At 37.7% G+C, this 72089-nt stretch overlaps 1 non-coding gene across 1 annotated transcript; it reads right to left on the bottom strand.

The window, feature by feature from the left end:
* Positions 1 to 48320: 48320 nt before the first annotated feature.
* On the bottom strand, positions 48321 to 48427 carry LOC144454591 (U6 spliceosomal RNA). The gene has a single exon (XR_013483112.1). It is a non-coding gene; the product is annotated as a U6 spliceosomal RNA (small nuclear RNA).
* Between the last annotated feature and the right edge of the window lie 23662 nt (positions 48428 to 72089).

Below are 72089 nucleotides of genomic sequence, written 5' to 3'. Positions count from 1 at the left end.
CGGCTCCTTACCTCCTCCAGGATTGAATATGAAAACTTTTGGCATTCTAAGCCCTTTCGCAACCTAGTTGTCCTACATTTCCATTTTTCTTGCATCTTATACTCTGTCCCCCTTCTCTCTCTCCCTCCCCCTCTTTGATCCAGGATCACTGTTCTTGCTGTTCCAAGAACAAGACACTCCATCTCTCTGTTACAGGCATTTTTTTTTGATGAAGCAATCAGGGTTAAGTGACTTGCCCAGGGTCACACAGCTAGTAAATGTTGGGTGTCTGAGGTCGAATTTGTACTTGGGTCCTCCTGACTCTAAGGTTGGAGCTCAATCTACTGCTCCACCTAACTGCCCTCTGTTCCAGGCATTTTTAATGACTGTCCTCCCTATCTGGAATGCTCTCCCAGCATTCTGGCTTCCCCTCAAGCCCTAGCTAACATCCCACTTCTATAGGAAGTCTTTCTCTCTTAATTCTAGTACTTTTCCTCTATTGTTTATTTCCTATTTATCCTTTACATAGCTTGCTGGCTTCTCTCCCATTAGATTATGAACTCCTATAGGGCAAAAGACTGGTTTTTGTCCTTCTTTGTATCCCCAGTGCTTTGACCAACAATAGATAAAACACTGGACTTGGAGTCAAGAAGTTGTTCAGTTATTTCAGTCATGTCTAACTGTTCATGACAACATTTGGGGTGTTCTTGACAAAGTTACTGGAGTGGTGTGCCATTTCCTTCTCCAGCTCATTTTACAAATGAGGAACTGAGGCAAACAGGGTTAAGTGATTTGTCCAGAGTTACACAGCTAGTAAGTGTCTGAGGCCAGATTATAACTCAGGAAGATAAATCTTCCTGACTTCAGGCCCAGCACACTATCCACTGCATTCCCTGGCTACCCATAGGGGTCAAGAAGACCTGAGTTCAAATGTGGCCTCAGATGCTTAATAGCTGTGTGACTCTGGACAAGTCATTTAACTTCTATCTGCCTCAGTTTCCTCAAATATAAAGTGGGGATAAGGGTTATAGAATTGTTGGGAAAATAAAATATTTATAAAGTGCTTTGCAAACCTTAAAGTGCTAATGTAAATGTTATTGTTATTGTTAATATTGTTATTTTACAGATGAGAGAACAGACCTAGAGAGCTTAAATAACTAGCCCTAGATCATACAGATGGTAAATCACAGAGCCCCTTCCACAGTGTCTGACTCCATATTGAGTACACTTTCTGCTGCATGTGCTGCCTCCCAACTAAACCAACATTTCCTCTGCAATGGGGCTTTGGCACATATTCAGACCCCCCCCCCCCTAAGATGGAGGAGGCAGACACACTGGAACTGCCTGGAATTTTCTTTTGGGAGAAGACATCGTGCGTTGACCTATGACATGGATGATAACAGCTTCTTCAAATTGGCTCTGTAGGCGGAACTGGCTGTGTTTTTTAAATTTATCTGAGGCAAGTACCTTGTTTTTGTTTTTTCCTTTTTCTTTTTTTTTTCCCAGTGGAAGAGCTCTTTCATTCACAGCAGGGGTATTCTGTAGTTAGCTGGCTAGGGAAGGGCCGCTTTCTCTTCTCCATAGGCCTGTCCCCAAGAAGTGAGTGTGGAGTTGTGGTCTATTTCATCTGTCCTTAAAAGCTCCAGGTGCAAGCAGAAGAGCCTCATGGACCCAGGAGCTTGAGCCATGGGACTGTGGAGCCCTGGATGCCAGGCTGGGAGTTGCAGCCGGCCCAGCAAGGAAACTCTGAGAGGACAAAGGACATTAACTCAGGCTTTGGACTTGGAACTTGATGGGATTATGGGCTATGTAAGAACTGACTTAAATTGGAAACCTAGTCCTTCCCCCTCCAGAGTCCAAGCTGGTGGTGGTGGGAGTGGGGAATGGGAGGGGGTGCTTATACCTTTTAGGTGTTGAAGGAAAATGTAGTTTTGCTCTGACTATACCTTCTCTTTTTAAAAAGTTTATACATGTATTTTAGTTTTATTTGCTGTACATCATTATGACCTTATTGTAATTGAAATCTGTTACAGGATTATTTAGTCTTAACTCCACAAAGACAATAATACTGCTGTGGAAGACCAAAGGAGAGAAAGGTAATATATATATATATATATATATATATATATATATATATGTATTTTGGCTAGACAATGGAGTTAAGTGACTTGCCCAAGGTCACACAACTAATAAGTGTCAAGTGTCTGAGGCTGGATTTGAACTTGGGTCCTCCTGACTCCAGGGCTGATGCTCTATCCACTGTGCCACCTAGCTGCCCCCAAAAGGTATATTTATTCACAGCTCCTTATGTTGTAAACATTCAATCTATATACTGTTACTAACTTCTAACGAGCATTAAGACAATTAAGGAAATGATATACTGTATTTCCATTCATATTCAGCAATAGCATATTATGACAAAGCATTTGCTCCTTTTAATAACCCTAGCAATACTTTAAAGCAAATTAGACTGTTAAGTGGCTAAATGGAACCAAGTTGCTTAGGGACCCCTAAAATTGGTGGGATACAGTCAGTGGAGGCTTGAGCCTGTGGTGGAGAAGAGAGAATTCCCAACCCCCTAAGGGGACCAGGGATCCCTCAGGGAGTAGTGAAATGTAACACACCTGGTCCTCAGGCAGTGGGGGCATAGTAATCACTGTCACAGCTCCATCTAAAACTGGTCTTATTCTCTGGTCATTTCTCTAATGGAGGGTATACACACATATGTTTGTATATATGTATGTGTTTATGTGTCTGTATACACACATATATATATATATATATATCCTTATAAATTCTGGGTGCTGACATTTATTTGAGTTATTTACTGAAAATATATTTCACATTCCATTTTTTCTAAGATACTGTATTTATTATACCAAATCCTTTTGTCCATGTATATGCAAAACAAACTTCCTCTTTAAACATTCCTTCAGTCACCAGAATGTCTATTATAATACTTCCCCATGAGAGACCTCTTGCACTTTCAAATATTAAAGTGTATGTTATATTTTTTTACATTTTAAACTAATGCTCCCCCCCCCTTTTTTTGGAGAGGCAATGAGGTTAAGTGACTTGCCCAGGGTCACACAGCTAGTAAGTATCAAGTGTCAGAGGCTGGATCTGAACTCAGGTCCTCCTGACTCCAGAGCCAGTGCTCTATCCACTGCGCCACCTAGCTGCCCCTGAATGCTTTCCTTTTTAAAGAGGAATCTTGGATCTCTTACTGGGGATTAGGGAAGTAGCTTAGTCTTATCAGCAAGCTATCTCTTTTCTGGGGTCACTTTTGAAAATCTTGTGTTTGACCTTATCTTCCAACTCCAAGGGTGCATCCCACCAGTGTTCAGCCTTTCGCTATGAGGGGATACAGTGAATGCAGACTATATACACACAAAGTAGCAAATTCATTAGGTTACTGTTCTGATTGAAAAGTGGTGTATCGGCCTTGACTGAAATTAGATATTGTCAGTGGTGACATTCTTCATGGTTTTTATTGTTTCTAACTCCTTTCTCTAAAGTTAAATGTTAAATTTTGATGATTTCTATTTAAAATGAGTATATGAAATTTACAACCATAGCCCTCTACTGGAAATACTAGGTACGATGATTCTATATTATATTCACTTTTATATTGTTAGAGTATTCGCTAAGACTATCATTTTTTATTTTTATATTACCAATCTAATCTATTACTAAGTCTTATTTAGCCAAATGATTTCATTCTAACTTTATTTTAGAATTCTGTAACTTGGGAATGTTTTGATAAATGAATTCAAGGTTCATTTAATAATAGAATTGAAATCCACCATTAAATTATATTTGCTAAAAGTTGCTTGAAACTGTTTTGGTCATGTTAAAATGTAATGTTACGTTTTATAACATTATCAGCTATAGCTTTTAGGAATTGGAATAGCAGTTACTATTTACAAGTTAAATACATTTAAATGTAGTTCTAGGTGTTTTGTTGATTATATTAGAATTCTCTCATGCAAAATATTATTTGAAATAAAAAGGATACTGACTTGGGGTTGGGGATCTTTTTTGTTATACACATATTTCTTTGTAATGCTATTTTTAAGTAGAGTTTCTCTCTAACTTTCAGCTGTTTTCACCTTAAACTGGTCTTTGTGAAATGACTTCCTTTTGCAATCTTGTTAGTGATATTAATTTCTACTAGAGTTTAAAACAAAAGATAACTTTGTTCAGTGACTCTAACTATAAATATCAAGCAAGGAATAAACCATGGAGACAAAGATGTCTGCCACTATGGAGGATGTCCAATGCAGAATCAAAATGAAAGAGGAGTTCCCTAAAGATGATGAGGTTTTTCCAAAGTTCCTATTCCTAGATATTGTGCTGATTGCATCAAGACACAGAACATACAAAGTTCCTAAAATAAGATTTGTAATTGTTAATTAATAATAAATTCTAACTATACACTAAGTGGATAAAAAATGCCTGTTATCAGGACTATTATATGTAGTTGGATGGTACAGAACAGTACGGTCAGTTTATATATCTTGAACAGACCCTGTGAGCTGAATTTAGAATTGGAAAGGGGGAAGATACCAGGCTGGTTTTCATTGGAGAAATTATGTAGTGTTTTCAGTGAATCCAACTTTCTCCCTGAAATAAAGTTCTGCCTTTTTAAAAACCACTGGTCTTTAGGTGATATTGTATGACTGAGGGTCATTTAATACCTCAGAAGAATTAAAATTAAGGGACATCCAAAGGGCATATGGTATATTCAGGTAGGTTACAGTGTATTATTAATAAAGAATTAATGAAGATATTATTAGAGGGATGCATGGCTAGAAAGGAAGATTCTAGAGATATGCTTGCTTGTGCTAGACAGCTGAAGGATACAATTATTCAAAGCAAAACTAATCAATATAATAGCATAGAAAGAACAACAGAACATTTCTTGGGCTGGTTACACATCTGCTTGGTGCTTTGGCTTCCTCAGCTATAAAATGAAGAGTTAGACCTGTTCTTTCCAACAGTAAATCTAACACTCTTTTCCTTAGCTATCAGCAAGACAACTGGTCCTGCTTCTGTCTTCAGAGTTCTTATATAACATTTTTTTCATGTATCTCAATTCTTAAAGTCCATCTTTCTTAAGTATTATTTTTACCTTTGCACCTAGTCTTCCATCCCACATTTCTCATCAATTTCTCTTGATAACAGTTGAGGAAGCCTGTTGAGTGATAGACATACGGTCTTGGTCTGATATCTGTACAAGATAAAGTAGACTGGTGTGAACCACTCCAGCCATCTCTGTCCATCAGGGTCACTGTTTACACTGAGGAACAAGGAAAACCACTGAATTGGAGGCCCCTCTGTAAAACTTAGGGCAAGCACTGTGGAACATTCATTGCTATTCATCAAATATTCTTGTTGGTATGTAAGCTAGACCTCTTAAACTTCATTTAGATACCCTTATTTGAGGCCTTGGGTTTATCAAGCTATGTGCTCATTGCCAATGCTTGGACTTTACTCAGGGCAAGGATGCTTTACATATCCCAGATTATTCTCTTGATCCCATTTTCTTTCTTTCTTTCTTTTTTTGTTTTTGTTTTTTGACTAGACAGTGGGGTTAAGTGACTTGCCCAGAGTCACGCAGCTAGTAAGTGTTATGTGTCTGAGCCAGATTTGAACTCAGCTTCTCCTGACTCCAGGGCCAGTGCTCTATCCACTGTGCCACCTAGTGGCCCCAGTTCTGATAGTTTTGGCTATTTTTTAGATCTAGAGAAAGTGTAGAGAAACCTGAAAGCCATGGATAAATATGAACTAGGACCATTGTTCCTTTCCACTTTACCCTTAGAAGGTAGAACTCCAAAATACGCTGGTAAAAGCTATAGTTAGCATTGTGAAATACTAGGCACTGGGCTCCATGCTATATAACCTTTAGGCTTGAGCCAATTATATTTTTAAGACTATAGGGCTATTTTTTTTTTAGCCCAGTAGTCAATTCTGATTGATGATAAGAAAAGGAAGGAAGTGTACAATGGGGAGATTCTTAAAATTAGTTTATTGTATGTTCAGTTTAGGCATGCATTATGCAATTTTCCCCTAGGAGTTTTGCTTTTAAAATCACATTTAACTTAGGTCAGTTTTAAAATTTAGCTTTCATTGTCATGCTCAGAAATGCAATAAGTAATAGGTAAAGTCAAGCAGATGAATAATTTGCCATGAATAATCTGCAGAATGAATAATCTATATTAAAAAGACTGACAACTTGCTCCCTTTCTACACTGATGGCTTTGAAATGGAATTTGTGCAGGATGAAGTGGTAATGCTTTGGAAGTGATCAGATTTTGTAAACATTTAGGAACTTGTCTAAATTTCCTTTATGAATAAGGGTAATGCCAAGTACAAGCTCGGTTGTTTTTTTTCATCATCACTGTAATAAAAGTATATTTGATATGTTTTTTCAAAACACTTTTATATACTTCCTCATTTGATTTTCACAATAACCCCAAGAAGTAGGTAGAGTAGGTATTATCTCCTTGAGGAATCTGACTCACAGAGAAATTAAATGACTTATCTCAGGTTTTACATACCAAGTTAGTAGAAAGAGGCCCAGAATATTTGTTGTTGAACTTCTCAACTGTGTCTTAGCTAAATTTGTATCTCTTCTGGTGCCCATCTCATGATGAAATCAAGTGAAAGAGAATCCATGATTTCTAGAGTGTTAGTAAGCACGTGGTAGGTACTTAATAATTTTTGCTAATTGATTGGTTCTAGTGCAGGTCTTTTTACATATTTAAATATTTCAAAGATTTGGTATTTTTTTTCTTGCTTTTTCAATCACTCATATTGTAGTCCTCTATGCTTTCATGGATAGTCTTTCAGAAGTGTTGTGACTGAGAAATTCATTACTTTGTAAATGACCTAGTGATGAGTATCTTCAAACTTAACTAGATTGTCTTCTGATCTTCATAGTCCATTGCTGCAGCCACATTTGAAGCCTTTCTGGATTTGTAGGATCTTCCAGGGTCTCTGATTCTATCACAAAGTTTCTCTAGGGTTTCTCTTTCTCCCTCTTTCTGGATTCACATAGTCTCCTAACCTGTATTCACACAAGCAGGCTGGGATTCCTTAGAGAGAAAGCTTCTATAACTATTCTAAAGTTAGGAGACTAACTGTGTATGTTGGGTGGGGTGGTAATGGGGGCTATACTCTTAACATTGTAGCTCATGAACTCCCACCAGTGTGCTATTAGTAATTACTCTTATTAATCAATGTTTAAATAAGTATTAAAATTACTATGTATATAATTTATTAACAAATAAAAAATAATTTTATGTTTGTGTGTGTATAGGCACACACACTCAATATTTTGTCCATTATCAATGTTACCATCAAAGTTATCTCAGTCCCTTAAAATAGCATTAATTGATACCTCTTCATTTGTCTGGGAACAGTACTACTCTATTTAGTATCTCTCAGGATATTAGTCTTTTTTCATAAATCCTTTCAGTAAGATAAAAGTTTAAAACTGCTTCCTCAAAAAAGGTCTTTTCATTTCTTTCTGTGCCTTCTTCAGTTTCTCTCAAGTTAGGATTTTTTATATGAGAGAAAAAAGTAAAAAAACAAAAACAAAACCCATAAAATACATATTCTTTCTATAATTTCCAAGTGCAGAAGTTCTTAACCTAAAGAATATGAACTTATTTCCTTAATATTTTGATAACTATTTTGATACAATTGGTTTTCTTTATAATCTTATGCATTTTATTTTATACACTTAAAAACATTATTCTGAGTAGGTGACCGTAGTTTTCTCCAGACTCCCAAAGGGATCCACAACATAAAAAAGGTTAAGAACCCCTGCCATTGGGAAGGGCATGCACAGTACAAATTCTTTATAGATCTTCATGCATCACAAATAAACAAACCTTCTCTCTGATTCTGGAGAAGTGCTTTACATCAAGCTTTTTTCTTAACTGTAACTCCCAATTGCCAACAGCAACTATTTCCCCAACCTTCTATTTGCCCTTAGAGCTACCATAACAGTATCTGTGGTCTCTGTGATACAGATATCTGAAGCAAGGATAACACTTCTCTGGCAAAGCCTTTCAGAATCCAGGATCACCTCCAAATCACAAATGACACATGAAATGAGGACTTTAGAAGTGAGTCTTTCCCCCCCAACAAATAAGACAATATATCTTAAGTACTTTAGGAAGCATAAAGTGGATTATTACTACTAGGATTAGTTGGATGTTACAATATAGGTGCCTTCCCAACATCACATGTGCCTTATTTTGTAGAATATTTCTGAGACCATAGTGCTAATGAGGCCAAATTTCATGTGGGATTAATTATCTTTACTCTCTTCCACAGCCATATAATATGAGAAAATCAAAGTTCAACTCAGATAAATTGAGTTTATTCTCATTACAAAAATCCCAATTATCTTTCAAGTGTTTGCTTTGGGTCACGAGGGATTCAAACGAGAGGATATGGATGGAGTGATGCAAATCCATCATTGCCACTGGAAATACAACTCAAAGACTAAGCTTTATTGACAGTGGATCAGTAACATTATTTTTGTTTGAGAAAGATAGCACAACTATATTATAATAGATATGTCCCTGGAAAATTATATGTAAATCAAATTTTTGTTCATGAAATAATATTTTTAGTGACTTACATTATAATTTTAAAGATATTGTCTCTTCTTTTCTGATTCAATTCAATCCAACTTAGCGACTACATGAAATAACATGAAATATTAGAAACAAAATCCAAAGATTAAAAAAATAGAAGAAAATGTAAGGTGTCTCATATCTAAAACAACTGACCCAGAAAACAAATCAAGAACAGATAACATAAGAATCACTGGACTACATGAAAGCCATAACCAGAAAAAGAACCTGGATATAATATTTCAAGAAATCATGAAAGAAAACTCTTAGAACCCGAGGGCAAAATATTAAAAAAAAATCCAGTGATCACTTCCTGAAAGAAACCCCAAAATGAAGACTCCTAGTAATATCATAGCCAAACTATAAATCTTTCAGCTCAAAGAAGAAACTGTTGTAAACTGCCAGAAAGAAAGAATTCATGCACAGAGGATCATGCACAGTCAGGATCACACAAGATTTAGTAGCTCCCATCCTAAAGAAGTAGAGAACATGGAATATGATATTCCTAAAGGCAAAAGATAAAGACCAAGAGTATACAAGAATAACTTGCCTAGAAAGATTCTGTATAACCCTACAATGGGAAAAATTAACCTTCAATGAAATAGAGGATTTCCAACCATTCCTGATGAAAAGACTAGAGCTGAATAAAAACTTTGAGATATAAATGCAGAAGTCAAGAGAAACATAAAAAGGCAAGTGAGCAAGTGAACAACTGGATGGGACTTTATAAAGATGAACTGTTTACATTCTGATGGAGGTGGGAATGACACAAATGGATGTCCATTGTCATCCCGTCTATTTGACATAGGATGTGGAAATAGTAGCTAGAGTAACAAGACAAGAAAAAAGAAATGAAAGGAATAAGCATAGGCAAATAAAAAACAGTGTTGTCACTTTTTGCCTATGATGAAGTATACTTAGAGAGCCCTAGAGATTCAACTAAAATTAGCTGAAATAATTAATAACATCAGTAAAGTTGAAGGATATAAAATAAACCTACAAATTGTCAGTGTTTCTGTATGGTACCAACAAAATGTAGCAGGAAGAGATAGAGAAATTTCATTTCAAATAATTATAGAATGTATAAGATAGTTGGCATCTACCTACTAAGAGATACAAAAGAACTATATGAATACAACTATAAAACAATGTTTATAGAAGTACAGACCTAAATAATTGGGGAAATATTAATTGCTCATGGGCAGACTGAGCCAATCTGATATAAATGCTATTACCCAAATAATTTACTTACTTAGTACCATAACAATGCAATATCCAGAGAAAGAATTGATGGAGTCTGAATACAAATCGAAGCATACTGTTTTTCTTTTCTTTTTTTTGGGATGTATGTGTAGTTTTTTCCTTTCACAAGCTGTAATTGTTTTGCAAGCTGTTTCTTCTTTCAGACCACCACTAATATGGAAATAGATTTTACATGATTGCACATATATAACCTATATCAAATTGCTTACTGTTTTAGGGAGGGGAAGAGGGAGAAAATTTGGAACTCAAAATTTTATAAAAAATGAACATTAAAATTATTTTTACATGTAATTGGAAAAAATACTACGTAAAAAAAATTCCTGTTGCTTATTTTGATTCTTTGTTATTTACTTAGCATTCTGTTTTAAGTAAGTGTCCATTTACTATGATGTCATGTAATTAATTTTATCTAGTTTGGAGATTCAGAAGGAAATAGGGGCTTATGAGTATTGATTTGGGTTAGATGATATACTCAAAAAGTTTCTAAGAACCTGGAGGTTACTCGAGAACACTGTATTTGTGAAGGGAAAAATAATGGCTAATATTAATATAATTCCTTAAAGCTTATCAAATGTTTCATATACATTATCTTATTTTATTCTTTTTTCTCCTTTTTTTCTCTTATTTGATGCTTATGGCAACCCAATGAGATTCTGTAAGTTATATTTTACCCTCATTTTACAGATAAAGAAAAGTGAGGCCCAGGGAGGACTCTTAATTTGCCCATGATCACACAAGTAGTAAATATCAGAAATGCAATTAGGACCTAGTTCTTCCCTGACTTGAGGTATGGCACTTTTTTCTGAAGGGAAGATATGGAGGAGAGACTTGCCTACAGAGGGGTTGCTTTTCAGTTTGTTCCTTTACATTGATTGTTTGGACATTATAGCAGAAAATGTCCAGTTTCATGAGTCTCAAACCTTGTAACAAGAAATTAGAAAGATGTGACTGATCCTAAGCATAATACTTCTGTAAAAATGGACTTTGAAAGTTTCTAGTTGAAAATACGTAGCTGGTACATACTGAAGGATAACTGAGAATATGTTTCATGCTATTATACAACTTACACTCAACTTATCAGAATTGGTCTAAATTATAGAATTACTTTGGAAAAAGTTTTAAATTTATTCCTATACTAGAGTTTGAAACTTTTCACTCTGGCACTTTTAGGAAGGCATTTAGGGAGCCTCTGGATTATGTATTTTGATTAGTTTCAAAACCAATCTAAATTTTCATTAATGCAGATCAAGTCATGAAAGTCATCAATATCACCATGTAGCTTTAGTACAGATAGTGTTCTTGGAAAGAAATTTAACCCCAGTGTTGAAAATCACTGCATATCCTGATTTTCTGGCAGTGCTACATTCATTCCCATCTGTTAGGCTGGCAGAATGCCCGCGGAGAATGTGCTCGGCCAATTTCAGCAGGGCATAGGTGCTAACCAAACATGGCTTTAGAAGGGCAGCTTTCATCACACAGCAGCCTCATCTCTTCTGCCTGGTGATCCTGCTGTTTGCAAACAGTTCCAGCTTTGGGCCACATGCTTTGCTATATGGGAGCACATCTGCAGATGTTTGCAGACATGATTAAAAAATAAATAAAACAAATGTTTGGTTGTATTTCAATTTCATTCTGCCTCAGTGACTATAATTTAGCTTTGGAGAAGAGCATTCTCCCTTTAGGAAAACAGACTCTTCTAATGGCCCATAGGAATGGAACCCTAGGATTCAACATTTTATAAATGTCTTTATAATTGCAGGGATTTGACTGGGTGCAATTAGTCCTTTGAAATTGTCATTACCATGATTTGCTTGTCTTAGTAGGATTTCCCTTGTAAATATTTTCTTGGTGTTCTTTAATGTAAAAAAATTTTCATCTTTATCATTTTCTCTGCTTTGACATTTTAAATTATGGTGGAGTCCTATATAAAGCTGGGTTTCAAGGAAAGTGTTAGCATCTCTGTTCTAGCATTTCCATGTCATGAAGAAATTATTTTGGACTATGTGTGATTTTACTGGTATAGAGTACAGTTAGAGAGGAATTTTTTTATTTTTTGTTTTTGCTAATGTGTATCAACAACTGTTTTGCAACTTACAGTCTTAGGTGGTTGTCTGGGGGTATATCCAGGGTCACATAACTAGTATGTGTTAGGGGTGGGACTTGAAAACAGGTCTTCCTGATTCCAAGGTCAGCTATACTGCTTTTCATGAATAGATGTTTATGTAATGATAGCCATGGGGCTGGAGGCTGAGGTGTGCCCTACCACTAAGGGGCCCCAGCACATTGGGTTCAGTCCTGAGGGACTTGGCCCCAAAGAAGGGAGTCAGGCTCTTCTCAAACTCTGATATATTATGCCCACATGCCAGGGGAAAACTCTAGGACTGCTCTTTAAAAAGTCTTAGATTTGGCTCACATCTAGGGTTTTCCCAAAAGGAATTTTTAGAGTTTCTTCTAAAATAGCACTTGCTGTATGTATAAAGCAGATCATGTTTAGGAAAAACTATTTCTTCCACCATGAAAGAAATAAGAAAAAATGCAAAAGATTCATAAGCATACCTTGCCAAAGACTTCAAACAGTAACCCATCTCTCCTGTCATATTCTCCCAGGAGGCTGATATTTAAATAATTAATTAATAATATTAATGTTTAAGCATTAAACATTAAAACACAAAACACTTTGTGGTACTTCTGAACAGCCATTTGACCTTTATCTTGATTTTGCACTATTTGAACAACTCCATCAAGGTCCATATCTCCTAACAAGTTAGAGCTTGGCTTGGGCTCATCATCTTTATGGGGGTCATTTTCTCGAAGAAGTATAGTGATACCTTCAGGAAGAATCCTTGCTGTGAGTCATTTGGATTTCTCAGGGGTCCCTAGAGTACATAAGATAATTACAAAGGCTTGAAATGCCTGTTTTGGGATTTCTGTTTGGTCACCTGCGTTCAGGGAAAGAAAGACAAAGAAGAGGCAGCCATAGCTCTCAGAATCCAGTCTCAGGATCACTTAGAGAGGCATGTGCTCATGCTATCGTGTATAAGCTCCACAACTGCTGGGGTGAGGAGGATTCTCTACTTTTCCCTTACAATAAGTCCAAGAGTCTCAATTCGTGTTCAAAAGGGAGGCTAGAGTGATAATGAAAATTGTCTTTCCTTTTAAAGTCAACTGAGTGGACAGCACTTGCTTTTCAGTGGCCAATACTGTTTGGCCCTTCTGTGATGTGAAATGACTGAATGTGTCTTTTTTTTTTTCCCAAGGGACCCATCAGAAAGCTCATAGCATATGGCACTAGACAGGATCTAGCTTCATCCATACTCCTCTGATTACCTTCCAATACACTTACAAATCACTTATGTACGTGGAGAATATCACTTGTTTTCACAATATAAGCAAATGTATGATACAGTGAGTTACTTTTAATTGGAAAAGTTAGTTTTGTTGTTTAATATTTTCTTGAGATCTTTGAAAGTTGCTAAATGAATCTAAAGGAACAAATAATAACATTTCTCCTCTGAAATAGAAGCCCCAAGGCATAACACTTTTTTTCTGCTTAAAGTGAGGCTATTTTTGACCAGTCAGTTGAAATTCATGGAGAAAGGGGGAAGATTAAACCAAGAAAAAAAAAAGTCAATCCCTCTTTTTTTCACCACAGATTTGACTTGGAATTGGGTTCTATAGGGAAATGGTTTTTTAGTTCCACACCCCAAGATCTAAACTAAAGACCTATTAAGAACTGACAAGCATATTGTGAATTACCATATCATAGCTAGCGGTTAAGCAAAAGTCATACATCCAGAAGTGAAATTAGAGATAATTAAGGACCAGTGACATCAGCCTCTAATGTAAATTAATATGACATCTAAGTACTACTTTCAAAATCTCCACAAGAATTTCTTATCTGTCTCCCTTTTTCTTACCTTTCTCTAAATCTGTTTTCCCTGTAAGAACCAGTATTTAAGATACTTAAAAAAAACCTGCTTCATATTTAACTTTATCCTTGAATAATTCTACAAACATTATTATTATTTTCCAGTTTTAGTTACTAGAATTATAACATGTCAGGAAACCACTCTTTGTGTGTGTATTTGGGTATATATTATGTTTGGGGAAAAAAAGGTGAACCTAAATTATTTTTTGCTACTTAAAAATGGCAAATGCATAGAATTTTAGCCACGTTATGGGTTAAAATGTCTATTGTGGGCTTGTCTGAGAACTTAGACACAATTAATAACATTATTTTCCTAGAAAAATGTATTTTGAGTCCCAAATAACTGATTGATAAATTAACTTTTGACACATCCAGTTATGTTGGAAATTTCTAGTATTGGTTCATCCTAACAGTTGGAAATAGCTCAAATGATGAGAGCACATTATATATACTTTAAGTAAGTTTTCCAGAGTTAACCATTATTCAGTCCATGGGTCAGAATCCTATTCCATATAACTTTAGGGAAAGATTCCCTATGACTTAAATTTCTTTGGAATATTTTCCAGTTACACGTAAGAAAAATTTTATGACATCAATAGTGATAAACAAGATGGTAAGTTAATACAAAAAAAGAAACAACCAGATAGATGAAATCCCTTGAAAAGAGGCAATGAAAACATTTTTTTTATAGAATCTGTCAACTTTTTAAAAAAGTCTCAAAAGGTGAAAATTCTTGACTTTAGCTAGCCATGCATGTTAAAGTTGCTGAGTGGAACAGCTGATGGATCTTTTATCTCTGACTTCAAATATTGTTCAGGTGGAGGGTCATATCTGTGTGTTTGGCATGGACCCAAGAATACTTAGCCCCATGTAGGAAAGGCAGATCAATTAGAATAGAATGAATAGTCTTAACCTGAAGAACTGCAAGGTTGAGTGAATGACAGGCCTAGGACTACCTACAAGGAAGGTAGGAGACTTTAACTTATTACATTAGATCCTAAGAAAGGGAAAAAAAAATTGTTCCACTGCAATTTTCAAATCCCTACAGTATATCTTTTGTCCTTTGCTTGGCAGAAAGCCAATCTAGAAAAACCATGTACAGGACTACTAACACCTTAGCAGCCCAATTTGAAATCATATGGAGTATTAAAATGCCAGGAGTTACCAAAGTTTCTCTATCATATTTATTTATAAAAGTTTAGATATGAGATATATTTCTTCCATATACTGTTAATGAACATGGCAATAATGTAACAAATGTGGCTCCATTGGTTTTGTTTTATATTTTTAAAGTTTTATTGATGCCTTTTGTTTTTTTGCACCAAATAATTTCCATATATTCTCACATCTTCTCCAGAGAGAATAATCTCTTGAAATAACAATAAATAAATATGTAAGGCAAAAATGACTGACTCAGCATTAGACATTGTATTCAATATTCTGTTTCTGTAGTCCTCCATGTCTTTATTAAAAGGAGGGAATTGTGTTTGATCGTTTGTTTCCCCCAGAACAATACTGATCATTGGTTTTGCTCCATTAATTTTATTTTAAAATTTTAATTTCAATGAACAAAAGTCTATTTCTTTCCCTCTCACTTTTACTCCACATGCTATGGAGAAAGAGAGGGAAAAAGAAAAACAAAATCTGAATCCATCACTTCTCCATTCAAGTGGGCAGCACACCCTCTGTTATCCTCTGTTGTTATGGTTGGTTGTTTATATTGATTAGAATTCTTAAGTCTTGCAAAGTTGTTTGTCTTTATTGTTACTATTGTGTAAAATTGTTCTTTTGATTCTGCTCACTTTACTCTGCATCAATTCATAGAATTCTCTGCAGGTTTCTCTGAAATCCTCTCCATCATTCTTGCACACAATATTATTCCATTATATTAACATACCGCCATTTGTTCAGCTGTTCCCCAAATAATGGGCAACCCCTCAGTTTCCAGTCCTTTGCCACTACAAATGGAGTTGCTATGGATCTGCTTGTACATATATTGCCTTTTCTTTTTTCTTTCATCTCTTTGGAGTATAAGCTTAGTCTATAGAGACTGTAGTCACTGAGTCTAAAGGTATGAACGTTTAGTAACTTTAGGGGCATAGTTCCACATTGCTTTCCAGAATAACTAGATTCATTCACATTTCTACCAATAGTGCATCAATTATTTTCCCAAACTCCCTCCAACATTTATCATTTTCCTTTTATGTCAGCTTTGTCAATCTGATGGGTGTGAAGTGAAACCTCTGAGTTGCTTTAATTTTAATTTCTCTAAATATTCATGATTTGGAGCATTTTTTTTTTCATGAGGTTATTGACAGCTTGGATTTCTTTCTTTGAAAACTGCTTGTTCATGTACATTGACCATTTGTCATCAACTGGAGAAATCTATTGGATTAAAAAATCTATCCTTTCATTATCTGTGTACTTCCAGAGATATGGTTATGGTTAAATACTTGTGGATTCCTTGAATAATTAAAAGGAATATATTAAATACTCTTTATAAAAAAAAGCCTTATGATGAAGACCATATTTTAATGTAATAAAGAAAGCTATTTTGACTTTTCCTGTTTGGTCAGGTCTCATTTTAAGCACCTTGACATTCAAACCTGTACTTTGGCAATTTCAGAAGATGAATTTAGAAGATTTGTTTTAGAACACAAAATAAATATGGATCTGGGGAAAGTTATCTTAATATAATGTCTGAAGCATATGGAGTTTGAAGATAATGATAAGGTTAATAGGATCAACATAGTATATATGAAGTGCTTTGTAACAATGGAACATCATATATATTCTTGTTATTCTTACTGGAAGGAATTTCTATATAAATAAGTATGGATCATATAAAAAATGACAAGTAATTTGGCAGGAAGGAAATCTAGGAGGAGCCAGGGGTCCAGCAGGGATCCTAAAATGGCAAAAATTCCCAGAAATGTCTCAGTTGAGAGGCAGTATGGTAAGGCAGGAAGAATGCTGTGTTTGGAGTCAGAGCAGCTGGGTTTAAATCCCAGCTCTGTCACATAGAGGTGTGTGCTCTCAGGGAGGTCACTTGACCTCTCAGATTTCTCCACTATACAATGAAGGGTTGGATTAGATGAATTCCAGCTTTAGGTCCTATGATCCTATGTGTCAGTTAACACTAAACAATCAAATAATTAAATAGAAGATCCTAAGGACTTTGCTGAGACTGTGTCTCCCCCTAGAGAGCAGAGACTATCTCACTTTTTCTGTTTTTATTCCTGGCACTTAGCACAGGGCTTGGCACATAGTGAATGCTTAACAAATGTCCTTTTATTCATCCATTCAAAAGAAAATTTTGCTAGGCCATTGGAGTGAAGCAATCATTTAGAAGTCATATGAAAGTTTTCCTCTTTTTAGATAGTGGGAGGGTATATCTCCACTAAAATCACATATCCAGATGCTTCATGGGGTGCTGTGACCCTGCCTCCTCTAAGTCTATGTTGGGAGAAAGCAAACTCTGGCAGCTCCCACTGTGTTGGAAAAGGTTTGAGTATGGGTCTGGCAAATTAAAGTTAAGTCAACAAGTATTCGTTTGAGTGAGGCAATCGGGGTTAAGTAACTTGCCCAGGGTCACACAGCTAGTAAGTGTTAAGTGTCTGAGTCAGATTTGAACTCAGATCCTCTTGACTCTAAGACCAGAGCTCTATCTACTGCACCACCTAGCTGCTCCTAACAAGCATTTATTAAGTGGCTACTATATGCCAGGCACTATGCTAAGAGCTAGAGATACAAAGAAAGGCAGAAATAGTTCCTGCCCTAATTAGATTATTAGTCATAATCTAATGGGGGACATGACATGTAAACAACCAAGTACAAAAACACCTATATCTATGTCATCCCTATCTCTAGATCTGCCTCTCTGTATCTATGTTTTCTTAGGGATAATCTCAGAGGGAAGGCACTAGTATTTAGGGGGACTTGAAGAATGTAGGATTTTACCTGAGACTTGAAAGAAGCAACAGAAACCAAGAGACAGAGAGATGAGGATGGAAAGAGTTCCAGGCACGGAGAACTGCTGGTGAAAATACATGGAGTCCCAAGAGGGAGTGTTTTGTGAGAGGGACAGCTAACAGGACAGTGAATCAGAGTTATGTGGAGGGGAGGAAAGTGTAGGAAGAATGTAAAGGTAGGGAGGAGCCGGACTATGAAAGGCTTTAAAAACTAAACAAGATTTCGTGTTTGATCCTGGGTGTGTTAGGGAGCCACTGGAGTTAGTTAAAGAAGGGTTGACATGGTCAGACCTGCATTTAGGAAGACTACTTTGATAGCTGACTGGAGGATGGATTGGAGTGGAGAAATAATGGAAACCAACCAGAAGGGCTGTTGCAATAGTCTAGCTGTGAGGAGATGACAGTCTGAACCAGGGAGGCAGCGGTGTCAGAGGAGAGAAGGGGGTGTAGGGGAGATATTTCAAACATGGAAATGGCAGGCCTTGGCCACAGATTGACTATGGGAATGATGGAATGGGAATAAGAGTGAAGAACTGAGGATTATACCTAGGTTGTACTGAGAGAATGGCGGTGCTCTTTCTTGACAGTAATTGAGAAGTTAGGAAGAGGGAGGATGGGTTTTGGTGAAACATATTGAGTTTGTTTTTGGCATATTGATATTTAAGATGTCTAGAGACATCTTGTTTTACATGACTAATAGGTAGCTAGAGACATGAGACTGGAGTTTGGGAGAGAGGTGAGAGGTTAGGGCTAGATTAATACACATATATACATATATATAGAGGGAGAGAGGGTGGGAAGGAAAGAAAGAGACAGAGAGAGAGAAGAGAAGGGAAGAAAAGGGAAGAGAAGAGAAGAGAAGAGAAGAGAAGAGAAGAGGGAAGAGAGAGAGAGATTGGGACACACAGAGAGAGATGGAGAGAGAGAGAAAAGAAGAGAAGAGAAAAGAGAAGAGGAGAGGAGAGGGAAGACAGAGAAAGAGAGAGAAGAGAAGGGAAGAGAAGAGAAGAGGAGAGAAGAGAGAGAGAGACGGGAGGACACACAGAGAGAGACAGGGAGAGAGAGAGAAGAGAGAAGAGAAGAAGAGAGGAGAGAGAAGACAGAGACACACACACACACACACACACACACACACACACAGAGAGAGAGAGAGAGAGAGAGAGAGAGAGAGAGAGAGAGAGAGAGAAGAATCATCTGCCTAGAGATGATGATTGAATCTATGGTTATTTAGTCAATCAGCAAGCATTTGTTAGATTCCAGCTATGTGCCAGGCATTGTGCTGGTTGCTGTACATAAAAAGACAAAAATGAAACAGTTGCTACCCTTTTGAAGCATTTTGAAGTACCTATATAAATATGTGCAAAATAAATATAATTTATACATATAAATTATATATAAATTATTATATATTAATATATTATATTATATATTAAATTATATATATATATATATTAATTTTGGGGGGGAGGGGGTAGAGGGAAAAGCACTATCCTCAAGGGGATGAGGAAGAGTTTCATGAAGAAGGTAAACTGAGAGTGCAGAAAGAAGAGAGGAGTAGGCCTGGGACAGAGCCCTGGGCTACACCCATACAGAGGTGTCAAGGCTAATGATGATGGTGATACAGCTAGAGGGACCAAGACCGCTCAGCCAGATTGGTAGGAGCAGAACAAGGGGAGTGCAGGGTTATAAAAAGCCAAGAAGGAGAGGGTGTAGTCAACAGTGTCAAAAACTGCAGAAGGGTCAGATTAAGGATTAAGAAGAGGCCATCTGACTTGGCAATTAAGAGATCACTCACTGGTAACCTTGGAAAAAGCAGTTTTGGTTGAGTAATGAGATCAGAAGACAGATTGTAAGGAAATGATGTGAGTGAGTGGAGGAGAGAGGAATGTAGATAACTTTTTCTGGGAGTTTAGTTGTGAAAGGGAGGCAAGGTATAGGATAATAACATAAGGGGTTAGTAGGGTCAAGTGAAGACTTTTTAAGGATGGGGAAAACTGGCATGTTTGCAGGCAGCAGAGAAGGAGCCACTATATAGGGAGAATTGAAAATGAGAGAGAAAAGGAGTAATTGCTGTGGCAATGTGCTGGATGTAATGGGAGAGAATAGAATCAAGGGCACAAGTAGAAGCGTTCATGTTGGTGAAAAGACTCCTCATCAGAGTCTGGAGCAAAGGAGGAGAAGATAAGGAATATTGTCAAGGACTTTCAAGATATAAAATAGAGGACAGCAAGCTCTTTACACATAACTTCTTTCTTAAGAAAGTGTAACGTGTGGTGCTCTTATTTCTGTGATATTAACTAGACATGATAAACTAAATGCATTTCACTTGCTCTTTATGCCTACAAACAAAAAAGAAAAATACTACTTTTTAACTTTTTGGTGATTTACATAGACTGTACCCCACACATTGGCCTCCAAAGGCATATGCAAAGGAAAGACTGAAAATAATTAATAATGTAAAGGATGCCCACATCTGGTTGATCATCCCAGGTGAATCAAGCAAAAGCCTGATTTAACAGATGGACACTGCACTGTTTCCTGATGGTAAAATCACCAGATGTTTAGAGATTCCAGAAGTACAAAGGCAGAAGGAAATGGGTGAGGTTTCTGGGCGTGCCACTGAATTATCTTGCATTTCACACTAGATGCTTTTGCACATGGGATGAATATGTGTGAATCATGTCATAAATTTAATTTTAATTGAAATGATTTTTTTTGTATTGGAGTTAAGTATAGAAAAGGTGGTTCCCACATTTAAAGATAAGCTAAATATTTTCCTGGAAATGTCAACAAAGGAAAAAAGAACCTTTTTTAAGGTTAGAAAAAATCAGAACAAGTATCCTTCCTAATAATTTTTATCTGGGCAAGTCCTTGTCCAGATAAATTTTAGGGCTATCTATCCTGTCCTTGTTCTGATTATTCTCTTCACAGAACTGGAAGGAAAGACGGGAGCAAGCCTTTATTAAGCGCCTATCTGTGCCACGCACTGCACTAAGTGCTTTACAGATATGATTTCATTTGAATAGACACATTACTCCTGCCCTCTCTTGCTGGTGGGCTTCAACAGGTTTCTTTCACCACACTTATGACTTGCTGCTATCTTACTGTCCGTCCCCAACTGAAAGCTAAGCCCAAGCTGACTCAGTGAGAGGGAGGGTTAAAGGTAGGATTTCTGAGTAGGTCTTAGGGTGAGATGGATGGGCAAAAGGAAGCCTTAGTTGGAAAATAGAAGTGGAGAGGATTATGGTGACACCATGGAGCAATGGAGGGATCTCTGGAGGGGTAGTCACGAGGCCTGGGTTCTATTCTCTGTGGATACTGTGTGTGTCCATTAGATTGTGAGCTGTTCAAGGTCAGAGACTGTCTTGTCTTTCTTTGCACGCTTAGAGCTTAGCACGCTGCCTGGCACAAAGTAGGTGCTGAATAAATGTTTATTGACCAACTAATGAACTTTGGGCAACCGCTAACCCACATTGGTTCTTTGGTTCTCAAATCTGTGAACTCAGGAGATTGGACAAGGTGATCTCTAAGGTACCGTCCAATCTAATAATTAATCACTAGTGCTTATATCAAATGTATCTGTTGTCACACCTTCACCTTGGTCCTGACCAGGAAAGATCTTGGTTTTGGTGGGTGAGATTAAATATATGCAGATGAACAGACAAAAATTGGTGCCTTTCATTCTAGCAACATTAATTATGTGAGTAGTAGGTCCCTATCCTGTTCTTGTGATAGATGGTTCTCAAGCTGGAGCCCACTGAATTACCCACCTGCTGCTGTTACCTCAGGACTACTTAAAATTAGACTTGCGTGCCCTAGAATCTCTTCAGATGGCTTGGAATACTAAATGCCCTGCCTTGAAGGAAAGAGAGAGAAAGAGAAGTGGGGGGGGGGAGAAGGAGGAGAGGGAGAGAGGGAACTCACAATGTAATTGTGCAGTCTGTGATTTTATCAGCGTAGGAAACTGCCAGTGTGGAAACTGCCTCCTCTGATGACGATCAGCAACTCTACTCTAGTTTATAGTCTTAGAGAATTAGCAGGGACACTGAGAATCATGACACTCACTCATGGTCGTACAGTTAGTACATGTCAGAGACAGGACTTGCCCCCAGGTCTTTCTATCTCCTGTGCTGTCTCTCAAGGCAGTTTTTAAGTTTTGTTTGTTTTTGTGAGGCAACCAGGGTTAAGTGACTTGCCCAGGACCATACAGCTAGTGAGTATCATTTGTCTGAGGCCAGATTTGAACTCAGGTCCTCCTGACTCCAGGGCTAGTACTCTATCAACTGCACCATCTAGCTGCCCTACTTGCTTTTTCTAACGTATACCTTTCCCTCCCCTCCCCAGAAAGCCATCCCTTATGGCAAAGAATAACAAAGACAAAAAACCAGTTCAGCAAAATTATTGAAGTCATAAAAAGATATGACATTCTACTCAGTGTTCCCTCCCTATCATCACTCACCTCTTCAAAGGTGAGGACATGCCTTCATGTACTTCTATGTGGTGAAATTTGATCATTATCATTTCACAGCATTCAGCACTGATTGTTTTGTTGTTCTTTCCATTTATTATTGTAGTTGTGTACAATAGATTGTTACACTGTTTCTGCTTACTTCACTTTGCATCAATTCATATGTCTTCCCATGCTTTTCTGTATGCCTCATATTCATCACTTCTTACATACATTTCATTACTTTGGGCAGCTAGGTGGCGCTGTGGGTTTAGTGCTAGACCTGGAGTTAAGACCTGAGTTCATATATTCTCTAAGTTGTGTGACACTGGACAGGTCACTTAATGTCTCATCCTCAGTTTCCTCATCTGAAGAATGGGGAAAAACATAGCATTTGTACTCTAGGATTATTGTGAGGATCAAATAAGATAACTCCTATAAAGTGCTTTGTCAACCGTAATGTGCTATTTAAATTCCAACTATTATAATTTTAAACAAATAGTTCTCTTGCATGTGTCTCCACCTGTGTTTCATCAGTCACCTGCTGAATTTATATTAGGTGATATATTATATCAATTGATGAAAAATAGACATGTCCCCAGTAAGAAGGCCAGGACTTTCAATTTTTTTTTCTTTAGGATTCTGTCTTGTTTCTTTTTTTCCCCCAATGGCCTCCCAAATGACTCCTTTAATTTTTGCATAAACAATGATATCCAGAGTCTACAGAGTTTTAATGTTTTCACAAAATATCATCACTCATCTCTTCCTTCTTAAGAGTGTACAAAGCTACTTCCTATTTTAAAATATTCATCTAATCTGAATATTAACTACCTGACAAGTTCATCACACCTCTCCTATAAACATTTCCTTCCTGAGCGGAGAGGAAGCCCAAACAGTGTGGTCCTGTGTAGTGCTTTAACTTTCTTTTTTATGATGGGTTCAGAGCAGCTGATAATTCCCAGGTGTTTCAAATTTTCTCATGGTCTCCTTGTTATTTCTTCCTCCTTTCAGCTCCTTTGGCAATGAATATGACCATGAGGTCCAAAACTATAAAGGATGTGTTCATCACTTCCCTCTCATGTCTGTATCTTTATTGAACCACAAGTTCACTGTCTTTATCCATGTTAATTCCCCGAGGTAACCATACGGCATTTGTGTTGACTGCCTTAATTTTGATCTTCTCTAATCATTCCCTGCCAGATGGTAGTTAAAGTTTAATGGCCCCTATAAAAATAGTTCCCTTTCTTCTTTAATCAGTCATGTGTGTTTGCTTAGACCTGGCTGCTAGACGTTCAGAGCTCACAGAATGGCCACCAAGAAGACAATTTCAGCAAACACGCCTGACACTGGGCACTGGTATGTTTTCCTCAGTGGCTAGAGATGCTAGCCTTCATTAACTATTCTCCCATTATCTTTATCTTTTGCAATCTTTCTTCCTTTGTTTCTTGCCTTTTTAATCTTCCTTCCACAAGATTTGATAGAAAGCCACAATTACCAAGAGGCCTCCCAAGAAGAAACAATTAGAAGTGTGGATTGTTCATTAAACATTATGGCTTATTGTATATACATCATTCCGTGGCAGCTTATGTTTAAGTTGTTCAAATAATAGCACCTGGTACTTCTAGTATTCTCTTCTTATCCTTCCATAATGTAGGTGAGCTTCAGTCTCTCTGTTCAGATAAACAAAACATAGTTCGCAGAAGGCAGCACAGTATACTGGGATAACAACAGTATCCTTGACAAATAAAGAACTGGAGAGATATAATGAACTTATTTTTGAGTAAATATTTTGTTCCTTGCATTTTTAAATGCATTTCATTATAATTAGCTAGCTAATTTAGTAAAAGCAATCATGTGACTGTCCAGTTTCCTCCGGCCTCTGTTCAACAGATAAAATGATTGAGTCTAAAGTCAGACTACAGGACTGGTGTCAGGCCACACAGAAGTCACTAGCAGGAAGCTGGCACTTTAGGTAGCCTTCATTTTATTAGGATGTGTAAAGCTGTTTAGTGGCTATTTTAAGAAAAAAAACTGAACCAACAAAAAAGCCAAATTAGCAAGATTATCACAAGAAGTATAGCAAAGTGACTTATCAAAAATGAAGAAAAAAGAATTAGCGTCAATAAAAATTAGGAACCTAGGTCCTTGAATTTTGTGTATGGTAAGTGAATTTTTACTTAAATATTATCTTCCAGCAATACTATTAAGATAGGCAGCCAAATGGATATTATACATAAAAGCCTTCCAGAATTTATAGTATAATGATTTTGAAGTAGTCTGGACCTGTTGATTTCATTAATGTATGGGGCTCCTAGAGAGAAAACTCCTTGTACCAATGCAGATCAACAATTGTTCTGTAATTTGTAGTCTTAAAGCAGGGGTTCTTAGCCTTTTTGGCATCATGGACCCCTCTGGCAGTTTGAGGAAGCTGCAGAATATTGTCTTGAAATAAATGCATAAAATAAAATATTTGAGCTTACAAAAGAAACAACTTATACTAAAATTAAATTTTTTTTTCTAAAAAATAAATTTCATGGACTCCAGGTTAAGAACCCTTATTTTAGAGAGGTGCTTAGGGGAACAGAGAGGCTGTGACTTGGCCCAGCATATGTCAGGACTTGAACCCAAGTCATCCTGATTCAAAGGCTAGCCTTCTGTATGCTATGTATACAATGATGCTAATTTTAAGGCAAAGTGATTCTAAAAGCCTCTACAAAGGGATATGTGGTTGGCACGGGTCATCTTTAAGAATTCTAGAAACTTCCTTGGCTGAAGTTCTTTGGTTGCTCTGGCAGTTTGGGCAGGGTGGAATAGCCATAATTATAGATGGCAGGCTTGTAACTAGGGCAGAGTGACCAGGGCGTTGCACCCAGGGAGCTCAAATTTAGCAGGTGCTGATAGTACTATCCTAGGGCATGCTTCTTTCTCTCTCCCCACAGCCTGGAGATAGCTACTGTCCAGGCAGGCCACTCTCTGCTTGGCCCTACCTTAAGTCTGTCTAGGCCATTAGGCTGGCCCTCCAGCAGAATAGCAACCTCCTGGTGTCTTAGGATGTGCCTACCCACCTTGTTAGTAACATCCCAGGTGAGCTCTCCTCCCAGTTTCCCATCCCCTACTCCTTTCCCTAGGTGCCAAAATTCCTAGTTACAGCTCTGATAGAGTGTAGGACTGATCCTGTCATAAGGATCTTTGACACACGGCACATGTTGGGAGAACTTTTTACTTCCACGGCCCTCAAATTACTCTGAGAAAATAGAGGAAAATCACTACCTAACATTTCCTAGCTTGACTCCAAATGTCCTCGCAAGTTTGTAGTTCACAATATTGAAGAGGAATCAAAGCTTGACAGAGAGAATGAGGAAAACAAGATAAAATTTCTGGAAACAAAGCAAACCCCCAAAACCAAACAGAAGTCTTCCAATGAATAATACATTCCCAAATGTCTATGGAAACCTCAGTCACTTACAGTTTCTTATGTGCAAGCCCCTCTTCAGGGAGTTCCTTGCAGAAGGTTTTGGAGGTGAGTCCCTGCTTAGCTAGTCCCTGCCTGCCTAGCTCTGCGGAGGGACCTTCTTGGGATGGGGTTTTCTCTGTAGTTCTTCAATGCTTCCAGCAGGTGTCTCCATGGCTCCCAGCAAAGGGACCCCAGGTGTGGTTGGCTTTCCAAATCTGTTGGCTGGTCAAGACCCCAAATATTTACAGAGGTAAATGAGGGAACTGAGACTCAGGAAGTCTCTGCAGCTGGAGTGACTATAGGAAGTCCCTCTCTGCCAGGATTATTGCTTCTTCCTTCTACTTCCTTTTGACTTCGCCCTTGGAGTCTGCCATCATTATTAAATCTATTCCACCACCAACCAAACCTATTGTAAGGATGAGCTTAAAGCCTCTTTGAGCTTTAGCTTACACATATACATACACATTTATAATGCATCCATATAAATACACACGTGTGCATGTGTACACGCATGTATATGTACAAGCACATAGCTGTATATACAACACACATGCATATATGTATATATATACACACACATGTACACATACATACATCGGCAAACATCTATGCCCTTTTGGCTGCTTATTCACATACATGGGAGGATGGAAGCTGTTTGGTAGTTATAAGGGGAAAAAATTCTCAGAAACATAGAGCTGTAAGAGACATTTGAGGTCATCTTGTCCACTTTTTACAGGAGAGGAAACTGAGCCTGGAGGGGTTATGTGATTTGCCCAGAGACACAGAAGTTGTAACTGGTAGAACTGGGATCAGAGCTCAGGTCTTATGGTTTTAAATCCAGTGCATTTTTTTTTTTTACTGTATCATGCTGCTTTATGTGATAATGAACAGGAGTAATCTAGGCTTCAGAGACTAAAATTAAGTGTTTCCCATGAGGTAGGGTGAGTCAGTCTCTGATGGAGAGACTCATGCCCAACACTGAAGGAAAACTGAAGGAAATAATATTTTCTCCTTACTTTGCAATAAGCAGTGTAGGGAGCAGAAAAGGGTGGTTTTTAATTTTTGTTTTTAGTACTTTCTTTTGGTCCTGTGGCTAAGGGTAAGTGCTTCCCTTAAAGCAGTATTTTTTTTCCCATCGTATGGCTTTTGAGCTGGAAGAGCTCTGCTGAGCCAGTCTTCTCTTGAAGACAAGAGAACCAAGGGCATCAGCTGAGGCATGAAGCTGGAAGAGAGCTGCTCCACAGCTGTGTGCCCTGGGGGACATGGCACCCTCTGGCAGAGAACAGACATCTAGAAGAGAATCCCCTCCTGAAGCCACTTCTGCCAAAGACAGCATGTCCAGCAGAGCAGCAGCTGGTGGAGCAATGACCAGCCAGCTTGAGGAGGCTGTTCAAGAACACATGTCCAGGAGAGCCTCATCCAGCAAAGGCCTGCAGGGAGCAAGACAGTAGGAGCAGCATGACACCCTCACTGACTCTGCAATGTTAGAGGCATAGGTTGCCTTTTCAGGTATTCAGTGAGTACCTACTATGTGATTCCCCTCCAGGCTACACCCTGGCCACGTGCTCCCAATGAGAGTGCCTCTTCAACAGTGGGTCCACTCTTCCCATTGAAGAGCATATATTTGTTGGAGAGTAAGTCTCAGATTTATGAGAGAAAGGTTTTATTGTTCCTTTCTTCTTATGCCACTTCAATGAATACTTTTGGCTTTGAACTAAATGTGTCCTCTGGCTGACTATTAAAGTTAAATACCTCACTACCAGGCTCATGAGCTATGGTTTTGAATAGATGTGGACTCACTGAGTATCTTGAACCTGGGGTACAAATTCTTTGGGGAAGATCCTCCCTTTGAGTTTGGGGTGGTGGTGGGGCTACACCCATCACTGACCTCATCCAACTTTCTGAGAATACTTGATTTACTCCCTTGCCTCCCCCTCCCAAATTGTCTCTGCTTTAGACAGCAGATTCTGTGGAAGAGAGATAATATTTGATGCTAATAGTAGGATAGGTTTGGTCACAGAGTCAATAAGAGGAAAATTTTTGAGAATCAAAGTGCTCCTACCAAAACTGGGTGGTGAAAGGGGAAGGCCTGGACTGTGTGCTGCATCTGTGGAAGGAGATATGACTCCCATTTAGGGGAGAAAATGCTGGTGCAGTGCATCAGAGGCAGAGTTAGTGTCAGAGCTTCTCAGGAGAAAAAGACTCTTGAGACAGAGGACACGGTTTGAGAGAGAGAGAGAGAGAGAGAGAGAGAGAGAGAGAGAGAGAGAGAGAGAGAGAGAGAGAGAGAGAGAGAAACAGAGAGAGAGACTGAAAGAGAGAGAGAGAGAAAAACAGAGAGAGAGACTGAAAGAGACAGATTTTGAAAGCTACAAATGTATAAGAGAAGCTGGCAATTCAACATATCCCTGATTTTCAGCTTTGGAGACTTTGGAGAATTTCCCCTTGAGTGAGGTCAAAGACTCTCTTGACTAGGCTAAGATCTGATCTTGCTCGCATTTTTAAAAATCATTTTTTAGATACACATCCTTTCTTTTTTATATTTTATGTTTGTATTAATTTATTTTTAGTTTTTGACATTCACTTCCACAAGATTTTGAGTTCCAGATTTTCTCTCATCTCGTCCCTCCCCACCCCAAGATGGCATGCATTCTGAATACCCCTTCCCCTAATCTGTCCTCCCTTCTATCACCCACCCCCCTTCTCTTATCCCCATCTCCTTCTATTTTCCTATAGGGCAGGATAGATTTCTATACCCCATTGCCTGTGTATCTTATTTCCCAGTTGCATGTGGAAACAATTTTTAACATTTGTTTTTAAAACTTTGGGTTCCAAATTTTCTCCCTTCCTCTCCCCACCCACCCTCATTGAGAAGGCAAGCAACTGGATACAGGTTACACATGTGTAGTCATGCAAAACACTTCCACAGTAGTCATGTTGTGAAGAACTAACTATATTTCCCTTTATCCTATCCTGCCCCCCATTTATTCTATTCTCTCTTTTGACCCTGTCCCTCCTCAGAAGTGTTTGCTTCTGATTACCCCCTCCCCCAATCTGCTCTCTCTTCTATCACTTCCCCTTCTCCTATCCCCTTCCCCCCTATTTTCCTGTAGGGTAAGATAGATTTCCATACCCAGTTCAGTGTGTATAGTATTCCCCCCTTAAGCCAAATCCAATGAGAATAAGATTCACTCATTTCCTTTCACCTTCCCCAACTTCCCCTCCATTGTAAAAGCCTTTTCTTGTCTGTTTTATGTGAGACAATTTAACCCATTTTACCTCTCCCTTTCTCCTTCTTTCAGTATAATCATCTCTCACCCTTTAATTTTATTCTCCAGATATTACCCCTTCATCTTCAACTCACCCTGTGCCATCTATTTATCTATCTGTCTGTCTGTCTGTCTATCTATCTATCTATCTATCTATCTATCTATCTATCTATCTATTTATCTAATTTTTTTCCCTCCAACTACCGTAATACTGACAAAGGTCTCATGTTGCTCCCATTTAAAGAACTCATTCACTCTTGTGTATTTTCTGGTTTGTTCCAATTTTTACAACAATTTGTACAACTTCTCCAGATTGTATTTGCTGCTTGTTTGAATAAATGGTGGTTGCTATTTGCTATTTGTGATGATCTTTTTTGTTAACCAGCGTTCATGGGGAATGGGCCAAACCCAGCAGATGTAAGTTTGGGGTTTAAAAGCAACCATGTAAATACCTTTGTTTTTAACCCCTTAAACTGTACTCCTAGGTCAGCGACATTTGAGGGGGATAGATATAATTCTAGTGTGATTATCCTCTTAGAGGTAGGGGAAGGAAGGAAGGAGCAAGTGGCCAGCTGGGACCCATCTCTTGTTCCCCTCAAGGCAGAAATCACAGTTTGCCTTGCAGAGGAATGGACCAGATTCCAGAGATATCAATCTATGCATCTTACGAACCCTGTCTGTACTTAAATAACTCACATGTCTTATTGTGGGAAACTATGTATTTAACACAAAGAAAAGAGAAAATTGTATCTCACTTTAGCTGCTTAGAATCCTTCATTCCTATATCCATTAATCCAAAAACTCTTTTGCCTGATAAAGCACTACATGCATTTTTATTCTCCTTACTCTCTGTCTCTAACTTCTGTGGTCTTATCTCTACCCTAATCCCTGGAAAGTGCCACTTCCTCCATGGCTCCTGCCTTTGAAAATGCAGCTGCAATGTCTTGAAGAATTCTTGATTTTACTGAAACAGATTTAGGTTGGGGGAAATGTATGCCTAGCATCCCAGGTTGGAAATTTGAATTAATTTTTCCCTTCAAAATATTGTTACAAGTGGTGAATAAATTCTATAGTACTATTAGTACTCTATTTCAGCTGCCTTATGGATTAAATGGTGGCTGACCTAAGTATCTACCTGTTACATTGTTTCCATGGGGAATATGCTCCAATTTAGGTTCCAAGTATCTAACATACAAGTGAATTTTTGTAGTTAAACCCATTGGTAAATTAGGAACTGCTTCTACTGATGCTGAAGGATAGGATTAAGATCTAAGCCTATTTTATTGATTATGGTTGGTTTTTCTAGGGGGAGGAGTAACTCAGTTTAACTGAGTTTAATATGTGCAATAATGGGCTATATTATAACAATCTCTGTCCAAAACTGACCTGGAAATTTAATTTACAAAAAAGGACAAAAACTGATGGAAAGAATGTAGAGAGAGAACACTAAATTCCAGGTTTAGGAAGTCAGAGCTGAAATTTCTCTGATTGAAACTCTTTTTTTGTTGGTGGAGTTGTGAAATGATCCAACATTTTGGAGAACAATTTGGAACTATGCCCAAAGGGCTATAAAAATGTGCATACCCTTTGACCCAGCAATAGCACTTCTAGGGCTATGTCCCAAAGAGATCATACAAATGGGAAAAGAACCCACATGTACAAAAATATTTATAGCAGCTCTTTTTGTAGTGGCAAAGAATTGGAAATTGGAAGGATGCCCATCAGTTGGTGAGTGGCTGAACAAGTTGTGGTTTATGAATATAATGGAATACTATTGTGCTATAAGAAATGATGAACAGGCAGACTTCAGAAAAATCTGGAAAGACTTATATGGTCTGATGCTGAGTGAAGTGAGCAGAACCAGAAGAACACAGTAACAGCCGTGTTGTGCAATGACTAATATTGATAGACTTAACCCTTCTTAGCAATACAGGGATTTGAGACATCTCCAAAGTCCTCATGATGGAAAATGCTATCCACATCCAAAGAAAGAACTATGGAGTTTGAATGTAGATCGAAGCATACTATTTGTTATTTTTTTCTTCTGTTGTGTTTTGTTTCCTCTTTCTGGTGGTTCCTCCTATTTGGTTCTAATTCTTACTTACAACATAATGAATGTGGAAATATATTTAATAGGATAAAAAGGATCTTGAAACAGCTAGGCAATGTAGTATTGGAATCAGGCAGACTTGAGTTCAAATTCTGCCCTGGACATTTACTAGCTGTGTGACCCTAGTGAGGTCATTTAACCTCTCTTAGCTTCATCTGTAAAATGGAGATAAGATTAGGACCAACCTCACAGGGCTGATGTGAGGATCAAATGAGACAACATATGTGATGAACTTTGCAAACCTCAAAGCACTACCTAAACATTATTATTATTTTTCTTTTTAAATTCATATTTCATTTTTCCTTAATGATAACTATTACTATTACCTATAATTTTATTGGCACAGGAATACTCTTTTTTAATGCAGATGTCAGGTGTCTATAACTTATAGTTGTAGACCCGATCAGCATCCCTTGCTCAATGAGCTGTGATTCTCTATCACTTTCTCAATCAAATATAAAGTTCTCTTTTTGGCATCATGGCCTCCAAAGCTACGCCCCTTCTTATCTTTCTAGCCTACTTCTTCTTCTCGTCTTCCTCCTCCTCCTCCTCATTCTTCTTCTTCATCCTCCTCCTCTTTTTCTTTTACATACCATTCATCTACTCTGGATATATCTTGTATGTACTTAGTTTTTTATATGTTGTCTCCCCCATTAGAATGTGAATCCTTTAAGAAAAATATTGGGGGTTTTATTTATTTTTTGCCTTTCTTTGTCTCCCCAGCCTTATCACAGGACTTTACACATAGTAAGCCTTAATAAATACTTGTTGATGTCCTTATTAGAAAGTTGCCCAAGCCTTAGAGAAATTGGCGTACCATCTTCACTTATTTACTATTAGAGGTAGATGTAAATTTTGTTTATTAACAAATACTTATTGTTGATTAACAAATTGTTTATTAAATTTCTCGAGTTGCTTGAGATCTGCCCAGATGACCCCCAGTCACCTGCAATATGATTTACCCAAACCTAGACTTTAGATTTTTTTTTCTTTATTCGGTCCAGTTGCTTTATCTATTACAAATAGGTAGCCCTGATAACATGTAAGCAGATATTTTCTTCCAGTTTGTATGGGGGGAAACCACTTTGCTCTTTTAAAAAAGTGTTTTATTTTTCCCAATTATATGTAAAAACAAATTTTGACATTCATTTTTTAAAATTTTGAGTTCCAAATTATTTCCCTTCCTCCCTCCCTTCGCCCCTCCTTGGGATAATAAGCAATTTGATAGGGGTTTGACATGATCAATCATGTAAAATATGTTTCTATATTAGTCATGTTTTGAAAGAAAACACAGATAAAAAAACTCATGAAAAAATAAAGTAAAAAATAGTATGCTTTGATCTTCATTCATACTCCATCAGTTCTTTCTTTGGAGGTGGATGGCATTTTTCATTATAAGTCCTTTGGGATTGTCTTAGATCATTGTGTTGCTGGGAATAGCTAAGTCATTCACAGTTGATCATCATACAGTATTGCTGTTACTGTTTACAGTGTTCTCCTGGTTCTGCTCACTTCACTTTGCATCAGTTCATATAAGTCTTTCTTTCCAGGTTTTTCTGAAAGCATCCTGCTTATCATTTCTTATAGCAGAGTAGTATTCCATTACAATCATATACCACAACTTATTCAGCCATTCCCCAATTGATGGGCATTCCCTCGATTTCCAATTCTTTGCTATCACAAAAACGGCTGCTATCACTATTTTTATACAAATAGGTCTTAGAGAAACCACTTTGTAAAACATTTTTAAGAAAAATTTTTATTATGAAAAATAAACATTTATTTTATCTTCATTATAAGTGTTAGTATTTGAAAATATTAGCTAAGTCTGGGTACCTAAAAGTCAGAAATTGTTATATACAATACAAACACATTATCATTTAGTGATAAGCACTGACTTTAATAAAAACACAAAAGAATTAGCAGATAATTAGAACTGACAAATTGTCCAAAGGATCCAAACTAATTAATGTCTTTGCAAGCTTTCTTCCTTGCAGGAGAATCTTGCTCAAATTTGTAAGCTCCGGAAAGCTAGAACCTGCTCTTCATAGAATGGATACTTTAAAAATGCCTATTGAATTTGTTCATATATAGCATACACTTGTGCATACCTCAAGCCAACTTAAATAAAATTAGACTTCTCAAAGTATGTTATATATGTCACCTGACAGCCAATGTATCTGTATCTGGATTGTTTATATTTTGAATTTTTTAGGTTTTTATTGATTTTGATGTGCAATAGTGGACATCTGCTTGCTTTATAAAACTAGCCACCCTTACAAAATAACAAAGAAAACAATATGTGACAAGATATCCCTTTAATTGAGATAATTTCTTTTTATTATTTCAAGATGGAACTTTTTAAAACACAGCTGACAATTTAATCACCAGATTTTAGAGTTCTGAAGGAACCTTAGAGAATATCCAGTCCAACCCTCTCATTTAAAAAATATTTTTTCAATGAACAAAAATCTATTTTCTTTCCTTCCTATCTTCCCTCACCTTTGTTAAAAAACGACTTTGTAACAAACATGCATAGTCAAGCAAAAGTAATTCCCACATCGGTCATTTCCAAAAGTATATATCTTATTCTGCATGCTTCATTATCACTCCTCTAGAATAGTGGTTGTACATTATGCTGATAAGAGTTCTTATTTTTGAAGGTTTTTTGCCTTTACAAAGTTGTTATTGTATAAAGTTTTCCAAAACTGACCCTTTTGTTATTTTTTACATCACAATAATATTCTATTACATTCAATAGCCATAATTTGCTCAGCTATTCTTCAATTGAAGGGCACTCCATCGGTTTCTAGTTCTTTGCCATCACAAAAAAAGAGATTTTCTGTTTCTCTATCTACATCTCTCTCCTCTCTCTCTCTCTCTCTCTCTCTCCTCTCTCTCTCTCCCTCTCTCTCTCTCTCTCTCTCCCTCCCTCCCTCTCTCTCTCTCTCTCTCTCTCTCTCTCTCTCCTTCTCTCTCTCTCTCTCCCTCCCTCCCTCCCTCTCTCTCTCTCTCTCTCTCTCTCTCTCTCTCTCTCTCTCTCTCTCTCTCTCTCTCTCTTTCTCCATAATATGTACACATGTATATGCACACATATATATGCATACATATATGTATATGTGTATATACACATATGTATTATGTGGGCAGCTAGGTGACAGAGTAGATAGAGTGCTAGCCCTGAAGTCAGGAAGACTCATCTTCTTGAGTTCAAATGTGGCCTCAGACACTTACTAGCTGTGTGACTCTAGGCAAGTCATTTAACCCTATGTACCTCAGTTTCCTCAAGTGTAAAATGAGATAGAGAAGAAAATGGCAAACCACTCTAATATCTTTGCTAAGAAAACCCCAAATGAGGTCACAGAGAATCAGATATGATAACAAAAACAATCCAAAAAACCCAACAAAAATGTATTCTATACATGTATGTATATGTATCTATATGTGTATATTTGTACATATAGGTCTTTCCCCTCTTTCTTTGATCTCTTTGAGGTATAGGCATAGTAGTGATATTGTTAAGTCAAATGGTATGCTCAGTTTAGTTGCTTTTGGGGCAGAGTTCCAAATTGCTTCCCAAAACAGGTGGACTAATTTATAGCTCCATCGACAATGCATGAATGTGCCTTTCCTTCCCCCCACATCCTCTTCAACATTTGTCCATTTTCCATTTTTGTCATCTTTGCCAATCTGATGGGTATGAGGTGGAATTTCAGAGTTGCCTTAATCTGCATTTCTCTAATCATTCGCGATTTGGAACATCTTTTCATATGGCTATTGGTAACTTGGATTTCTTCCTGAAGAAACTACCTATTCAAATATGCTTTGACCATTTGTCAGTTGTAACCTTCTCATTTTACAGATGAAGCAGCTAGGGTACCAGAGATGTAAAGCAATATGCCTAAATCTTCATAGCTAGTAAAGGATTTAAGTCTAGGTCCTTTGACTCCACATACAGTGCTCTTGAGGGGAATACTTCAGTGACAGAGGGAGACTCCTATTTTATACCATCACAATGAGGTTCATTTATCAGCAAACAAAACTTAATTGCCCTGGCACTTGTTTTCTGGTCTGTACCCTTTGAAACCAAAGAGAATGTGACAGGGGGAAGAAAATGTGAGATGAAAGAACAGGGCAGACAACTTCTGCTGACTTCAGCACAGCCTAATAGACCTAAGAGATTAGAACCATGAGTCCTACTTGTGATTCTGTGGCAGACTTGAAATATGACTTTGAACAAATTCTTTAACCTTTCATTAAAAAACAAACAGCACCGCAGCAAACACCAATAGAAAATTTCCAAAGGAACATGGCAGTAAGGTTTGCATCCCTATTCATAGGGTTGTTATATGTATTAATTAATTAATTGCTACATAGCATAGCTGGACATTATTATTATTATCAGCATATGTCATGTGATTAAAACCTCAACCTTTTGAAAAGTTAGGGGACCATGTTTCAGATGTCTTGTGTTTGCTTTCTCTTAGCCCAGTCTCTGCCACAAGGGCCCGAAGGTTGTGCCAAGAGCACATTCTGCAACGAACGTTTACATGCTTGATGTAGTACATGGCAGTTGCTAAGGCAGAAAGCCAAAGGTAATGAGCACTGTGAGAATTATGTACGAATCTTCTTTGCAGTACTTTCTGACTGTAATTGAACTATCCCCTACCGATCCTTCAGGTGCTAGGAGCATGATTTTCTGCAGGCTTTCAGGGAACATCCCCCAAGAACCAGACACTTTCTTGGTGTTATAATCCTTATATCAAGTAAAGGCAAATAGGTGGCTCATGACTATTTTTAATAAGTTTCAACAGAAAAGAAAATCCCTAGTCAAGTGATTTTTCAGGTTAGTGAAACTGATCTCCATACCTGTGTACTGCTGAAGTAAAACAGACCTATTATGTATGTTACCATGTGTAGCAGAGAAATGGATGTGATATTTTTATGTCCATTTCTTATCTTTTCTTTTCACAAGAAGAAGGGAAGGGTGTCACACATTTAGTGCCATTTTAAAGAAAAAGGAACATGGCAATGTTTTAGCCCAAGAGAGGCAACATGATGTGGGTAGAGAGAGGACCAGCTTCTTTCTATTCTAGGAGTCAGGAATACTCACAGTTGATTGAAATCCTGTCTTTGATATACATTGACTCTGTGTCTATGGACAAGGGCCAGGTAGGTGGTGCAATGGATAGAGTGCTGGGCCTGTAGTCAGGAAGACCCACCTTCCTGGGTTCAAATCTGGCCTCAAACACTGGCTGTGTGACCCTGGGCAAATCACTTAACCTTGTTTGCCTCAATTCCGCATCTGTAAAATGAGCAGGAGAGTAATGGCAAACCATTGCAGTATCTTTGCGAAGACAACCTCAGATAGGATCACAAAGAGTTGGACGTGACTGAACAACAACCATGGGCAGGTCATTTAGCTTCTCAGTGATCTCAGGCAACTTTCTATGACTATAAATTGCAAATACGTTGTTATTCCTCAGAATCATCTGCTTTGATGGAGAAGCTATGTATTCTGGGGGATTTGTACTGGGGGTACATTAGTGCAAAGAGTTTCCATACTAGGAGTTCCTTACATGGGTGGAATCACAAGACTGAGGGAAGATTATCCCTAGCAACATTATTCACACTAGTAGCCGAAGAAGATATTTTCCCTAGTGGAGCAAGTACAAGACAGTGTATAGTTCACTAGTACACCTTCGGCATATTTGTTAACCCACTGAAATTCATCTGGCCAGCAGAAAGGATCAGTGTATACATCTCTTCCTCCGTCTCCACTTGTCTCAGTCATCACGAAATTACTCAGCCATCTCTGTGACACAAACTGGTGGTGTCTATTCCAATTATCATTTGACTGTTATCCATAGTTCTGTGAAGCTATCCCTTTAATATTCATAGTCTTGGCACAGAAGCCAAGGGCAGGAGACTGAGATAGTTTTCTGGAGTGTTGCTGAAGGAGGTGAGTGAGATAGTGAGAGGAGGTCACCATGGCCACTATTTGGAATATGCCTGCATTTTGGACTCAGATATGTAGCTAGCGAGTCCAACTAGTTGTCTGCCATCCCCCCCCCCCACAACAAAATAACACTCACATTGTCTTTCTCTTTTTAAGAAATCTTATTAGTATTTACATTTGGGTGCAGGGTTCCTTGAGCAATGTTACATATTTTGAATTTCTCTCTTTTTCTTTTTCTCACTTCCTCTCCTTACTTTCCCTTTAAAAAAGGATTTTCAGTCAGAGCTGGTGGCATGTGGCTGTAATACCCTGCTGCTGGGAAAGATGAGGGTCAGTGGGTCACTTGAGCTTAAGAGTTCTGAGCTAAGGAAGGGCTAGAAACAGGTGGGTGTCTGTGCTGTTTGGCACCAATATGGTAAGTCCTCAAGTTGTTCAGAGCCACTGGCCAAGGTCAGAAATGGACCAGGTCAAAGTGTTTGTGTTGATCAGGTTCATGAGTGGCCACTGCACTTTAGCCTGGATGAGAGAGGGAAGCCTTGTCTCAGTTAAAAAACAAAACAAAACTATTTTAGCCTTGAACACCTTCTCTTCTTGGGCCAAAGCAAAATACAGAGTCCCCTTTCTTCCTTTTCCATAATGGTCAAGAGTTCATTTCTCAAGGGGCAGCTAGGTGGCTCAGTGGATAGAGCACCAACCCTGAAGTCAGGAGGACCTGAGTTCAAATCTGACCTCAGACCAAACACTTGATACTTACTAGCTATGTGACCCTGGGTGAGTCACTTAACCCCAATTACCTAAAAGAAAAAAAAAAAGAAAAGAGTTCATTTCTCAGCCTATTTTCTTCATCCCAATCAGTCCTATTAAAAGTATGATTGATTAAAAAGAAAAACCTAAAATATAATGGATTTGACAAATTGAGATGTTTCCCCCACTTAAAACATATTTTTGCTCAACTGTTTTCTCTAGTTGCATATGATTTTCAAAAGAGTGGCTAGTAAATAGAGCACTGGGCCTGGAGCCAGGAAAACCTGAGTACAGATTCGGCCTCAGATGCTTACTAGCTGAGAGGCTCTGGGCAAGTCATTTCACCTCCATCAGCCTCACCTTCCTCATCCATAAAAAATGAAGATAATAATAGCACTTACCTTCCAGGTTTTCTGTGAGAGCAAATGAGATAATAATTGTAAAGTGTTTACCTTAGTGCCCGGCACATAGTAAGTGCTATATAAATGCTAGCTATTATTATTATTACCATGATCATGCAAAAGCATTATATAGATTCTCAGATATATTCATTCACTAGTCAGTTTTCAGAGTCAGTTCCCCAAATCATCATGCTCTTTTTATAGAAAGAGCTTTAATTTACACTATGCATGAGGGGGAAAAGCAGGAAATCTTTTATTACCAGTTTCAGATCTGATGAAAGAAAAGTAAAGCTATCTGCTTCTGCATTGATAAGTGAACTGACAGAATGATTTAATCTGCCTTTTTGCCTTAGTTATTATGATTCCTCACATTGAAGAAATTTAAGAGGACAACTGCTTTCTGATTAGATGGCCCTTTGTTTCAGTCTGTTTCACCTGAATCTCTGCTTCATGCTCCAGGGGGCAGCTGCCTGAGTGCACAGAAGAGAAAACCCTTCCTTCGACCCACTCCTGAATTCTCCCTAGAAAGTGCCATCAGGGCAGCTTTTCTATGTGGCTTTAAAAGTGGATCAGGAAAGTGGCCACAGGGGAAGTGTAACAGTGGTATGTGTGACCAGGAGCATACCCAGTTACACGGGCTGCCAACTCTGCCTTCTCCCCATCCATGCTTATGCTTCCATCTGGGGCTACATGGCTAGATTTGCACTCAGGCATGGAAGAAGGCGACACATCCTCTCACCTTGCTGTGTAAACCTTCTGAGGGTGTCCTTCTTTCTGTCTGTGACAGCCTACTCTGGTATGAATAATTGAATAAGTATTTTTTAGTCAAGTTATCAATAATGCTCTTGTAAAAACATTTAGTGAATAGTAAAAAAATCAAAATAAAAGTATTTTATTGCCTTAGCACTTTAAGTATTGGTACAAAAGGGTGAATAGATCATAGATTTAGAAATGGAAGGGACCTCAGGTCATGTAATCGACCCCCCTCATTCTACATAAAACAATTAGCTCAGGGGTCCCCAATTGTTTGGTTCATATGGACCCAGTCCAATTCTGGTGGTAGCCCTAAATATCAATATCTCTTTTGGTTCATTATCCCTCTATCCAGAATATACTCTAACAAATGTCCAAATATATCTTGAGTATAGGCTTTCATAAATGTGGTTAGCAGCTACGTGGCGCAGTGGATAGAGTTCCAGATGTGCAGTCAGGAAGACTCACCTTCCTGAGTTCAAATCTGGCCTCAGACACTTACTAGCTGTGTGACTGTGGGCAAGTCACTTAACCCAGTTTGCTTTAGTTCCTCATCTCTAAAATGAGGTGGAGAAGGAGATGGCAAACCACTCCAGTATCTCTGCCAAGAAAACCCCAAATGGGTTCATGAGAGTCAGACATAATTGAAAAATGACTGAACAACAAAAAAGTCCCTAGCTCCTATACATTCAAGGCAAAAAATATGTATCAGGTAGAACGCAGTTTTCATTTCACCTCACAGAAAATGCAGAGATTAAAAGAACTCATAGGAGCCCATGAACAAGTACAGGAAACACGTAAGGAACGTGAAATAGCTTATCAACAATTGATGTAATTCTCCTCTCTCTCTCTCTGGGAAGTTCCAATTCCCATTCTCTCCATCTCAGGGTCCTAGAATCTCAACATCTAACTGTAGTTTGGATTATACTTGGAAGAGATATGCCTGCAGGGCAACACCATGACATTTTATTGACTACCCAGCTTTCCCATAAGGTATAACAGGCTTATGGTACACCCTGTGGTTTGGACTCCTTCAAAAGGCAAATACTTTTCAGCTACTAGACAAGCGACCCCCACTTTCTGTGAGATTTAAACTGTCCCCCAAACTCAAAGAGTGAGGTGTGAGAGGAGCCAAGTACATACAAGTCTTCTGTTCCCGTATATCATGGTTTTGGTCCTTTACTGATTCTCTAGCTATGGCTCCAAGAAGCTGTAGCACGCACAGTGGCCATGCCCCACTGTCTCAGCAGATGGACTAAACCAGGTTGAGGGTAACCAACAGGCCTCAAGCCTGTTATTGAATTAGGGGGTGTCTATACCAAGCACGTGAAGGTTTCCCTGGCAGGATAGGTGGATGAGAAAAAATTGTTCCAATGGCCATGAAGGTGGCTGAAGCAGGTGCTGTGGTCAGACATCAAAGACGCCAAGGTCATCCAGTGCATCCCAGGCCATCACCAGCCATCCTGACTTTTGTCCTGCCACTGGACTTTGATGACTCTGGAAGAGAGAGTGAAGCCAATAAGTTTGGGCAACTCTGCTTCACTTAAATCTAATTCACTCGAGAGTCAAGGCATCACCCGTGATGTCACTGGTCCTCTCCAAAAATGAAGGACAAAGAACAATGACGACAGCAACAACAACAAAAAATTGTGAGAGGTCACATAGATATTCTTCTCTGAGAGTCATGATGGTCAGGAACTCCACTTCTCTCTCTAGCAGGCCAGGTCTTAGAATACTAACATGAACTAGGAAATTCTATGGTTAAAAGGCTCTGGCATCATACTACCACACTATTTAGGAGATTTACACTCCTTTAAATAGGAGGCAAGGGTTCAAGAACGACATTATTCCTGAACTCCCCTATTAGGCTTCATGAATGAGTTAAGGCTAGATCAGTTGTGCGGCAGCTACATGCATCTGCAGGAACTCTTGATACTTCACTGCTTCTTTTTCTTGGACTGGCTAAGTTCACTCTCAGGAGTCCTCACCTTAGGTGATGTAGGCCCTATGTGTTTCTGCTCCAAGGCAGCCATTAACAACAGTTCTTGGGGAGAGGGACTGTTCACATGCCCATGTCCACTATTAGCTCTACTACTCTCACAGAAATTAAAAGACAAGGTACGAAGTAATCCCCCCTTCCCAAAGCTGAGAAAGTCTGTTGTCACACTTGTATGGGCCAGCCAAAGGGATGCCTACTATCATAAAAATCTGTCCTCTTAAGAGTCCCAGCCAATCAAATCATCTTAGAAGTAGACCCAGTCATTGAAACAATGAGAAGTCGTGATTTATTCTCTTAATAAGGTGCAAGTTGGTGCACTCTTAATTTATAGGAGTAGAAATTGGGATGATTAAGATTCCAAAGTTTCACCAGGTAAATTCATTAAATTGATGAATTTCCTCATCAATATCCTTAGATATAGATGAGGAAAGTCACACTTGGAGATATTAAATCATTTGCCCAAGAGCATACAGTCAATAAATATTAAAGATTAAGTAAGACAATATTTGTAAAGCACTTGGTACAGCTCCTGGCACACAGTAGGCATTTAATAAATGCTTATTTCCTTTCTTTCTCTTCCCTATCAGAGTAAAGATTCAAACCCAAGTTCTCTGACTGCAAATCCAGGTCTCCTTCCATTAGACTGTGCTATATCAAAACAGTATATATTGCCTCTTGATATCAAGACTGTACTCATCTATCATGACTTTCATAATTTTACCTGTCTCTAGAGATGAGAAGCAATTTCATTTTCTTTAGATTTGTATCCCATTTTAAAATGGAACCTTCCTGAAAAAAATTATGGGGTTATCAGACAAAAAGAATCAGACAAAAAATAGTAAGAGAATGGTAGAACCAGAAATAAAACTCCAAATCCTGTTTCATATATAGCTTCTGGCAAAATCTTGTAGATTTAAGTTTTTAAAAAATGCCTCTTTGTCCCCAACCCCGAGAGAACTCTCCTTATAACACATAAGTAAACATCAAGACTTTAACTGCTTTTTGTTTTTTATTTTTGTTTTTGTTTTTTGGCTAGGCAATGGGGTTAAGTGACTTGCCCAGGGTCACACAGCTAGTAAGTGTTATGTGTCTGAGGCCAGATTTGAACTTAGGTCCTCCTGAATCCAGGGTGGCTCTATCCACTGTGCCACCTAGCTGCCCCCAAGACCTTGACTGTTTAAAAACAGATTTCTCATCAACTATAGGTCACCACCTCTTTGCCTTTAGTTGAGAGCTATAATTCAACATCTGGTCCTCTGAAGTCTAAGTTGAATTGTATTATTTTTTCCTTAAATTTTCATAAATGTTATTATTATAATTGTGCTGATACACAGAGACTACTCCAAATCTGCCTTTTCATAGTATATTACATGAAGCAAAGTAGACTCTACACCTAAATATACATTTAGTGAGCTCTAAATACATGTATATTTTCCTTTTTTTTTTGTGAGGCAGTCAGGGTTAAGTGACTTGCCCAGGGTCACACTGCTAGTAAGTGTCAAGTGTCTGAGAGTGGATTTGAGCTCAGGTCCTCCTGACTCTAAGGCCAGAGCTCTATTTACTGCACCACCTAGCTGCCCCTGCATTTACGTTTTCCAAAGGAATTCTTACATCCCCATTAAAAATTCTCCTGGAAATCGCTTTAGGTCTTCTTGAGTACACAAAATGCAAGATTTAATGTCACAGTCAGCCTAAGGGATATGATGAATTTTAATTTGCTAAGTAGAAGGTGAGGTGCTGTAAATTCTAAGGTTTACTTTGTTAAGGGATTCATTGTGTTTGTCAGTGGTCCTAGTCAATGTCGGCTGATTATTATGATATTTTTTTGGAGAGATCTGGAAGAACTCTTGGCACATGTTACGCCTTGGAAATGAAAATAATGCATTTTATCTCAATATCACGGTTGAACTTAACAGTTGAGAATCACTCTAATAAATTCAACAGACATTATTATATACTGACTACTATAGGGGTATGTAAAAAAAAATGTAATGCATGTTTCCAGCCCTCAAGGAGTTCAAAATCTAGTTGGATAGATAAGACATTGACATATGAACAGTTAACTCCACAAGACTTTCACAGGAAGAGAAAACATAATTTTAAAGAAGATATAGCTTGAAAAATAGCACAAGGTCAAGCATTAAGATAAATACCATGAGTTCACAGGAACAGGCTAGAGCGGCCAGGGGAGAATATGGAGGAAGTGGAACTTGAGTTGGAGCTTGAAGAATAGGTCCTAATCAATCTGAATTTTTAACATTTCAATATAATGGTTCTGTGATTTCATCAGTATGAAAATTGATGCACTCCAGTGATGCAGAAAGCAACCCACCTATGCCTGTCCTTCCTATAAGATTCTTGCCTGTATTCCCATAAATCTTCTGTGGGCATCATGACATGGGACTCATCAGTAAGGATCCTTTCTCTAGATCTCTTGATGTTGTGAGAACACTGGAGGGGCACATAGATTATCTCTTACCTTTGCTATGTGACCTGCCCATCTTTTGTTCTGGACATACAATTCTATGGTAACATCCTTTATATTACTTCTCCATAATTCCTTATTTCTGATGTATTGCAGCCTGCTTGTGCACACTGCCAGCCTTTCCATTGTTTTTGGGTGTTTCTTCAGTTCTCCAGAGACTATGATATTCCATGACTTGTAGCAACACAAAATTATTGGAAGAATATTTGAGAAAAAATGGTCTTTTGTTTTAGGGGGAAGTTTGGGGTCATTGGTAGAGCTTTACAATTTCCCAAAGGCAATCCAACCTGCTGTCTTCCTCCTGTTCAATTCTGGATGCAGTTCAACTTCCATTTGCAATGTCTGTCCAAGTTATATGCATTGATGGATAAGCTTTGTTTTTAATATTACAGTATTTACAATGGCATGGTCTACATAGCCCAGGATAGGAAGATAGAAACATAAGTTAAAATGGACTTGGAGAGAAGATCAAATACATTGCCAAGCCTATTTTGGATTAAATCTCAGTCTCTTTGCCAAAGTTTATATTAATAAAAAAAAAGATCAAAAGAAATGAAAAAATGTTAATGGAAAATATCCCATATGAGAAAACACACTTTGCCTCTTTCTTTGGCTTATGGTGATAACAGAGAAGTGACTTTTAAATGTTTTCCTTCTTTCATATTACTGCTATCTAAAGTAAAATTTACATATATCTTCCCCCTCGCTTCTGCACACTAAGCTCCTAGATTGAAAACAACAAGACTCAGGTTAAAGACAGAAAGGGAATTTTGAGATAATCTCACCTTGGTCTCATGTTTTAGAGATGAGGAGACATGGGCATCATGGACCCGTGGGGTTAGAATGGATCCTTAAAGATCATCTCGTCTAGCTCCCTCATTTTACAGCTAGGGAGCGTCTGGAGGACCTTGCTATCCATACGGTATCCCCTTTCAACCTAGACTATGCCCTGGATTTCTACATGAAAAGTGATGAATACATTTCCTTGCTGTATGCCTCCCCTGATGTTTATTATCAGCAGGTCACTGAACAGGTTTATTTCTATTGTTACATCTTCCAAGGAATCCTGAATAATCTTGATTTATAATTGGAGACAGCTTCCTGTAAAAGGGCCAATAAGGTGGCATTTTGTTCTATGAAACCAACAAGCGATAATCAACAAGCAATAAGCAAAATTGCATTTTATATTCTCTGTGTCTTTAAGTTAATTGTGAGATAGTAAATGTGGTACACTGTAGAATATCACTTCTGAAAGCCTGCTTGTTTCCTATTAATACCTTCACCAAGCATGTCCTTGATTTGTATATAAATATCACAAAGATTGAGTATAGTTGGAAGAACAGTTATATAGGTTGTTAGTTATTAATGTTTTCTTGATTACCTTTCTTTGGTTTTAACAAGGTCTGAGATTTTTTTCATATCTTTGGTAACTACCCTCTTTCAGATACATCATGTATTGCTCCCTCCATGTCCTTAGAATTGTATTACTTCCAGCATGCATTTCCTCCATAGGTACTTGGTGAAAGTTGTCCACTTTCTCTGTCTTTGTTCTCATTAATGACATTTCTATCTCCTCTATAAGCACCTAACGGACTTGTGTCCAAGTGTGGTGGTTCTACTATTGTTGATGCAGAAAAAAAGTTTGTTAAAATGGATTTTTTTCTTTTTTCTGTTATCATGTGTTATGTTATCATATATTTTTCTTTCCTCTGTACTCCTTCCATTTTTATCCTTTAACACCTTTGAAATAACTTTGCTTAGATGAATATTTTGCTCTTTCTTTAAAGTAGTTCTATCATTTAAACTGGTTTCTTTAAACTAGTTTTATCGTCCACTGTTTCTTTGTGCTTTGTAAGGTATTGCTACTTATAATTGTCCATCAACTTTCTTCAAAAGATTTTATAGATGAATTTATAATTCTAGCCTAGTGCTGCTTTTGGCAACCATCTCTGTCCATCTGTCAAGTAAGTTAGATGTTGGCTAAGTAAGGTGATTTCTAGGCCCTTTTGGGCTTCTTGTAGTAATTAATTTACATTGGTTTAACTTCTGAATGAAATTATTATAGTCAGTGTTGATATAATTTCTGTTGTCCATTTCTCATTTCATAATTTTTAATAACTTATTTAAGTAATTCAGAATTAAATGTTTTTAATCATATATCTTATCTTTTTTCTAATTTGTCTTGTTTATTATACATTCTGATCTTGTCTCTGATGAGTTGATGGTATGATTGCTCAGACAGCTTACTCAAAGATAACTTCTATATCCATAATAAATCTTTTTATTGATAAAATTTGGTCAATTTCATATTTTTATGATGTTATTTGGTGCTTGCCATATCTAGTGTCTACAAGTCCTCCCCCTTTTTTGGGAAGAAAGTGGTCATGATACAGAGGCATGAGATTTCCATATTATCTACAAGTCTTTGACCTCTGTAATTTCTTCTCCCTATTGTCACCTTTTCCCACTTTTTTTTTTTTGGTGGTTGGTGTTTGGTCTGAGGCCAGATTTGAAATCAGGTCCTCCTGACTTCAGGGTCGGTGCTCTATCCACTGCGCCACCTAGCTGCCCTACCTTTTTCTACTTTTGCATCAAAATCACCAAGTATTATTGTATATATTGAGTTAATTTGGAGAGTCTGTTCAAGTTCCTCATGTCATTTCTCTACCCCTTTATCCTCAATAACCAATGTTGACACATAAGCTACAGTTATTTTTGTGGTGGTCTCTTTTCAGATGCGTATAATTAGCACAGCAATATGTAATGAACAAATGTCTCATGGGCAAAGCATAGACTATCTGGTAAAAACAAAGAAACAAAAAATAGTATCCATCAGCTTAGCAAAGCTTTTTAGAGTACCTTTCACTCCTTCCTAATTCTAACCATTTGGGCTCTAGAGTTCGTGTTCTTCTGGAAGGCTACCTGAAAAGCTACGTGAAAAGCCTTGATCTCTTAAACATAAAGAGGCCCCTGACTTTTCCATTCAGGCTTTATTGAGGACTCATAATACTAATATGCAGTTGGGTTAGATGTGGTTTTACCCAATATGCATGCTTACAAACTGTCATCTACTTATGTGTTTATGTTTCTGATATGTGATTTACATATTGCAATAATGCTTTTTATATACAGTAGTTACCTTTCTTCCAGCACTCACATCTTATTTATCTGTGAATTGCCTGTAGGACAATACACAGATTCCTTGGCTTGGCATTTAAAACCCTTCACAACAGGCCTTTCAAGATTTGTTTGCATATCACTTACCTTCACACACTCTGTGTTCCAGTCAGACTGGTCTACTTGCTGATCCCCGGACTTGGTATTTTAGCAATCAATTCCGTGCCTTTCTTTGCACAGGCTGGCTATCCCCCATCTCTGGACTGTGCTCCCTTTTCTCTCCCACCTCTTAGAATTCTTATCTCCCTTCTAGCTCAGTCCATGTTTCTCTGCCTGTACGAGGCCCTTTCTGCTACTCCTAGTTAGTACTTTCTCTTTCCTTAATTTATTGTGTATATATTTACTTCTCTTCATGTTGTAGCCCTCTGGTAGAATGTAAACTCCTTCACAGCAGGGGCCATTTTTCATTTTGTCTTTGCATCTCCAGTGCCTTGAACATGGTAGGTACTTAAGAAGTACTTTACGGATTGGATGGTTGTAAATATTCATAACGTATATAGTAGATAGATTTTTATGTTTCCTATATTTTGGTACTGGGGGTACTTAGTTACAAAATGCATTATGTTATTATCTGTTTAATGTGAGTTTTGCCTCCACAATGGGACTATAAGTTTCTTGAGGTCAGGGACTATATCTTATACATCTTTTATATCCACCATGATGACTCAGTGCTAGTATATATTGGGTAACTGCCATTTGTTTTTTGAGGCATTCAGGGATTAAGTGACTTGTCTATTGTCACACAGCTAGTAAGTATCTGAGGCTGGATTTGAACTCAAGTCCTCCTGACTCCAGGACAGATGCTCTTTCCACTGCACCACCTAGCTGCCTGCTATTGGGTAACTGCTAAAGCTACAGCTAGGACAGACCTCAAGGAAAACCTGGTTCAATCCATCAGTTTTTAAGTGAGAAAATTGAAGTACAAACAAATAATTTGTCTGAGGCCACAAAGCTAGATAGTAATAAAGCTAGACCTTGAACCCAGGTCTTTTAGATTCCTAGCTCAGGATTCTTTCCTGTGCATCACTGTCTTCCTTGTTGGATAAATTCATCTGGGGAATATGGGTACGACATCATCAAAGAAACATATGTTTGGTCAGTTTAGTCAATCAACCGTCAATTCAGTGGGAAAATGCAATTTAACCCTGTTATTTGACAGCCATTCCTATCAGATTCAGTGAAAATAGTCAGTTCTGAAGTCCTGTGCGAATATAGTCTAGGCAATGTTATGGTGGCTAGGGTAGGACAGTGATAGAGGTCTGGGCCTGGAGTCAGTAAGACCTGAGTTCAAATCCAGCTTCAAACACTTACTAGATGTGTGATCTTGGATAAGTCACTTTAACCTCTATTTGCCTCAATTTCTGCAATTGTAAAATGAGGATTATAATAACAGCACCTAACTCTCAGGGTTGTTGTGAAGATCAAATGAGATGATGTTTCTAAAATAATACTTTAGAAGAGTTTCTGGCACATAGTAGGCTCTATATAAATGCTTATCCCCTTTGTTTATGTGCCAGAGGCTGTGTTCATTCCACTCCTTCGTGGCAATGAGACCCTTCCCATTTGAAATCCATAATCCCATGATCCTCCAGTTAGTCACTTTACTTTAAAATTTTTTTAAAAAAATTTGCTTTTTTAAAACATTTTTTAAAATTTTGAGTCTCAAATTCTCTCTCTCTTACTTACTCCTCCCTCCCTCACTGAGAAGGCAAGCAACATGATATCAAATAAATATGGAATGCTTCACAAATTTGCATGTCATCCTTATGCAGGGGCCATGCTAATCTTCTCAGTATTGTTCCACTGTTAGTATACATGCTGCCAAAGTGGGCATGCCATCCAGTCACTTTAATATCTCCTTGCTCAGAACTGTTATCCTTGCCAGTCACTTTGGCATTTAATCATACAATGTCATATGTTCTTACCAGTGTTATGTATTTTCTATCTTCTTAATGAGGTTGTAAACTCCCTGAAGTCGTGGCCCATTCTTTATATTTCTCCCTTATGCTTCAGAGTCGGTCAGTCAGTCAGTCAGTCAATAAACATTTATTAAGAGTCTGCTATGTGACAGTCACTGTAAAAAGCTCTGGGGATACAGAGGAAGTCAAAAGACAGTCTCTGCTCTTGAGGAGCTCACAATCTAAGGGAGGGAGTCTATATACAAACAGTTATGTACAGAAAAGCTATAGACAGGATAAATTGGCTAGAGGGAAGTCACTAGAATATGGAGAGATTGGAACAGGCTTCCTAAAGGACCTAACGCAGAACTGGGCACATGGTGATGACACAATACCTGTTGTGTTAACTTTGAGACCTCAGTATTACAAAAGGGCAATGCTTTCAATGGGGTGAGTATTCCCTCCAGGTGCGGAGAGTTCAGATCTCTGATTCTCGATGACAACCCTAGGTGTCTGGACCCTTGGAGTTAGTGAGGCCCGTAGTTGAACCCTCTTCATCTTGGTAGAATCTGCTAGGTCCAGAAGGAAAATGGACTGAATTACCTTTGGGAAATTGACTATCACACCAAAGCTGCTTCTGGCAACAAATATGAATCTTTTTTTTTCTTTTCTTTGCTTTTAGGTGAGGCAATTGGGGTTAAGTGACTTGCTCAGGGTAGCACAGCTAATAAATGTCAAAGGTCGGATTTGAACTGAGGTCCTCCTGACTGCAAGGCTAGAGCTCTATCCACTGGGCCACCTAATGTCCCGAATCTTTTTCTCTTTAAGCCCCACCATGCTTCTGGGGATGCTGTCTGGATTCCAATGAAGGAGCACCCAAAATGCAAAGGCTAGACTGGGGTCATGGTGACCATGAGCTGGCTAGGAGAAGCAGTACAAAGGGGAGAAGTCATCAGAAAAATATGACATTGGAGGGAAAAAAGAAAAGAAGATGATTCTGTCATAAAGGAAGAGAAAAGGACAAGTGATGGATGGTCTACACGACTCATTGGTAACTAATAGTAATAGCTAAAAGTGATATAGCGCAATCCAAGCACTGTCCTAAACGTCACAGAGATTACTCATTTATCCTCACAACAACCCTGAAAGGTAGGTGGTATTACTATCCCCATTTTGTAGATGAGGAAACTGAGGCAGATGGAGGGTTACCCAGATGATAAGTGTCAGAGGCTAAATTTGAACTCAGGCCTTCCTGACTCCAGGCCTGGCACTCTACCCACTGTGCCACTGAGGTGCCAAGAAATCTAGAGGAATCCTCAGCACATTGTGTGGATCTCTGTGGTGAACTTACAGACAAACACGGAAAAGAGTGACGCAGAATGGATAGACACGGACAGGTTCTCATCTGTGTCTCAATGGAGAAAGTCCTCAAATGGATGAGGCTCTGGATCTATTAGAACTGACAAAGCTTGATTTTTCAGTAGCAAAACCTTGGAAAACTCAGGATCATTTTTCAGATTTTATCTTAGGACTTCAGTGGATGCATTCTTCCCACATATAGTTAAGTGAGGAAAAATGATGGACAGCATAGGAAAGCATTGGGTTGTCCAAGAAGGAAGGCAGGTGCTATGCAAATTCTATGTATCATCGAGCTCTTCTTCTTCTTCTTTTTTTTACATTAAAAATTTTTTTTTTTTACTTTTAGGCAATTGGGGTTAAGTGACTTGCCCAGGGTCACACAGCTAGTGTCAAGTGTTTGGTCTGAGGCCAAATTTGAACTCAGGTCCTCCTGACTTCAGGGCCAGTGCTCTATCCACTGTGCCACCTAGCTGCCCCTCAAGGGAGAAATTTTTATTTTGTAAAATTTTTTTTAATGAAGGAAGAAATTTTTCCTGGTGCTTCCAGATCTGCTCAGGGCAGGGTTGCACTTTACAATGTAAATCACTGTACTCTTTTGTGACTTAATAAGTTTCTCAGACTCTATGGTATAGTGAGATAGATTTCCATAAACTGTACAAGAAAATCACTATAACTGCTTTATCCTCATGCTTGTATAGCTCAGCTGACTTGTCTCACCTAAAACTTGGCTCAGTCCCATCACCAGGTGTATATGTAGCAATTCTTTGTTCTGATCATCATCACAAATACCTTATATTTATGTAGTGTTTTATATATTAACATCTCACTTATCTGGCTTCAACAGGGAATGTGTTATATGTGAGTAAAGTGAGGCCCATCCCCTTTCAGCTCAAAACTTTAAAGAAAATTATTTTCCTTTGTTTTGGATGGAAGATTTCCTCCTCTGATGGTTCATTGTGTCATAGTGGCATCCATAGGCTCTCAGAGGTGGTACTAGGGGAGTGCAAAGTCTGACAGGGTCTATAAAGCTGGAAAGCCTTTGAGCATTGCCCTGTCAACAGATCGTCTGCTGTGTGAGGTCTAGCCAACCTGTGGATGGAGAGACTCGTCAGCACTAGCAGGAGATGAAAGTTTCTGTCCACGATGACCTGGGAAGGAGACAAAAAATTCAAAATGAATTTTCTTCCTCAGTACTCCCTTTGTACTTCTAAAATGGCTATGGAAGAGTGATGAAAAAATAGGCAGAGGGGTTGAGATGCACATTTAAATAGAGACTTTTAGACTATAATTTAAGGTTTTCTACAAAAGGATCATAGTGGACATCAGCGATGATACTACAGGGGGATTCATGATGCTCTCATGATCCTCAGACTTATTTTTTAGTCCTTGTGTCTGCTTTTAATAGTTTTCCTGTCCATTTCTTTGCTGTTAGACTGACAGCCATCACTTATTGTTATTAGCAGGCCTGACTCTAGCTTAGGGGTGGGGACCTGTGGCCCTGAAGCCATGTGTGGCCCTCTAGGTCCTCAAGTGTGGCTGTTTGACTGAATCCACATTTTACAGAACAAAACCCCTTAATAAAAGGATTTGTTCTGTAAAAGTAGATTCGGCCAAAAGAGCACACCCAAGGACCTAGAAGGCCACATGTGGCTCGAGGCACAGGTTCCCCACCCCTGGTCTAGCTGTTCCATAATCTCTACTCACGTGGTGCTTTTAATCTGTTATGAATTGGGAAGCCATTTTAGGCCTCTTAGAAGTGTGTGTGTGTGTGTGTGTGTGTGTGTGTGTGTGTGTATGTATGTAAACAAGGCATGTAGGATCCGAGTGAAACTAAAATGTATGAATTTTGATTGCTGGACTCAGTGCCATCTATTTTGGCTTTCTCCAAGGTCTTTTTTTGCTTAAATGTGGGTTCTGGCTGTGTTCCAGATAATCAAGGTTGTTAGATAAGTAAGGTGTTATTGAACTTTTAAAAGCATTTTACACCTCTTTTGATCATTTATTAAAAAGAAACGATTCTGAAAAAATTTTTTTTGATAAAATATTTAGTACTTAGAACAAGAAAATATTCGAGTAGCCTTGATTTTATTGCCATTAACTCCTTTAAATGAAAATTTGTAGGGAGGTAAAAAGCATTTAGTTATTTTGATCTCTAGTTTTTTCCCTGGTAAAATGTAACTGAATTTGTGATTTTCTCATGAAAGGTCCTGTATTGGCCAAATTTTTGCTATGATTATTATGAGATATTAGCAATAACTGATAATCATATGCAGAAAAATCTGGTTGAAATGTATTGTGTGCAATAAAATTAATTTATGTGTATGTACACACAATTGTTTCCTATTTCTGGTATTTTTTTCATCTTTCATTTTAAAATGCAAGAATTACTTCTTCCATAATAGAATTAAATAGCATGTTTAAAAGTTTCATTAGAATTTTAAAATAAAGATGAGTCTTTAGAATTGATTTCTTGTACTGAAAATATTTTATAATGAAAGGTTGTCAGTTGAGATAGGGTAAAATCTAAGGTATCTTTATAGTCCTATATAGGGCTAGCATTCTCACTGTCATGTCACTGTACTCCATTGTAACCTTGATAGATCACCCCTATAAATATCTCTTGGGGGTGAAAAGTAATTTAATCTGGGGATCTGTATATTGCCTCCTCATGAACATCCTATCAATTGTGCCAGAGCGCTTTCATCATATGCACTGAAGTGAGACTATCAAACCTAGTTCACTTAGGATTGTTAGTTAGACTGGAATCTTTGGTCTCAACTCTGTCATTAAACTTTGCTAAGAGGTTGTTCACTTATGCATGAAAAAAGGCAGTGCTCATGATTTGGTTGCAAAGACCTATCCCCTTCAATGGCTCAAGGAAACTGGAGGTATTCATTCATTCTTGCCTTTAGGTTGACCCAGTAGAATTCAGGAGGAGAGGAGAAAGTAGGGACTCTTACTTCCTACTCACTATTCCCCATGCTCCAACTTACATGTACATGGTCCACTTTGTAATTACCCACATCACCGAAAATATAAAGAACACCAGAGCTGTTATTAAGGTGGGGCAACTAGGGCTTTGCCCTAGGGTGCTGAAATTTATAAGGGTATTGACTATTCTTTCAAATCTTTAGCAGTGTAGAAGTGACTGGACTTAACACCTAGCAAGAATAATTAGTTATAATAGGATGCTGCTAGAGGGCATATTTTACCTTTCAATTGCTGAACCCAGCCTGGCCCACCCTATTCTTCCCAGCAATGACCTCTTAGTGTCCTGGAGTCACCATTGCTGTCTCTTCTCTCAAATGAATTGAGTGTTGTTTAGATTTCTTACCCAGGCACATTTTGTGGTGCAGAAACAAGATGTAACTTATGGTTCTGAAGAAGGCCGTGCTTGCTTGTTCATCCTTCCTTCTTGAAGAGGACCAATGACATCGATGTCTTGACTTGCACATGACTTGGATTTGAGTGAGGCAGAGCTGTGGAAAGTCTCAGTCAATCTCACTCCCTCCTCCAGTCATTGAAGTCCAGTGGCAAGACATAGGTCAAGACATCAGGCGATGACCTGAAATACAGTGGTTGCCCTTGGCCTTGCTAAGTTAAGGTATTTCCCAGGCCTCTAGATTTGTAGTGTCAAAAGGGAACAATGCCTAAATTTCAACACCTGTGAGCATGTGTTCCTCTTAGAACTGACCAGAAAATATACAGTTCAGTAATTTCATATACTTACACATTGAGTGGTCTCTTGTTTCTGCTCTTTTGTCTATGAATTTGTCAACTCTCAGTTGAAATTTAAGGACAGTATTGCTTTTGCCTACAATTCCTAGAAGATTTAGGCTTAACAGATTAAGTAGAAGGCTCAACGTCCTTCTATGAGGTCACCATTGATATGGACAGTTACATAAAGGGCAGGCCAACAATTGGAAAAGAACATGGGACAAAATAAATAACTTCCAATTTTCCGCTGATGTCTTTGTGAAAAGGAATGCAGGATGACAGAGTAGTGCTGGGATTGGAGTCAGGAAGACCTGGGTTTGAATCCTACTTCCAGCTTACTAGCTATGTGACCCTGGGTAAGTAACTTAACATCTATGCACCTCAGGCAACCCCTCAGGACTTTTGTATTAAGTATCAGTGGCTTATGGTTTGCTTCAGTGGAAGGAATTCCCTGAGCAGAATAAATCACAGATCTTTTCGGCATTCTCTCCTTTGACAAACATTTCTCCAGTAGCAACAGGTGGTCTTGTGAAGAGACCCTAGAAATGGAAGTCAGGAGACCTTGGACCTTGGTTTTACTCCTTGCTTTGCCGATTGTTTCCTTCTCTGTAAGATGGGAAGAAAGATACATTTACTGTGCATAACTCCTAGGGCTGCTGTATCAGATGAAATTATGAAAGTGAAAATTTTCATTATGCAGATATAAGGCTTCTTGGGTAATATCAGATATAGTGTTTTTTTTCTTTTCTTTTTTGGAGTTAAGGTGGAGGGCCTGGAAAATGTCCCTAGATGGTGTGTGTGTGTGTGTGTGTGTGTGTGTGTGTGTGTGTGTGTGTGTGTGTGTGTGTGAGATGGGGGTATGGAAGCAAGTAGGAAGGGGATAAAATGTTTTGTTATAGCTCATGCCCTCTACCACTTCCATAATGTATGCTTGCACTTCTTTCTACAAGCTGTTGGCAATCATTCCTATGAAAGATGTAATAAATCGCTCCTTACAACACTGGCAAATATTTGTTTTAAATACAAAATAGCTGTGTTTTCTATAATAAAAGAGAAGCTAATTAATTCAAGCACAAAAATTCTACTTAATCTTCACTGGGAATACTTGGTCAGCTTTAAAATAAAGCATCTGGTTTTATTGGGTAATTGTCATGTAATAAATTTAGCTTCAATATAAATGATAAAATAGTAGTAATAATGATAATACACTAACAATAAGGATCTTGGCAATCTTTTTTTTTTTTTAAATCTTTCACAGCCAGCAGAGGGAGCCCTGGCAATTAAATTGGGCCAACCTTTAAGGCTTCTGACTATTGCTACTCTCTAGGCACTGATAAGAGCATGATAATGTTTGTCTTTTGATAAAGCAAATTGAAAATTGGACACAGATTAGTGGGAAATTAACATCTCTCAACTAGGATAGAGAGTGATATCTGCTTTCTAGGCTATTTGTAATCAGTTAAAATCCATTGGAAAACCTCAGAAAACTTTAGCCTTCTTTCCTCCCTTGTTCCTATGCTTACAATCTCCCTCAGTTCAACCTCGTCTCTTAGATTAGGGTAGATTGTGAGCATCTCAAGGGCAGAGACTGTCTTGCCTTTCTTTGTCTCTCCACAGTGCCCTGCACATAGTAGGCACTTAATAAACACCTATTGATCAACTGACCACCAAAAAGTGACTCTTGAGTACGTTACCAGACAAACTGCATTACTCCTGTATCAGGAGGGTGGGTGCCTTTGTGATCCAGCGAGGCATCCCCAAAATGAACACAGGGAAATGGTACCCAACCAGAATGTTCCTTGGCAAGTTCCAGTGTTCATGGGCTTTGTTTTATTTACCATGTGTCCCACCAGAAAGCAAAGCCTTTCGATAGCTTGCTGGACTAGTTAATGGTACTTGCTATAAGACAGAATTCAAGAGCTTAAGACTCTGCTAAAAGCTCTTTTATAGGCTCTCACTGAGGGGGGAAAAAAGGGAAAATGTTCTTTGAACTTTAAGGAAAAAAGCTCAAGCCTCCCTTCCTCCCAGTGTACATTTAAGCTTGTTTGCTTTCCTTCTTTCTCTGAATTAAATAGAATGGCCGGGAGCAATAATGTTTGTGTTTGTGCTGCACCTGTGCCCCAGGAAATGATTATAAATCAAGACTGTAGCAACTATTATTTTATATAACTGCCAGCCCTATTTTAATAATGGTATTTTAGAAAAAAAAACCATTGCTACCCATGAAATATAGAAAGGTCTAAATGGAGGACTCCAAAGGCATTGTGTTGATCTCTGGAGGGTCTCGGGGAGAACGTGGGCAAGAGCTGCGAAGATAGGGTTGTGATCAGGAATGATGCAGGGAATTGATGAGGTGCTAGATCCATTGTGGTTTTGAAGAAGAATTTGTTATGACATTATCCTATATTTGTATTAACCATTCACTAGGGCAGATATTGTTGTTCAGTTGTTTTAGTTGAGTCCGACTCTTCCTGACCCCAGTTTTTTGGTTTTTTTTTTTTGGCAAAGATACTGGAATGGTTTGCCATTTTCTTCTCCAGCTGATTTTACAGATGAAGAAATTGAGGCAAACCGGGTTAAGTGACTTGCCCAGGGTTACACAGCTAGGAAGTATCTGAAGCCAGATTTGAACTCAGAAAGATGAGACTTCCTGACTCCAGGTTTGACACTGTAACCACTGCACCACCTAGCTGTCTCTGATTTGCCTTTACTCCTGTATATTCTTGGTCATGATCTTTATGCCAACTGTACTCCTGGCCTCATATATTTGAATAGAAGTGGAATTCTTCCAGGGTGAATTGACTTATTTTCCCCAAGGACAGGTATAGAATTTTGGCAATATGGGATTTATCAGTTTGAATAACCTTATTTCAACAATTTTCAATAATTTGTTGTTAAATTATTTATTGTTCAAATGTTTATTGAGGGTCTACTATTTGCAAGGAAATGTGCTAGGGCGGGGATATAAAGAAAATAGGCCCTGCTCTCAAGGAGCTTATATTACCTGAGGGGATGAAATACTGTGCAAAGATAGGTAAATACAAAAAAAAATTAGGAAGGAGATAACATGTTCAGAGTTTATACAAATAGCTTTTAAAATAATATATTATTTAGGTAATATAAACATAAAACAAATCTGGATTATGTTTCTTTTCAAAAAAAATTTTAACTGAAGAGCCAAATCCTAAGTTTCTGTAAAATATGAGCAATGTATTTTCATATGATCAACAGACCCCAAAAGATTTCCCCATGCTTAGTCCTGAACACAGTTAAATCTGTTGTGGAATATTCATCAGCTTTGTTCTCCCAGCTCTACTCATTAGCAGGGCCAGGTGGTAATAGCCATCCAACTGATTCCTACTAGAACAAAACATTCTTTTCAGTGTACCAAGGACTCTTTTCCTACCCTGTGCCTCATGTTACTGGGAAAGAATTTTGCATGTCAGGAAGTAGTCAGATAACACAGAAGGATCACTTTACAATGGTACCTTACATGATTTCATATCTGACACCTTTTATGGTGTGAAAAAGGAATTGGGAAACGTGGTTTTCACTGGCAGAGTTAATGGAGTGAAATCTAGCTTTTTCCTTTTCTTTTTTACTTTTCTCCATCAAAGGCCTATTATGCTAAAGGGGCATTACTCATCAATTTGGGGAATAGTAGTAATAAAGTATGTGGCATTCTGTATCTCCCCTGCAATTCAGGATGGAAAATAACCCCTGGAGATTCCTCAAATGATCTGGGGCAATTAGGTGGGTTTGTTGGAAATTCTTCCTTCCTAAAAATGTATATTCATTCTCACTTATCAGGTAGGATTGTAATAAAGCATGAATGTTTTTCTTTAGCAAAACAATTAGCCAGAATTGAAATAACTGGACTCTTCCATTAATGATAATAATAGTAATAAATAATAATGATAAATAATCGTTAATAGAATGTATAGAATGTTAATAGAATGTAGCAAGCAGCAACAAAACAAGCCCACAATTTAAAATTCAACTTGATTAAAACACAACACATTTTAATTAAACGCCTCAGAGTGTGTGGGCACAGTACTGGTTGGGGAATAGAAAAACAACAGTGAAACAATTTCTGCCCTCAGGGAGCTTATACTCTCTGTTGTGGTTCAGTCGTCCAGTGGTGTCTGACCCTTGGTGACCTCATATGGGGTTTTCTTGGCAAAGACACTGGAGGGTTTGCCATGCACTCTCTGGGGGAAAGCAAAAGTTACTTAAAGATAATACAGCATAAGAAAAGCTGAAGGAAGAGAGAGTGAAACAAGCCATAAGATCAGAGAAGGCAAACTTTATGCTACATACTCGTGTATAAAGTTTTAGTTCAATCTCCCAGGCATTTTATACCTATTCATACAGGGCTCTACAATGAGAATTGATAGGATGATGCGCAGTAGCTACATGATACTCATTACTGAGTGAAAACTGAATAAGTTGACTATACTTATTGTGTCAGGAAAATTCATGTGTATTTTGGAAAGACTTTCAACCAAAAAGATTGAAGGAGAAATTTCTTACATTCAAATTTCGATTAAGTATTGTATTCAATTGACGAGAATCTCTTATTTCCCAAGTAGTCCTATAAGCGGTTTTATGGTACTCGATCCCTAATCATTAAGATAAATTCCCAAACTGCGGTCTTTGATCTTGTATTCTCTTCACATGAAGGGAAAGGCAAAAATCAAATTATCTAAGAGAAGCTCCATCCATGGCTCAAGGGCTTGAGAAAAAAGGAGATTTTTTTATTTCTTCATCACTGTTACCAGAGTGGAAGGTTATAAAAAAGGCAATGTCATTCATTGGTAGACAGAGTTCCAAATGAGTGAATTGGATCATTCTATTTACAGAATTGTAGAATGTTAGTATTAGAAGGGGTTAGAGATTGTCTAATCTAAGGTATTCATTTTACAGATGAGGAAACTGAGGTCCATTGAGGTAAAATGATTTGCTGAAGGTCATGACACAAGTTAATGAGATAGTAGGAACTAGAACCCAGATCTTCTGACCTTCACACCAGTTCACTGTCACTGCCCTTACTTTCATTGACTAGCCAGTTCTGTCCTTTCTTATAGCTTTGTAGAGATATTAAGAAAATTATTTAGGACATATACATTAATTTTAGAGCCCACAACAGTTTCAAGTGCTAACCTTGAAATTGTGTGGAAGTTCTGGGAGTCATGTGTTTATTTATTTTTACCAAGACTCTCGTTTTCATGGATAGATTCCATAAACATTTATTGAGAACTTACTATCTGTAAGGCTCATAGACTGAAAATTAATTTACTATAGGTGGATTTCTTTAAGTTTAGAACTGGTGACACCATGCTAATTTGTGTGACTGACATAATAGAAAAAATTTGTTGTTTAATATATGTTTGAAAGTGATTATGAGAGTAGAGCTTCAATTATTCCCTCCCAATCCTTTTGAATTCTTTCCTCCCAGGAAAATATAGGAGATTTAATTTATCTACTGGGGAGAAAATTATTCAGTTAATCTTATTCAGATATGAATTACTGGTGATAGTACTCAAGAGGAAAACAAGGAGAAATCCTGGTAGTCTGGTAGCTTAAATAGCCCTGGAGTCCTGCTGAAGGTGGTTGGCTGAAGGCTGGTTTAAGCTTCAATTGACCCTAGTGTCCTCCATTACTCTTGCTGATTTTTCTTTCTCTGTGTAGAAAAACAGCCTTAATAATCAGATGCCATAATATCAGTTCCTCTAGGTCTCCTGATCTTTTCAGTGACCCACTCTCTAACCTGGCACAGGGATTATTTCTTGGTGTCCTTCAGCAAAGTAGCATCACATTTCACCTTAAACTCAATGTTTATTAGACTGATTTTTTTTGTTGTTATTGCTGTTTTGTTCCTGACCTGTGACTTCACTGGTGTGAGGAACTCCTAGTATGGGATCTCCCTTCCCTCCTCTCCATTTCCAAGACCCAAAGCTACAATTCATCTGTAACTTATAGTTTTAAAGAGATACTGGGGATACTGAGGTTAAGTGACTCATCAATGGTCACACAGCTTGTTTGTGTCATAGGCAGGACTTGATCCTGTGTACATGTCGGAGGCTGGCTCTCCATCTGCCATGTTGTGCTGCATCTCTTGCTTTGAGTAAAGCTGCCATATTAAGGGTTAATAACTATCAGTTCCGAGTTTTGTTATTCTGCACAGGGCTGAAACCTCTTAACTCCAGCACCATAAATAGTCTCTCTGTATGTTATTGAAATGCTGTTGCTACCACAATGAGGAATTACAGAAAATGGAGCAGCAATTATTGTATTACTCTTCTCTATTGATTGAGCTGTTTCAATGATAGCAGATGTTAGCATGCTAAGCAATGCCTGAGAATACCAGAGGAATTCTGCTTTCTTTTCCTTTTGGGTGGGGAGAAAGTAAAGACGCTAATGTTTATTGATCTGAGATGTTACCCGACCAGGATCCAAAATGATAATTGCAATGATCCCTAATTAATTATTTCAAGAGTACTATTTTTTTTTATCACTGAACAATGCAGAGGGTATACAAATCTTCTTTTAGAACCATTTTAATGGATACAATTTGCATATCACATAGAACATATAACATTCTCCATTCTTTATGTGTGAGAAATTATTAGAATCCTTTCATTTAAAAAGCTAAACATAAATTGTAGTCAAGTAGAGAGAGAGAGAGATGTAATATATGTGTATATTGAAATAGTCAAGGCAAAAGGATTTCATTCTACTGCTACTTTTGTAATATTAGAAGCAATGGTTTGCAGCAAAAACAGGGCTATCTTTTTGCCTTTTGGAGAGTGATTTTTATTTTGAAGGGCATGTATGTAATGGCAAAGCACCTTCCAAATATTATTTCATGGGAGCACAAAAAGGTTATTTGTGCAGATTGAAATAAAAAAGAAAGTAAACAGTATTGAAATGTAATGGGAGATATATGTTAGCTGAAAAAAACTTCCATTTGGATAACAATGTTAATTCAACAAACATTTAAATACCTACTATGTGCAAGGGATAAGGTCTTATCTACTAGTTATTAACTCTCACTCTTGCTGTGTCCTAACTTTATCTTTTAGTTGTACTTTTTTCTATGATGACATCATTTTTGCCACTTTTGTATATATGTTTATTTGCCATGATGTTGAAGCATCTCTACTTCCTATTGCATGATCATCAACTTCGACTCTTCAGATTCGGCCAAACTGGCCTTCTTGATGGTCTGTTTTTTGCCTCCGTGACTTCATAGAGGCTCTCCTCCAGGCCTGGAAGATCCAACTTCCTCATCTATTTCTGAGGGCCCCTAGTTTTTGAGGTTCAGCTCAAATATAATCATGAGGCCTTTTCTGCTCCCTTTGGCTACTAGTATCTTCCCCAGAAAAATCATCTTTTAATTATTTTGTACATATCCACATTTGTAACATGTTTCTGGCTAGGCTGTAAGCTTCTTAAGGGAAGAGACTTTTCACTTTTGTCTTTTTATCCTCAGTACCTAGCACAGCACCTGGAACAATGAGGGTGCTTAATATGTACTCCTTGATTCATTGATTGATTTCTTCACTTGTAACAGATAGCATCACTGAAAGACTATTAGGGTTAAAAAACAACTCCCCCAAATATCAAGACCTTGAAGGAAAATGTGACTTCTGAAAGCTAGTAATGAAGCTGAGTGCATTCTAGTCATGAGTAGTCGGGAGACAACCACATGTCTATTAAAATGATGTTTCTTATTTATTTATCTATCTATCTATTTATTATCTATCTATCTATCTATTATCTATTAATTAATTAATTAATTAATTAATTAATTAATTATTTGTTTGTCTGTCGTCTGTCTGTTTGTTTATTCATTCATTCATCTATCTATCTATCTATCTATCTATATCTATCTATCTATCTAAAATGATGTTTCTTATAGACATAAGCAGTAAAATGTATGAAGTGCTGGTCTTAGAGCCAAGAGACCTGGATTTGAGTCATAACACAGACACTTATTGGCATATGATCATGAGCAAGTCACTTAATATCTCAGTGTCTCAGTTTCCTTATCTACAAAATGGAGATGATACTATTGCTCTGTTTGCTTCACAGTTATAATGTGAAGAAAGAGCTTTCCAAGTTTTAAAGTGCCATAAAATACGTGTTATATTTCTTCTTACCTGTAGGTACATGTTTAAACCAACACAGCTAACTTCTTTATTTGTTTTTTGAAGAGAAACCTGTGATCCCTCCTTTCATTCTTTTTACGTCTTCTATTTTGAAATATGTTGAAAATGTCCATAGTGATATACTTTAGTTCTTCTAGGAAGGTTTTAAACTTTCATTATTACATTAACATTTGTAGACAGACTACAAACTGAGTTAGCATGTTCTGCCTCATTTTTCAATACTGCTATCTATCATCATGGCAGAAACAAGGGTGATCACAGAAGACCGAGGGCCAGGACACTTTGCATTTTTATCTGTTTCATAGGTTGCTGTGGTCAGTGTGACCAGATTGCAAGTGAAAAATATTCAGTTAAAAAGTCGAATTTCCTTGTCTGCTTCTCATATTCCCATGTAGTGTTTCTTCAATCATTTTCTTATTCCTTTTTATTTTATTTTATTTTTTGGAGGCAAGCCATTTGGGTTAAGTGACTTGCCCAGTGTCACACAGCTAGTAAGTATCAATTGTCTGAGGCTGGATTTGAACTCAGGTCCTCCTGACTCCAAGGCTGGAGCTCTCTATCCATTTTGCCACCTAGTTGTCCTTTTTTTTTTTTTTGGTGAGGCAATTGGGGTTAAGTGACTGGCCCAGAACCACATAGCTAGTGAGTGTTATGTGTCTGAGGCTGGATTTGAACTCAGGACCAGTGCTCTATCCATTGTGCCACCTAGCTGCCCCCCCCCACTTTCTTATTCCTTTAACAAAATTCTCCACTGTGATGACTCCTTCCTGGGTGATGGTGACCCATTACTCTTGAAAGCAATGTTAGGGAAGTGCAAAATGTAGGTGATCCTGCCAAATTGAAAGTGTTTAATGCATGGCTTGGCAACTTACTGTATGTTTGTCATTTGAGGACCAGCCTGGCTAAGTTTGAAGAAGTTTTCCACCACAAGGTCAGAAGGCTAGCTGCCAGGTGATGGATTTTGCAGCTGCAGAAAACCATCTTTGGTAGAGGGACACAATGACAACATCACAGTTAACAAACGTAATGAAAAAAAAATAGGACAATGAAATCAAAGCCCCATCTCAATAAGTTTTGACAGCTGTGTATTATAACAGATTTGTAAGCTAACAAAAATCCCTTTATATCATATGGAAGAATCAAAGCAGTTCAGTTAAAAAGTCTCAACTTCAGGAAAGGTCAACAAAAGTCATGTACATCTCAGAAAGAGTAAAGATGATTGTACCCTAAATTAGTCTACACAGCTTATTCTTTTGTACATAAAGTCTAAAGTTGGGTGATTCCCCCCCCACTTATTATTTGAATAATGTCCCAAATCTTGAGAGTATGAAAATTTATGATGAAAATTATAATTTTCCAATTTGACAAAAACAAAAAAAAGGGGGAATATACAAAACCCGGCTCTCAAATATGATTTAGGCTGTAAACCTAAAAGACAAGAGAAAATATTCTTTGCATCGCTCAAATTCACTAAAATTTCTTTTTTTTTTGAGGCTGAACACATCACAACATGTACTATGAAAGCTACAATTTTATTATCCTTTAGAAAACTGAAAAAGTCAAAGCTTGGTGTAAGGAACAATGGGGAATTAATTTTTTTAACTTGAAAGATGCTGGGTTTTTTTAATATTGATGATGTTTCCAGGCCAAAATTCTTCTGTCTTCTCCTAATTTTTAATTCTCTTACTTCAGGAGCAAACAAATGCATAATTAACAATATATTTTCAGATATTACCATTCTACCAATTTGTCTACTACCTAAAATCCTATGAAATAGCATTTAATTCTTGGTGATCCTTGCAAATGATTTGAAATTAAACATTTTCCTTGCACCTGCAAAAATGTGTAAAGGATAGACCTGGCAGTATGATGATTGCTTTACAGATAAGCATTTCCTTCATCATCTTCAAGGTCGTTCAGATTTATGATCTAATCACTCTGTGGCTCTTTAACAGGATGCATTTGAATCTGATGAAAAAGAAAAACAAATAGCGGTGTAGATTTATTAATGAAATGTGTTTGACCTTTTCACTTACCTACCCTTTTTCAACATAACTGTGAGTTTAAATAACATAGAAAAGGATTTCTGTGTCTCAGTGGCTCACATTTTAACCTGGAGAGTTCTAAAGGAGTGTCTGCCAGCCTCTTGGTGAAGGGTAGAGCTTAGAGGGTTATCTTCCCCCCCACCCCCCTCTCCCTTGGATACTTTAATTGCTTAACCTACATCCTAATTCAGGTTGCTCATAAACCTTAGCCTTTGTTGTAGGTCCGACAGCTGTCTTATGTCAGTAGCAAGTAAAATGTTCACAAAGTTCCGGAATGTTGCAAGACAGTTTATGGTGCAGCAATAAAAGGTAAATTGAATTTGCAAAAATGCATTTGTCCCTGATTAAAAACTTACAAAGTTAATTGGAAACACTATGGAGGTGTTACCACACAGCTCGAGGTGTAACTGGTGGCTCTAATTCAGGCGGGGCTGATAGTTGCCTGCTAGAATTATGCTCACACGTACACACACAATACAGACACCAAAGGTGTACGTTTACATAGCTGTAATTTCTTTCAGTTTAAATAGTGAATTGAACATGTTGAGGATATAAAAGTTTTTAACATGGGATCAGCATTACCTATTTGGAGAAGATAATACGATTCTCTGTTGAATGTATGAGGAGGAAAAGATTGTGTTATGGGAGTATCAGATCTGTTAATTTTCCCTAAAGAGTATTTCCAAATGCTTCGTTTTTCACTCCTTCCCCAAAACCCCAACATCCATCTCCTTAATTTATTAACATCTACGTTGACAATGCTTCAGTAAAAAGTATACCAGCCCGAGAGGGACAAGAAGAAGTCTGAAGTAACCAGTGAACTGAGACAATCAGCCTTCTCCCTCCGGACCTCAGTGAATTATCTCCACATAATCCACTTAACCTTTGTCGTTCCCGGACCTGGGAACCTGAACATATTCCTAAATGTAAGGCTTTGAGTTTCTGGTTTTTAGTGTCACCAGCTCAGTTGGAAAGATGATGATTGGAACACAGTCCTGTGAGGCTTTTCACCTCTGCTAGGAGTCCTGAATATAATTAGCTTAGTGGCCTGGGAGCCTCTAAACATGTGGACAGTTGTGTACACTCAACCCACAAACGAGGTGACTCTGTTGATCTGTCAACATTCAGGGTGTGTCAATAATTAAGGATATAGACTTAATTCTCAAGAAGGTTCGTGTTAAGAGATCAAGACGACAGACAGTTGAAAGGTCTGAGTCCTCTGGAGTAATGAGTGGTTTTCAGTCATCTGACTAGGTTTTCCACAGGTACAAAATGGATTGCAGAACTTGAGAGAGGGAAGCAGCCTTAGAGGTAATAAGATTTAGTTTTGGTCTCTTGTGTGCTCAACCACATACAAAATTGTGCTTTTGTATACTTACCCACTTACACAGTCTTTTAGCTTTTCAAGACCATCATTGAAAGCCTATTCAGCTTCAGGAATGGTGAAATGGCCAGTTTTTCATATTAAGAAAAGGAAAACTAAAGCATTAGCTCAGTTGATTAGATGATGTTCCAGATTTGATCTTCATACGTGCTGGTGGGTTTTGCACCCTTTACAGAGTTTGGGCCTGCACTCCTAACCTTGGTCTGACATCTTGAAAATGAGGACCATTAGTCACAGAAGGAACTAGGCAAACAAATGTGGTTGTACCCACATAAATCTGTTGTCACCATTGAAAAAAACAATTCGGAGAGCCTGTCCTACTGGTGACAGTTCACTAGAATCATCTTCATCTGCAAAGGATGTCATGCTTGCCCGTCTTCTGCTGCATAGCCTGTACTGGGGATAGGTTGGCTTGGGTGGCTCCATTTTATGAAGCAATATTAAATAAGTACCCTTGGGCATATGGTCTTGGTAGGCCCTGTACAAAAGTAAATCTCTTTAAAAAATGAGATTTGCCACAGCTATCCATGACAAATAGCTGTAAGACAGATGTCTCTTTTTTAGATACCTACCCTGACTATCCAATGTCTTCCTTCAGAAGCCAGTCAAGCCTGTCTATAGAGTGGGGCTGACTCATATAACCCTGTTTAAGTTGCCATAGTTCATAAATATGGCTGCATCGCACACCCAGCATATGAAAACACAGGTCCAGTATTTTTTAGCCTTTATTTGATTCATCCATGATATATGGACCTGACTGTAATATAAAGGTTCCCCTTGTATGGCTAAACAGCCAGAACAAAAGATTTGGAGTGGAACACCTGGCCTTGAATCTCATTTCAGATATTCACTGGCTTTGTGACTACAGACAAAATACTTAGCTTCACTGAAACTTTGCAAGTGATGTCCAAATGTGAGTTATTATTACTAATCTCAATACCAAATCTTCTTACCTTGAACAGGGGAATAGTCTGGGTTCTATGATATAATACGGACCAAAAAGTAGAGAGAACTAGGTTAGGCCTCATCTATGTCTATGACTTGCTGTTGAATTTTGGGTCCATAGCTTAACCTTTTTCTGTTGTCATTTATGTTTACTTGAATGATTTCCCTCAAGGATTGCTAAAATGTTCAAGATTTTTGATATAATGAGAGTCAAGTACCTTGGGTTAGATGGATCAATTTTGAACAAAATTGTTTCTTTTTCATTCCTGATAGCTATACTTATACCAAAGAGACTGAGAGATAGCAGAAAAACAACCTAAATGATCTGATATTCAATGCTGAAGATAAAGGCATTAATTTTCCAAATGAGTACTTTCTCCTGGAGGATCTGGATAATTACATTAATTTACCTGTTCATTTTTTTTTTAATCAATGGAGACTTGGCTAAAATGTTGTAAAAATTACACACACACACACATATACACACACATCCAGAAGAAAAGTGTTGGTCACTTTTCTCTTCTGCTGTACTTCCTTCTTCTACCTCCATATTTTTGTGCCCACTGCCCTCCATATATGGCATAGATTCTGTCTTGTTGAAACCCTCTTCTTTCTTCTGGAACTCAGGGACCATCAGCCTATTCTTTGCTCCCCTTTCTGCCCCCCACCACTAGAAACTATCCCTCCCTCCCTAATCTCTTTGAACTATACGCTGATTACATGATAACTTGAAATGTAGTTATTTGTTTACAAGTTTCGTCCTCCCACTTAATTTGACAACAGTGACCATGTCGTTTTCAGATCTTGGAATGTAGTAGGTACTGTACATAGTGCACACTTATTAAGTATTTGTTGAATCGAAATGCCTACTGTCACCAAAAAAATAAGTTTATGGGGAAAGTCTATGAAAGAATGAGGACAGTGAATTACTCTATACAATAGAAGGGAGGATTTCTTATTAAGTTTTGTCTGAAGATGAAAATTATTATAGTAAAGTTTGAGTGCTTTCTATAAGAAAAAAAAAACGTTTTGTCTATAATGTTTCTAGATTGTGATGATGATCAGGCTTTCCATTTTTTTCCTCCCAGAAGGAAAATATTTAGAAAATTTGAGGAAAACACAATGGAAAGAGAGCTGAATGTAGAGTAAGAGGACCTGAGTTCAAATCTTCACTCTGTTGTTCATTCCCTCTGTGATCTTGATCAAGTCATTTGACCTCTTTCTGTCACGGTTTCCTTATCTGTAAAATGGAGCACTTGGACAAGATGATCTCTGGGATTCACCTCAATTCTTAATCTATGATCTTGTGAAAGAGTGTAGACTTGCCAGAAGTCAGTTCCTCTTATTTAAATGAGGTATCTTTGAACATGCTTCTTTATCTTCAATTATTCTAAAGATAACACATTATTTTCCTTCTTGCTATTCTTTCCTTTTCAAGGCTTTCACTGAAGTCTCTCGCAGGACAATTGCTGCATACAAACTGGGTCTGAACAAACTCCCTTCAGCACCCAGGGATAGGCAACTGTATCTGTATCGTGGGAAATTGATCCCATAAGGACCCTTTTTGCACCTGCAATTACCTTATTACATTTAAAATTTTTGCCAGAAGAGCTTAGCGGGATGGTCTGAAAATTGGCTCCTTGAATCATTCATGTGCATTGTCAAAGGAACCAATCAGTTCCTGACCGTGAAAATACTTGAAGTTAAATTAAAAATAAATTCAAGTTAATTTCCCCCCCCCCTAAAATTTCTATAATTCAGTGTTTTCCATCTGCAAAAGCAGGAGCCCGTTTCTGAAGTTGGGAGAGTGGAGAGGAATTGTTGTTAATTATTTCAAACCTTCTGGTGTAATTGCTAACTCAGCTAGAGACACCCAGGAAAGAGTCCTGACCAGGGGGGAGCTTAGCTTAGCTTCTATTTCTTTCTACTCTTCATTAAGCGTCTTGTCTTTCTTTTTTTTTTTTTAAACTGCTTATTTGTAGTTTATTGAATAGTGTTAGATTTTTGCTTTTTAGCCTGTTCTTTTATTTTTAGGAATGTTCAATTTCACTGTCTCTTTCTACAGGTTAAATCTAAGCATTATACAAGTTTAGGAACCTATTTGCTAGTGATTGACTGCACTGTACAATAAATACATCCATGCTAATTAGAGTCAAGGAGAGCTTGGATCTCCAAAGATAATTAAACATTCACAGATAATTTTAAAAATAAAAATAATAAAACAACAACAATGAAAAAGTGTAGTTAATATTCTCAAGCAGACCCCAACCAATCTTTGTCAGAGTTTCTGACAAATAGTAAACTGAACTGATTTGGGCTCAACCTTCTCCCCTTTTTTTCCCTCTGATAGAGGCTTTAAATCAGATTGAAGTAGGCAGCAGGAAAAAATGAAGTTACTCAGATAATCCAGAGGTTGCTTAGTCAGTTTCCAAACCCCCAAATTAACTGTGTACCTTAACTGATACAAAAGCTACTTATCTTTCAAACCCAAATAATTTATGTGTTCTCTCAAATTAGGCTAATTGTGTTTAATTTTTTTTTTTTAAATTGATTCAATTCAACAAATATTTAAGTACCTAACTTGTGGAAGGCAATTATAAAAAGAAATATCCAAAGTAAGGGGAATTCCAACAATTCAAATAAATTATTAGGTAATTAAAAAAAAAGTTTTGTAATTTGGGAGAGAAAATCCAGGAGGCCATTACACAAATTAAAATGAGTAAAGGTTGATTTATTTCTTTCCAAATGAGATGATCCCATTGTTATAAAAAAGAAATCTCTGAATTGTGATCAAGTTTCCATGGGGTTTGAAGCACAGGTAAGACTCTGGCTTGATAATACTTTGAATTGTTATGTAACACTTTCTTCTTAAGAATCCAAAAATATTTCATGAATATATGTATTCATAAATTCTTATAACACCCAGATGATATTTTATCCACCATTATATCATCTTTACCTGGAGAAATAGAACACGAAACTATTGACAAGTAATGTTATCTGAAAGAAAGGTTTTGGTTCTGTTTTTATAAGCCTATGCACTACTTTTTTTCCAAATAGCTGAGGGCTTTTTTTTTTAGGAAAAAAAGGTGAATTCAATGCCATATATCATTTAGATAAATTGAATTTGACAACAACAATTTAGATCACAATGAAGTTAACCAGCTGTCTGACCTTGAGAAAGTCATCTAGATACTTAGGGTCTAAGTTTTTTCATCTGTAAAATGAGTAAGTTTGATTCTGTGATCCCCTTGAAATTCTAAAATTTGAGGTTATATGATTCTATGGCTTTATTCCATGGGTTGGTACTATGGTATATTCAGCAAAAAATTATCATGCTTAGGGTTCTCAGTTTCTGCTCAGCAAGAGAAATATGGTCCAAGCCATATTCCTAGATTCACTTCCAAAAGTGATGAGTTTTCTATTGGTTGAGAAAATTTAAAAATTAAGATGCTTTCATGAAGCTTGTTCAGGGATCCTTCGAGTGCCGGCCTTTTTTTTTTTCCAGCCTTTTCATAGGCGCTGAAGAAATCTTCAAGTTTTATCCTAGAACAAAATAGATTGTTGGTACATTTATATCTCCTTTTAGACATAAAAAAGGCTCAATGTAAATGTAAATGAATTTAAATTCCCACTAAGTAGGATTGTGTTCATCTGAAAAAATATATACATATATATATACATATATATATATATATATATATATATATATATATATATATATATATACTCTCTAGAAATACACAGGCATCTATCTCTCCTATTCACACACAGTTTTTGAAGCAATTTGGTTGGATTCTAGTGCCTAAGAACTAGCTGGCTCTTATTTCTTTTGATCAGTTGAATTGTTTCAGGAATTACTCCCTACTCAACAAAAATTGATATAAATAGTCATCTTGGTTTGCCATTACTGATCTTTTAAGACGTGCTCTTATGCTTGTAAGCAGTTCATCTGCCTGTGCAATATGGCTTTCAGGGAGAGGCACAGATGTATTTGATATACAGATCTATCCTACTTAGTATTTTGATAACTTCCATTAAAGTGCAGGGTTAACCAGAAAGTCTAGACTGGAGCAAAGAAAGAAGGCTGGGAGAGATTAACAACAAGGATTAAGTGGATGACTGGATTGCCTATTCCAGAACACAGAGATAAATCTTAAAGATACTTTCCTTTAAGCTTACCGTCTTCCTTATTGAAGTAAGTAATAAAAGTCTGGTCTGGCCTCAATGTGCTGAATGCTACTGCTAAAAGGGTGTTAGACTGAAGAAATCCAGCGGTGAATTGTAAGTGACACATAGACAGAACTGTTAACAATTAACTTTTTTTTTTATCCCTTTCATATTCTCAAGGGACCCAACCCACAGGAAACTAGGTTTCATTTTTTTCTCCTTTTGCATTTGAGAAAATGCCCTTTGCAGAAACTATTGTCTTTGTTGGAAATAAAATTCAGAATCAATGAATAGAATATTTTAATTTTCAGGTCAGTCAAATTTTTTCCTTGGAAGGATTGTTGGTTAAAATGCTTTTAATGTATGCTCTGGATAAATGTTGATTCTAAGTAAAGAAGCTGGGTCGTGCAATACTAAGAGCATTAGATGTGCAACCAGAAAGCCTGGGTTCAAATTCTAGCTCTGTTACTTACTACCTGTTTGACCTTGGGAAAGTCTCTTTACCTCTCTGAGCCTCAGTTTTCCCATATATAAAATATGGAGGTTGGACTAAATGTTCTCTACATTCTACTGAAATTCAATCTAATTTGGAATTAACTCCTGTCAGAAGCATCAACAAGTAGGTATGCTTTTCAAATTACTGTGTAATGTCCCTAGGGGCACATTTTAAACCTTACTTACTGAACAAGGATTAATGAGATAGAATATGTGTTAAATGAAATCAAATAAGATAGTATTCATAAAGTGCTTTGCATTGTGCTTGGCACATAGTAGGCACTTAATACATGCTTGTTCCTTCCTCCTCCAACTCCAGAAATTATGTGGTACACAAGATCTTTATCATCTTGCAGTCTTTCTCCAAAGAAATCCATGACCAGTCCAAGGAAACTGCCTTGGACAGTTGGTTTCTTAGGAAAAGAAAGAAATGCTAAATTGAACTGAATTTTACCAAAGAGTTAATTTGTTCGTCTTCCCAACAGGGTGATACTTTAAAATTATGTAATTAAATTAAAACTAAAAATTAAGAAAATTAGTATTATTAATGTTTAATATGACTAAATTTAAAATAAAATTTAATTTAATTGAAAATATTTTTAAAAATTATTTTTATCTCTTTTTAAAAAATTATAAAAGTGATAATTTTGTTTTAAATCACCCTCATTCTCAAATACATCCATCCCTGTCTTCTAACCAGAGAGCCATTCCTTTTAGCAAGTTAAAAAGGAGGGAAAGACAGCAATTGAACAAAAGATTTAACAAAATCAACTGAATCAGATGGTATGTGTAATATCCCACACCTTCAGTCCTCCACCTCTGCAAAAAAAGGGAGGGAGATAACCACTGTGAAAAAGAATGACCTTAGCACATCATCCCTAGTTAATACTCAGTGTTTCTGATATGTTTGCTGCTTTTATTCTGAAATCAAAATAAAATAATCCCTGTGGTGATGGCTTCTTTTGGTATCTGCTTTCATCACCCTCTCCCTGTTTAATTTCTCCCTTCTTGAGATATGCATGGCCCCTCCATAGAGCAGAACCAGGAGTCGGGCATTAAACTTGGGGTGATGGGTTTTCAGAAGCAGATACACTGGCCATCTTTACCTTCTAGGCAGGGATTGAGTAGCGAGCTGCTGCCACTGTAGTGATCTTTAGGGGGTTTCACTGGGTGTAGTCAAACGGAGCAGATACATTGGCTTACTGGGATGACATCTGGATGCTTTATTCAGAATCTTGCAAATGTAAGTAAATGTAAACAATAATAATTTATCCACAAACAACCTAACATTTGAGAAGCCAAGTCCAAA

Source organism: Phascolarctos cinereus, unplaced genomic scaffold, assembly GCF_003287225.1.
Source record: "Phascolarctos cinereus isolate Bilbo 61053 unplaced genomic scaffold, phaCin_HiC Scaffold_726;HRSCAF=1367, whole genome shotgun sequence".
Taxonomy (NCBI): domain Eukaryota; kingdom Metazoa; phylum Chordata; class Mammalia; order Diprotodontia; family Phascolarctidae; genus Phascolarctos; species Phascolarctos cinereus.
The sequence above is the reverse complement of the archived record's forward strand: the minus strand, read 5'-3'. Positions and strand labels throughout refer to the sequence as shown.